Source organism: Oenanthe melanoleuca, chromosome Z, assembly GCF_029582105.1.
Source record: "Oenanthe melanoleuca isolate GR-GAL-2019-014 chromosome Z, OMel1.0, whole genome shotgun sequence".
NCBI classification, from domain to species: Eukaryota; Metazoa; Chordata; class Aves; order Passeriformes; family Muscicapidae; genus Oenanthe; species Oenanthe melanoleuca.
In genome coordinates, this window is record NC_079362.1 from 8,411,858 (window position 1) to 8,482,645 (window position 70,788).

At 43.3% G+C, this 70,788-nt stretch overlaps 3 protein-coding genes and 1 pseudogene across 14 annotated transcripts; 1 reads left to right on the forward strand and 3 right to left on the reverse strand.

Moving 5' to 3' along the window:
- Positions 1–38,222: 38,222 nt before the first annotated feature.
- Positions 38,223–40,133, reverse strand: LOC130264669 (uncharacterized). 2 transcript variants are annotated; one of them, XM_056513032.1, is made up of 2 exons: positions 39,909–40,133; positions 38,223–39,769 (listed from the first exon to the last, which is right to left on the reverse strand). In XM_056513032.1, exon 2 carries the CDS (start codon positions 39,716–39,718, stop codon positions 38,489–38,491), a length of 1,230 nt encoding a protein of 409 aa, XP_056369007.1. In that variant the 5' UTR covers positions 39,719–39,769; positions 39,909–40,133; the 3' UTR covers positions 38,223–38,488. The 2 variants fall into 2 exon arrangements, with proteins under 2 accessions (XP_056369007.1, XP_056369008.1); XM_056513033.1 differs by having other exon boundaries at positions 39,923–40,095.
- Positions 40,134–40,859: 726 nt separating this feature from the next.
- Positions 40,860–43,955, forward strand: LOC130264947 (ketosamine-3-kinase-like; annotated as a pseudogene).
- A 3,504-nt stretch (positions 43,956–47,459) lies between these two features.
- On the reverse strand, positions 47,460–58,233 carry RIOK2 (RIO kinase 2). 2 transcript variants are annotated; one of them, XM_056513026.1, is made up of 10 exons: positions 57,474–58,233; positions 56,791–56,929; positions 56,003–56,119; positions 55,025–55,200; positions 53,423–53,511; positions 52,359–52,550; positions 51,881–51,973; positions 50,421–50,954; positions 49,383–49,479; positions 47,460–47,771 (listed from the first exon to the last, which is right to left on the reverse strand). In XM_056513026.1, exons 1-10 carry the CDS (start codon positions 57,639–57,641, stop codon positions 47,610–47,612), a joined length of 1,767 nt encoding a protein of 588 aa, XP_056369001.1. In that variant the 5' UTR covers positions 57,642–58,233; the 3' UTR covers positions 47,460–47,609. The 2 variants fall into 2 exon arrangements, with proteins under 2 accessions (XP_056369001.1, XP_056369002.1); XM_056513027.1 differs by lacking the exon at positions 56,003–56,119.
- Positions 58,234–61,421: 3,188 nt separating this feature from the next.
- Positions 61,422–62,828, reverse strand: LOC130265374 (39S ribosomal protein L50, mitochondrial-like). Of its 10 annotated transcripts, none has more exons than XM_056514425.1 (3): positions 62,696–62,819; positions 62,045–62,122; positions 61,422–61,936 (listed from the first exon to the last, which is right to left on the reverse strand). In XM_056514425.1, the coding sequence occupies exons 1-3, from the start codon at positions 62,782–62,784 to the stop codon at positions 61,540–61,542; spliced, it is 564 nt and encodes a 187-aa protein (XP_056370400.1). In that variant the 5' UTR covers positions 62,785–62,819; the 3' UTR covers positions 61,422–61,539. The 10 variants fall into 10 exon arrangements, with proteins under 10 accessions (XP_056370400.1, XP_056370399.1, XP_056370404.1 ...); XM_056514424.1 differs by having other exon boundaries at positions 61,422–61,939; positions 62,696–62,801; XM_056514429.1 differs by having other exon boundaries at positions 61,422–61,939; positions 62,045–62,158; positions 62,493–62,767.
- Between the last annotated feature and the right edge of the window lie 7,960 nt (positions 62,829–70,788).

Consider the following 70,788-nt stretch of genomic DNA (forward strand, 5'->3'; position numbering starts at 1 on the left):
ACGACTGTGACACTTGTGCTGCCATCAAGCAGGCCAAGCAGGTGAAGCCCCTCTGGTATGGGGGGCGGTGGTCCAAGTACAAGTATGGAGAGGCCTGGCAGATTGACTATATCACACTGCCTCAGACCCGCCAAGGCAAGGGCTACGTGCTGACCATGGTGGAAGCCACCACCGGGTGGTTGGAGACCCACCCTGTGCCCCACGCCACTGCTCAGAACACCATCTTAAGCCTGGAAAAGCAAGTCCTCTGGAGGCATGGTACTCCTGAGAAAATTGAGTCAGACAATGGGACTCATTTCAAAAATAGCTTTATAAGCACCTGGGCTAGAGAACACGGCATTGAGTGGGTGTACCATATTCCCTACCATGTACCAGCGGCTGGGAAAGTCGAACGGTGCAATGGCCTGCTTAAAACCACCTTAAAGGCACTTGGTGGGGGGACTTTCAAGAACTGGGAGATCAATCTACCAAAGGCCACATGGTTAGTGAATACCCAAGGTTCCACTAATCGAGCAGGCCCTGCCCAATCTGAGCCCTTGGGAACACCAGATGGAGATAAGTTCCCAGTGGTACACCTGAGATGCATGTTAGGAAAAACTGTTTAGGTGAACTCTCCCTTGAGCAAAGACAATCCTGTTTGTGGGGTAGTTTTTGCTCAAGGCCCAGGTTGCACTTGGTGTGTGATGCAAAAGGATGGAGAGACCAGATGCATACCCCAAGGAGACCTTGTTCTAGGGTAAACTATCTATGATACTGTGCCTGTAACTGCATTTATGTATATGATTTAAAAGTTTTAATCTGCTATAGCATGTTGGCATGGGAAAAATTCAGGGTGGATAATGTTGGGGGTTGAGTGTTTTTCTATTACTGTGTCAATTCAAAGAATTTTTCCATTATCATGCCAATGGATGCACCCAGGACCTTTGACGACTCTAGACAATAGAGGTAGGTGGGAACGGCTTCGAGAGGGGCACTCGTGCTTCCAGAGGGGACTCGTGTTCACGGGGACCTCGGAGGAGGATCGCCCGTCTGCAGCTAGGCGGCCGAACGCAGGAGAGTCAGACCCTCTGAAATCACCTGCCCTGCATCTGCTCCGCTGCAGTCTCCTGCCTCTGCGGACAAAGCTGATCACCAGAACCCAAACGGTGAGCTAGGAGCTGCCCGCTCCAGCCCATTCCCACCCGAGACTGGCGTGGCTGCTCCCACCTCCGCTCCCACCTCCGCTCCCGCCTCTGCTCCCGCCTCCGCTCCTGCCTGCTCTTTGCAGCTGCCGGGCTTTGCTGTCTGCAGCACTGGGACCGAGGGCAGAGAGAGCGTGCCTGCAGCTAAAGAAAGGACTGGAACTGAGTTATCTGTTCTGTTTTGTTAGTAATTTTAATAACTGCTGTTGTTTCTGCTTGTACGGTTAGATATATTAGAAAAGAGCTGTTATTCCTACCCCCTTATCTCTGCCTCAGAGTCCTTGATTCAAACAATTATAATACATGGGGGGAGTGGAATTAAAGTCTCTTTTTCAAAGGAAAACGTCTGCCTTCATCGGCAGACACCTGTCCTTCAAACTAGGACAACCAGAAAGGCAAGTTCCAGACTTCTAGCATCCCAAACTCTGACAGGGCGCAGAAAGTTATCCCAAATTCAAACGGGAAGAAAAATGAATTGGGAAGGCTGAAGCAGTCACATCCTTTGGATTTCGATGAAAGTATTAATATGCTGCTTTTCCTAACTCCTCTCTGTAGAACTGTGGTGCAAAGATTTGAATATTAACAGAAGCTTCTGCCTGAATTAGGCCACAAGTGAAATCTTTTTCAATTGTATAGATGGTATAAAAAGTAAATGCAAACTAGGGAGATTCAAAGGAATGAGAAAAGAGTTGGGGTGTGGGGAAGAGGTAAAAATAAAGTATGAAGATATCAGCACGACATGGATTCTGTGTTGTCCAGCCAGTCCTTCTTCAGCCTTGGTCTTATCGGTGGTGGGGGTCCCCAAGTCACTCTGGAGGTACCACCTTTATGCTGCCCAAGATTTGAGTACCGACAGGTACAGATGGTCATATAGATGTTCTTAGATCTTGGGCTGCAAGGGATGAAAGCTGTCATTTCCTAACCCACAGACTCTACAGCAGAATTTTTGTCTGATGTCCTAATTCCAAACCTTCACCTCTGTTAGGCCAAGGCTTAATGCTTTTCTTCATTCCATCTGTGTTTCTCTTAAAGTTCCATTGTAGTGGCTTATCTTATGGGAACATCCTTCTTTGACAGTGTTCTGAAATAGTTAAGTGTGCTCTTGCACTGTGTGAAAAGGGAGCTTTGAAACAGGGGACTGGATATGTGAAGGCACTGATCTATTTTATTGCTCTGCCGTTATCCTTGCTGAGTGTCATGAAAAACCAAGACTTTGTTATCTGCCATTGCATTACATTGTATGTCTTGTTGTTTAAAAGGCAACAACAGCAAAGTCCAGGATCTATGCTGCTGGAACCTTATCTAAGACTCCATTCAATTTTAGAAGTTCTCCCTCAGAAGTGCAAAATCAATTAAGAAGAAAGAAATATTAAATAGATTGCTGTTGGTGGAATCTGGTAAAAATGAAGAGCCAGCCACTAGAAAGTCACAGAGAATGGATGTTTTCTTTCCATTTGATTTCCAGTAAAGTGACAGTTGACAGAGGCACCACTTTTCCACTAGGAGGTTTTCAAGTATACATGTTGAAGATAGAAACCCATTACACATTTATTGCAGACTAGTTTGCTGAAATATGTAGATCAAATCTTAATAATTTCATCATTGTTCATTGAATACAGCCTTTTCATGGAAACTCCAAAAGCTATAAAACCTGGTCAGGGGTTTCCTGGAGTTCCACTTTGAAACTGTGCCATGAGTTCCTCTGCATCTTAGCTGCAGAATTTCTTTCTTCAAAAGCTTTACAAATACCACTAACTGAAAATGACATTGAAAAGCTAAACAGAAATGCACAAAGATGTGTCATCACAGGGACATACCCAGTAGGGTTCAGTTGCTTTCTTTGTGTGTTGTCTCTTTTGGAGGCTGAATTTGCAAATTACCAGTTGAGTTTAACCTGGAGGTTTAGACTGTGCAGATACCTCTTGCAAGTGGTGGTGTGCTTGGAGAGACGGGTGCTTTGAGGTGGTCTTTCTGCACTTTTCTGGGTATACACATGCTACCAGCAAAACTTGGGATGACTTTGGAAGGATTCTTGCCTGAATTAATAAATACATGAGCATTGTTCTTCAGGAGCCAGTTACAAAATTCTGAGCAGGTGGTGAAAGAAAATTCAAGATGGGGCTTAGGCTGAATCTTTTGTGTGGATTGAGGCATGAGAGCAAATGCACTTTTTGAAATTAAATGCTCACAGCAAAGCTGTTCTTACAAGTTGTATTGAACACACTGTGACTTTACTGCTGACAAGAGTACAAAAACTTTGCATCCAAACTTTGGGCCTCTGGATTGGGCAAGGAAGTGGTGATAAAAACATTGCATGAGAAGAACTACAGCTTTTTCTCTAGTTCTTGTTAGAACCTCCATGTTGTGGTCTCTCTCCTCCCTTTGTCTATCTCAAGCTGTTAACTTTTGTGAAACTGTCTGTGGCTGCGTGACTTGAATGGCTGTGAAGATGCCACCTCATGCCTACAAAAATAAAAGCTGAGCTAGGCTTTATACTGTTGTAGTGCAAAAACTGTAGAATGAAGTGGCATTCCTTTTTTCTAAAGCCCAGAACTGGCTACTCTAGAGAAAGTTGAGTGTGACCCATTATTAATTTTTGTAGCTTTTTCTGAGTAATTTACTGCAAGAAGAAAGCTCTGATGGACTTTTACAAGCCTATTCAGTGGGTTTATTTTGGCTTTTAAAAGATTTCCTGATGAAGTGTCAAAATCCTGCTTTTCTGCAGGAGAAAGAAAAGATACTTCCATTGTCTCCACATGCTCTGATACAAACAACAAAGCAGACTACTTGAGGCGAGTAAAATAGCAATTAAACCCTGCCACTCAAAATGGGGTGTCATGTGAAGCTCTTTCCAGTTTTGAAAGGATGATTTTGAGTAGGTTTTGCTAGCCTTCCAAGGCTAAGAGCTGAAATGAACACTGAAGTAGGCTGCAGCAGTGGTTTTGCATCCCCCCCTCGTATCTGCAGGGCAGGAGGGGACAGAGAAATGTGTATATGTGTGTGTGTGTGTGTTTGTGGTATAAATCACTGGGAATTGCTGCCAGCTTGTGTCAGAGCAGTGATGTTGGCAAGGGCAGTCAGGCGTCCTGCAGCCTTTGGGCTCTGGGGCAGCTGTGGCCTTTGGAGCAGGCACAGCAGGATCATAGGTCACATTGAATACAGCCAAGGATGCTCTGTGGGAAGACTGAGGGCAAGGCTGGCCCTACAGGGAAGCAGCTGAGTGAGGCCTGGGCTAGGGCTCTTGCTAGGAAATGTCACTGAGCAGAAACCAGTAGTACAGGTTATTTCTTCTTGAGTACCTCTCAAAATGTTGAAAGCCATCTGTAGTTTTCTTTTCAGAAGACAGCAGCACACCAGTCAGGTGCATCTGGCCTGGGATGCATCCCTGGCACAAGCTGTTGTCTGTCTTGCTACTGACTTTCAACGTCTTGAAGATTTACTGCTTGCAGCAATTAATCTCAGGAGATTTTTAAGGATTTATTCTTGTGTGGAGGGAGTTTTTGTCATCCAAAAGAACCAGGTGTTCAGGCCCAGAGAAGCAGAAGCATTGGAGTGTCATTTTTGGGAAGTGGTGTCTGTTATTCTCATTGCTGCTTCATCTTGGATTTCTATCATGAGGTAAACTGCACTTGTGTCGATTTGAGGGAGAAGGGAATGAAAAAAATTTTTCTCCCATCAGTGACTTTAAGCATTAAAGAGTTTTGCTCTCCTTAGAAGCTGATGTGGTTTGGTTTTTTGTAGTTGTAGTTTAAGACTTGTATAGAGTGGTTTTTTAAATGGCTGTATTACAAGGACATCAGTTCAAGGCTCAGTTTTGTAACTGCTGTCCACTAGAAGAATCAAATATTATTGTGAACTCTGCTTTGCTGTTAGACAGGCAGACGTAAGTGCATGTCAAAAGTTCAACTCTGTGTAACCAAATCCATAAATGCAGTCCTTGCCAAAAATGTATTGCAGATGGATTTTCAAAAGGAAATGTAAATTTAAAAGCTTTTCTTATATAGAAAGAGATTATAATTTAGAAATCTTTCTTCTCTTCCTGAAGTTGTTGTCTTTGTTGGTCCTTTGATATTTGAAATGAGTGCCAATGTTTTCTTAATGTGTTCCACTTGTTAATGAAAGAAACCTCTACAATGCAAACTATTAGTAACTGTCATAGAAATGTGGCAGATTTCTGGGGTTACCTGACTGCATCCTCTTAAAGCACATGAAATTGCATGTGGAAACAGTCAGTCCCAGAGCAACTGACTCGAAACTCTGTTTGACATTTGCCAGATGGTTGGTGTAAAACTACACATGTGCTTTATGGAATAGGAACATATTAGAATGTTCCCTTAGAGTTCACTCGCAGAAAAATGATCTAATTTTTTCCATTAGAAATACATGGCCATAGTCTCTTTGGAGCAACGCCAGCACTACAAGGATGACTTCAATACAGAGTATGAGGAATACAGGAATTTACATTTTCAGATTAACACGATCAACAAGGATTTAATACAGTTTCATGAAAAATTGAAGTCTCTGATTACAGGCTCCAAAGCCTATAAGGTAATGAAGGATAAAACCATGATGGCTGTTCATCACAGCAGTGTTTTGGATTCCCCGGAGCTGCTCAGTGAGACAAAGGGAAACTGCTAATTGGCATATATACTCATACACTGCTTGGGCTGAGTCTGATTTTTGCAAGATCCTGCCCAAAAAAACCCTGTTTCAGCTCTCTGTGACCAAACAGTAAGGTGAGATGTGTCCCAAGCAGAGTCTTGGAGCATGTGCTCCTTCTATTCCCTATTGAGAGGCTTAATTGCAGATCTTGGCTGATGCTGGGAGTTGAGGATTTGTTTTTGCAAACCTCCCAGAAGAGTGGTGGACCACAGAGAAGAAAATCTCTAGAGTCAAACTGAGGGTATTTTTAGTGTTTTACTTAGGTTTGCATTTTACAGTGGTAGTGAAACATTATTCATGGTTTTTGTCTTGAAGATGGTGCTCCATTGAATCCTAGCAGATTATCAGCAGTTGCAACAGGTATGTGTGACACCAGACCTGCAGGACTGTGGTCACTGCTGGCTCAAGCCTTTTCAAAGCAAAGGACATCAGATTCTAAACTCTAAATGTTTGCATATCGTAATTTCTTTTGCTTTCTCCTTGTCAGGGTAGCCCCAGCTACTCTGAAATGAAGAGCAGGTGCTAGTACCTCCAAAAAACCTGTCCCATATTCAGAGCTGAATATCTGAATTTGACAAGTAATAAGTGGAGTCCTGGCACCACACATCTGCTTCAACCTTATCAGTCAGCGACCTCTGGATTTTTATTTCAAATTTTAAATTAGATTTTTAGGATTATGTAAATTAGTATTGAGCAGCAGCTTATCTTGGAACCAAGCAGTAGATTATTTGTTTGAAATGTAGGATTAGATCAAAGATTAGTAAGCTTTAGAAACTTAAAGAAGTTAGTATTGAACTTTAACAATAAAGAAATTTCACTGTTAATAAATCTATGTCTTGTTTATTCATCATTTTGAGTGACTTTCTTCTGGTCAATTTTTAAGCCTAAGATTTATCCATTGAAGTAAACTTTTCCAGTAGAAGATCGAAGCCCAGTACCTCTACTATGAAGTTGTGCACATTTCACCAAAATATTGTGACAAATTGAAATTCTTTATGGTAAGTATGGGGGTGTTTTTCAAACTTGTAATTTAAACTCTTTGCCTTATGCTGTCAAATGCGTAAAAGTTTTGATAACTCCCTCCCCAAACCACCTTGTTTTGGAGGGTTACAGGGGAATGCATATAGGCTGCTGCAAGATGTCAGCTGAAGCACTGCCCAGGACTGCTTATAGACCTTGGATGCACCTTGACAGTGAGGCAAGGAATATCGAGATCATGTCAGATGTTTTGTAAAATACATTTACAAGCGTTGGAGAGAAGATACTTTAGCGGGTATGAAAGAGAAATTGTTTGACTGTGTCCATATGGAAACACTTTTTGTAGTTTCCTCAGAAATAGTCTGTCACAACCAGTCTTTCTAGAGAGACAGAGATTCCAAACTTTGGGGACTTTGAAGTCCAGTTTTTTTCCTAATGTGTGATGTTACATAGTGATTTGTGTCTGTTATAGATAAAAACGAGATCAACCCGAATTAAATATGATTAAAATAAGCGATATTTATTTTGCGACCGAAACACGGTCCTTGATAGCCACAATCAAAAAGGACAATGCCGAGCCCGGGGTCGGCATCGGGTGAACACACAATGATTCGAACTCTATCGCTCCGAATCCCCAAATGTTCACAAAACAGCTTTGGTTAGTCCAGTTTTTATACAGTTTTTCCTTGCTCGGAGCGGAGGTCTTTGTCTTCTCTTGTCGTTCAGCATGTTCATGTTGTTTTCTTTCACCACCTTGAGCTGGACAAAACCATATCCTGGGAGATGATGAATTCTGATGAAGGCAAGTTCAGGTTTACAGGAAGGTGGAATTGAGATGTAACTTGCAGATTTTGGTTTACTGGAAACCGGCATTCAGATGTATTTTTCTTGATGGCTCTGATTACCTTAATAGTGGGTGCTTATCGGGCTCTTATCTTTTGGGTGCTTTCTGGAGAGATCCATCTTCACCACACTAGGTCTATTGTCTTGCTAACCCAGCTCTTCAGCTTTTCTTGGAAGTTACAGTGTTGTGATTAAGCAACTCCTGTTCCTCCCTTTGCAGCTTTTGGTTTTTAAGTTTTTTATTACTTTACTCATGCACACATTGCTTATTTTACATTAATTTACAACTTTACACGAATTACATTATATTATATATTACAGTGTCGTTATGAAAATATACGATGGGATCAATATAAACAAGAATATTGAATCCAAAGAAAACACGGACATGAGACACAGGAAAATCTAATGATTTCATTTTATTTGTTTAAATCACTTTGTTCTAAATTGTTAGTTTTTTGTTTCTATTATGTTTTTTTACTATAATCATGAACTGTATCCAGTTTTATGTATAAGGAAAATGTGAGCTTGTTTGGACATGAGCAGGCTTGTCCCTGCTGTTACCTACTTTCTAGGAGTGTAACCTGACAACGTTCGAGCCTTGTCCAGACCTGGCGGGGGCTTGTAGCCACTGCTGCTTGGGCCCTAGCCACCATGTTCGGGCTTGCTTGGACTTGTACCCCAGCACAGTGGGCATATCACAGTTCACAAAGAAAAGGGGCAGTGCTGCCTATAAAAAGGGCAGTGACCAGGGGTAGGACGGACCTGTTGGCAGAGCGCAGACGCCCTGCATCCCTAGTGCTACTTGCCTGTTCCTTATCAATGAATCAATAATTTGCCTTATTCTTGACCTACCTGATTGTGGTGATGTGCTGGTTTTGCATGAAATCCCCAAGGTGGAGGAGCACACAAACACACAGAGGCTTTTTCTGTAAGAACTTCCTCTGTGAGTTGCTGGGACCAATCAGAAGGCTGATTTCATAATTAACAGTCTGAGTAATCAATTAAAAGTTACTTCACCTCCATGAATCACATCGGTAAAATCTTTTGGTTTCCGGCTTCTGCAGGTAAGGGTGGCCCAACCCGCCCGGCCCGGCCCAGCCCCCCTCCCCATGCCGCGTGGCTGGGCAGGGATGGGGAAGCCACCAAGGGCCCCTGTTTTCAACTAGGAGCCCTGATGACCAGAAGAAAAAGAAACATTTGCTAAGATCCTTGTTCCCCTAGTTCCCCCACCTGCCCCCCAATCCCAGCGTGGCTACAGCTCTGCTGGGTCCCTGCTGCTAACTTGGGGCAGCCGCGGGGAGACAAAGCCCCCCAGTTGCCCACTCTTGGGGGAAATGCAGCTGGGCTCTGTTCCAGCTGAGCACCCCACAGATTTGCTTTCTGGGCTCTGCAGCTTTTTCATTCTGGCCTCCCTCAAGCAGCCTGCATGGCCTGGCACGTCTCCAGCAGGGCCTTGCCTGGCTCCCTTCACCTCCTGTGTGTAATTTTAACCCTTCCAATGCTCGAATAAGATTGCAGATTTCCTGATCTCCCTTGAATGAGAGGAATAAAGCAGAAAGTTGTAGCGTTTTTTGGGGGGCTGGATGCCTTCCAACCCCCGGGGCTGCTACTCAAAGTCCAGATAGCTCAGAACCTGGGCAGCAGAACCATTCACCTATTCTCTAGCTAAGGATAAAGGCTTGAGGCTGCGTTGCAACAGTTCCGAAGATAACTTTATTTCTCCGAAGGGAATTTGCCAACAACAGTCTAATTACATCAGACAACTAAGGGTATTTATAGGTTTCTAGAGGTTTGAACTTCTAAACAATAAAAACTAGAAATTAAAAAGTAACCAATTATCTTAAAATTCTAAGTAAGAAAAGGACCAATTATTGTAACACTTTAAGAACCAATAGAAATCTTAAGAAATAACAGGAGTTTCGATAAGGGAGAGGGGCCCCTGTCTTCAGAAATTTCTTTGTTTTAAGGGATAGAATCCCAGGGGCCCATTTTAGGGGAAGTAGAATCTTCTACAGAAAGTATACTAAAATTAGTGAAGAAAAAGCCAAGTTTCCAGATGGGAAGAGATTGAGGAGATGCTGTGAAAAATTGACTGAAAAAAAGCTTTTTGTAAGCTATGGGGTGGACTGGACTACACCGAAAATTCCTTTACATTGTGGAGAGATACATGGGGGGTTGAAGTGTTTGAGAAAAGGATCCTTTGCCCCGAGGGAATGGGGGTCTCTGTTTTGGAGAATGGAAAGATGAACAGAGACATTTGATGGAAAAAGAAATGAAGAGAACTTTTGTCTTTGAACAGCTTGCCCTTAAAAGTAATATCCCATGAGGTTTTTTTTACATGACCCATAACACAGCTCTGGAAAGACTGTGAAGATGGGAGGAGTTTCGTGATTTGCAGATTTTCCCAGGCGGATGCAAATTGTGAAAGGGTGGACACAAGAGAGCTTTATTCTTCTTTTAGAACAGAACCCTATGGCCAAAACAAGATCGAACGTCTCTCTCTAGAGTGAACTGAAATGATTAAGAGAAAAACTGACTGAAGTGTGTCTGTAAGTTGTTATTAAGAAAATGTGGGAGGTGGAAGGAGGAGGCAGAGGGAGGAGGCAGTGATCTGAAAATCTTTTTTCGGACTTCTTATTTTCTCTGTGTTATTAATAAATTTCTTCTTTATACCCTTTTAAGTTTCAGGCCTGCCTTGTTTTTGCTCCTAAATCCTATCTGAAAGAGAAATTGGCATTCTTTCCCTTCTGACCTGGGCACAGGCACTAAGCCGGCAGGGCTGGCTCTGCCGCAGGGCCAGGCCCCATCTCGGGAAGCTCGCTGAGTGTTGTCCCAGCAAAACTGGGCCCCACTTCCCTCAGCACGGCCAGACCGGGACTGTGGCTCGGCTGCAATGCTGCTGCTGCTGTTTCACCAGAAACCGCCCGGCAGGGCAGGGCAGGGCAGCCATCACCCCGCGGATGCTGCCACAGTATACTGGCCTAGCTTCTGAGATCCTGGCCTCCCCCCAGCACAGCTGCCGAAGAATCCTCCATTGTAAACAGCTCCGGCCGGGACCCAGCTGGGATCTCATGGCCCTCTGGATGACTTGGACAAAATATTAACTCTTTCACTGCACAAATGAGACTTGGAGACCTTCAAATCTCTCGAGTGAGAGAAAAGTGACAGAGTGAATACACGTAGAAACAACATGATGACACCAAGGTCAGTGAAGTAGAAATTCCAAGATGCCTTTTCTGGTTTTTGCCTCAGAAGAAGGTTCAGAAGTATGCACTTTGTTTCTTTTGCTACATGAGGCAAGAATGGCCCCCAACAGCTTCATGGACAACACAACGATCTCTTTGCAGCTTATCAAAAGCCAACAGACAAGTGGACCAAAACACTCTGCAGATGTGTAGAATTACTCAAGAAAACTGCAGAACAATACCATATGCACCAAACACAGGTTTCCAGAAAGGGAATGAAACCTCGTGATCTCCAGCACTACCACGTGTGCCTTTGGCCATAGCACTGCAGAAGCCAAAAGATAGAGCTTCACTGAGGCAAAGAGCCAGATGCTCACCAGCTCTTTGGTGCCTCAACATGACAGATCAAAGCTCATTTTCCAGCTCCCACTGGTTGGGGGAATTTCTAGGTCCTGGCAGGACTCCAGCACTCAGCATCCTCAGCCACCCACAATGAGTGCTGGCTAGTCGGGAACTTGCAGCTCTGTCTTGCACTAAAGACCCCACCAGCCTGAACTGGCACTTACCAGCTCAGAATGTTCAGGCTGTGTTGTGATCACTGCTGGAGGCTTGTGATCATTTTGCTCATCTTTGGTCTCATCTCCAGGAGCAGAGGGAGCCAGAGGACAGTCAGCTGTTGTTTCAGAGCTCTGTGGATAGAGAGAAGCATGAGGGGACAAGCCATTCATTACCTGTCATTTATAACCTTACTTCTATGCATCTCTACAGCCTGCTTTATTAAGGTGAAATCATAAATTGTGATATGAATGTCACTCCAACTAAATTAAAATGGGCTGATTCAACAGAACTGCATATGGCTCTGAATTCAGTATTCCACCCTGGCTAGTATCAGCAAGAAACATTCTCTCTGAAAACTGAGCTTTGAGTTCTTGAAAGCTCTGAAATGGAAAATTAGGAAATAGCCAGCAATGCCTTTGCTATTGCTGCTGTAGACATGGAAATGAAATTTTTTTTTTAGCCTGCCCAGCTGGCCTTCCACACTCTAGTGCCAGAGGCCAAGCTCACTGCTTTCTCCTTATTTCTTAAACACCAAGAACATCAAAGGTTCCTTTCTCACTCACCTCAGATTTGCCACCTCTGAATACACATTTCAGGTGACCTGGAGTGGGCATGGAAAATGAACCAAATTCTTTGAGAAAACTGGAGAGAACTGTAACATTTGTAGAAGGCCATCTGAGACTGTGCCCCAACTGGCATTTTCAAATGTGTCCTGCTTGACAGAGCAAAGTGAGGAAAGGTCAGACTCTGCTACCACAGACTCTCCCATGGAGGGAATGCAACCTCTGCAGGTCCCCTTGCTAATGCTGCTCACAGCCCCCTGACTACAGACACCCCATTTTTAGCAGAAGGTGTTGACAGAACTTTACCAAACCAGTGGCATCCTAATGGTCTTTCTGTTTCCAAATCAACCCAGTCACTAAGAAAGAACAGGAAGACATACCAAAGTTAGGTTAGGTTACATACAAGGAAAATCTCTGCTTATGTCCCAGGTTAGTCAGATAATAGCTGGAATAACCAATGCCATAAATAGTGCAAACTGCAGCAGTGAGCTGCTCAATCATGGTAGCACTGCTATGCAAGTTTGCAGACTATGCTAAAACACAAGAAAAAACAAGGCTCTTGTCAGTGCACAGCTGCTCACTGACCATCAGGAAGATACTCCTGCGCTGAGCATGCCCAAGAGCTGCTCTGGCACTGAGGCCTTCTGTGCACCAAGGAAGCCTTCTGACCTTACCACAACAATGTGGCAACCGTGCCCTGGTATCACAAAGCAAATGTTCTGCATTGGTCTGTGAATTTATGCAAAGCAGCCCAACCTTCCCTACAACAAACACAAATAGCATGGGAAGTTGTCCTCTGTCACAAAGCAGCACCAACTCCCCTGGTGGGCCAAACCCCGTTGTTCAAGGGATCCAAGAACAACTTGGAGACACAACACAAAGAGAACTTCTAAGAGTGCAAAGAATGCTATTCAGTGAAGGCAGTATGGATGTAACGAAGTTTCTAAAATGTGACAAGTAGCAGAAGCATAGTAGGTTGCAGAAATTGTTATGCAAGTGCTTGTCTTAGGGGAAAAAATTCTGATGCTGCGAATAGGGAATCAATCATGTACATTATTGGTTAGCAGGCATCTGAAGATTTACATTGTTGACTATCAAGGCTCATGCTATTCTAACCCAATAGGAAAAATATTACAAAAGCTGTATACACTTATAATAAATGTTTCTCGATATGTCACATCTGCGGATTGCGTATCATTCATACACTGTAGTGGCTGCACTACAACCGAACACTGAGATGGGACTAAACCAAAGGAAATCAGACTTTTGGCCACTGATGCTTCTGCCTAAACCCAAGAATGCCTGTTCCTGGACCAAACCTGCTGGACACACATCAGCTGCTACAGAACTGCCAGTGCATCTCAAAGAAACATGTGGGGCCTGTGCCTCACCCCTGGAGCTCCCCAGGCACATCTGTGAGCCACAGAGATGGGGCTGGGATGGTCATAGCGAAAGAGAAGAAAGTTAAGAAAGAATGTGGGAAGATGTAGAAGGTGGTGAGAGGAGCACAAAGTAAGTAACTTCCATCAAAATTGGGAGCTACAAGGCAGGGACACCATAGATGTGGTATAGAGACCCCATTGTGAAGTTCTTGACCTCCGGTGCTCTAGGGTACCAACTCCGGAGCTCTTAGGCTTCTACTTCATTGGGTTATCTTAAATAAGCAAAGCAGATAGTAGTTAAAAATGTTATTTATTACAAAGCACATCTCATTACAAAGCACATCAGTCCCAAAAGCATGCAGACAAGCAATGGCAAAGCAGTAGCAAAGCAATGGCAAAGAACAGATGGCTAAAAGCCAGAATGGTTAAAAGCACGTGGCTAAAAGCACTAACTCTTCCCAACACAGACACTTACACAGAATTTTTCCAACAAGCTAAGACACAAACTCAGACCGCCACTCCTTAACCTATTAGAATTCTAGTTTCTTAGCACACCAGGTTACGTATAGAACTATACATACAGTCTATCTTGTTCTATCTAAAAAATGTAAGCAATGTTCTTACTATAGCTCTATTATGTCTAAGTCCTGTCTACCACTGTGGGCCTGGAGCCCTTGCTGAAAATATCAGTATGTTTCAACCTTCAGTAGAACTCATACTACTACTGTGGAATCTAAACCTGTTCACTTACTAAAAGCATTAGACCTCACCCTAAAATTTATGAACTTACTTCTACTTAAATGTATACTTTATGTGTGAGTGGCTTAATATACTATATATAACATAATATAAATTAATCCAAAGGCTTTAATTCAATCCCTGCACTCTGATTCCTCTCTGAAGAACTCAGAGAAACCCCTGACTCACTAACTCCAACACCCCATCACCTGTGACTTCCTTCCTTAGTTAAAAAGAAAAAGAATAGAGAAATATCTGGGCTTTAGCTGTATGTCTAAATACGAAGCCATGTTAGCCATATTAGATTTTTTAATGTCTCCACACAAGTTTGTCAAGTTTTCTCCAAGCCTCCAGGTTCCCCAGCACCAAGACCACCACTGGCTGGTTTTCTTGGTTGTGCAGAGGTTAATTTTTGGTGAGGGGTTGAAGAAGTTAGCCATGGAAGTGATATTTCTGTGAGGAACTTTAAAAGCTTTATCCTCATTTTTAATAAAACCAGTTACTGCCTCGTTCTGAGAACAGGCACACTGCTAAGCCAATTAGAAAAGCTGGTAAAAAAAGCTAATAAGAAAAGCTGGTTAAAACTTGTACCATGCCTGTGGAGAACACGTGACCAACAGCCAGAAGCATGACGAGTGATTCCCTGACGCGGAGCCTAGACAAGATCAACCTTATTGCACTGCAGAACTCCATAAAAACTGTTTCAATTGATAGAACTTGAGAACAACTGAACCTACCAACACCAATTCTCTCCTGAGGCATAGAAAAGAAAAAAGTGAAAACACTTATAAAGAACAACACAGTGACAACTGAGGTCAGTGCAAAAGAGGGAGGGGGACTGTGTAAATTCAAAGAATTTTTCCCATTATTATGCCAATGGAGCTAGCCGGGTTGCTCCCAGGACCTTTGACGACTCTAGACAAAAGGGGTAGGTGGGAGCTGGGCTTCAGGAGGGACTCTTGTGCTACCAGAGGGTCTCTTGGGCTTCCAGAGGGGACTCGTGTTTCCAGCAACTCTCGGAGGAGGACCCCCCATCTAGAGCCACGCGGCCGAATGCAGGAGAGCCAGACCCTCTGCAATCACCTGCCCTGCATCTGCCCCGCTGCAGCCTCCTGCCTCTGCAGACACAGCTGAGCACCGGACACCAACGGTGAGCGAGGAGCTGCCCACTCCAGCCGCTCCCACCCGAGACCAGTGTGGCCATGGCCGCCCCCTCCCACCTCCAATCCCGCAGAGAGAGCGTGTACCTACAGCTAAAGAAAGGGCTGGAACCGAATTATCTGTTCTGTTTTGTTAGTAATTTTAACAACTGCTTTTGTTTTTGCTTGTACGGTTAGATATATTAGTAAAAGAGCTGTTATTCCTACCCCCTTATCTCTGCCTCAGAGTCCTTGTTTCAAACAATTATAACACTTGAGGGGAGTGGAATTAAGGTGTCTGTTTCAAAGGAAAACTTCTGCCTTTATTGGCAGACACCTGTCCTTCAAATCAGGACAGATTTCGGCAACCACGGCGTTTGATAGAGGGCACTGAGAAGAGAGTTAAGACAGGAGTAACAGCTCTCTTAAGTGGCAACATGGTGTCTGGTTTGACCTGGTTTGGACTCCATGTGGCCACAGATATCTCTCTCCCATTTGCAAGCCCTTATTTGAATATGAGCCCCCTCACCAAAGTTCCTCTAGCTATTATCCGATTTGTTTGGTGGATTGATTATGTCACGAATTCATGGGTTTTTAATTTTTTCTGGGAAGTGGCTACATGGATCCAGAGCTATTGTACTCTAACTGCATGTTTCTGGGGTTATTTCAATAATGGTACTTACAGTGAGGTAATGAATGCAAGGGAAATTTTCTCCCAACCCATCACCCACTTATTTGAGGCTATCCCACCAGTTTTTAAGGATTTCCGATCTGTTTTAATTGCTACTGTTATTATACAGTGGCTGGTGTTGCTGATAGGCCTGTTCTACTTAGCATTCAGAAACAAGGGAATATTGGCTTGGATAACAACTCTGATACTTACACCAGGAAATAGAGGTGCTGCCCCAGAGCCTAACCCTGCCACAGGGATTAGGAATGCTACCCCACAGCCTGCCCCTGCCCCAGGGACTAGGGATGTTGCCCCAGAACATGACCCTGCCCAAGGGACTAGGGATGCTCCCCCAGAGCCTAACCCTGACCCAAAGGCTAGGGATGCTGCCCCACAGCCCATCGCAGAAACGAACCGCCCAGAGTGGGTGGGGGCTCTAGTGAAGGATATAGACCAGACGTTGAAGGAGCAAAGTCAGATGTTGAAGGAGCACAGCCAGATGTTTAAGGAGCACAGCCAGATGTTGAAGGATCACTTTTCTCCAGATGGTGAGAAACCCTCCCAATGCCCTAAAGAGGGAGAGTCAGATGGTGCTGCAGTGGAACCATAGATGTTGTATCTGTCCAAGTTCCAGCTGGATCACAGGGGCAGCCACAGCCAGCAGCAGTTGCCCCTGTGGAAACTAGGAAATCTAAGATTAAAACGAGGCACCTAGATAATGGGGATCAGCCAGGAGGGTCCTCACAACCAGCAAAGGAGCCAGAGGTTGAGATCGTCACCGAGTCCCTCTCATACGATAGTCTCCATAACCTGCGTAAAGACATTGCACGGCGGGGCTGTGAGCCTTTTACAACTTGGTTACTCCAGGTCTGGGACCTTATGGGAACAGGTGTGCAACTGGATGGAACTGAGGCCAGGAATTTGGGATCCTTGGCCCAGAATTCCAGGAAGGACCAGATATTTGTAAGGGAGCAAGGCCTCCTTTCCCTCTGGGACCGGCTTTTAATGAGTGTGAGAGAGAAGTTTGTCCACAAAGAGAGAATGCAGGAGCACCACTGTAGAATGCATTGGAAGACCCTTGAGGAAGGGATCCAGCAGCTGAGAGAAGTGGCAGTATTAGAGTACTCTTTGGGAGGGATGGATAGCATGACAATGACCCTGACAAGGTCAGTTGTACAGGGCAGATGCTGGAATCTGGCAAACCTGGGGCCATCTCAATATACCACTTTCATTGCAATGATCAATGCTGATAACCACCAAGTGGGTTATCTTGCCAACAAACTCAGAAATTTTGAGAGCATGATGAACGGCCCAATGCAGACCAATGTCTCTGCTGTGGCCAGGGACATCCAAGAGGTCCAAGACAGGATGGAGGAGATGAGGGAGGAGATGAGGGAAGATATAAGGGAGGAGATAAGAAAGATCAGTGCAGCACCAGTGCGAGTCACAGGCCCCAAATCTAGAACCCAATGCCCCCCAGCTAGGGAGAGAGGGTACACCACCCGAGCTGACCTGTGGTTTTTCCTGTGAGACCATGGGGAAGACATGGGAAAATGGGATGGAAAACCCACTTCTGTCCTGGCAGCACGGGTGCATCAGCTCAGGGAGGGAAATGCTAACTGAGGGAACCGCGCTGAAATGAAGGTAGCCTCAACCTCCCATGGTAAAGGTGCAGGGTATTACAGAAGGGAGGATGATCTGTCAGATCCCCTGGAAGGAACCTCTACTCTATATGCCCATGAAAGGAACAAATACCAGGGCTAGAGGGGCCCTGCCTCTAGCCAGGGAGAGGCATGGGATGACAGAGAGTATTCGATAGTGTGGGTGCGATGGCCTGGCACATCAAAGCCACAGAAACATAGAGTACTAGTTGATACTGGTTCACAATGCACCCTGATACCATCAGAACATGTGGGGAAGGTACCTGTTTCCATTGTTGGGGTGACAGGGGGATCACAGGACTACACTTTGCTGGAAGCTGAGATTAGCCAGACAGGGAAGGGGTGGCAGAAACATCCTCTTGTAACTGGCCCAGGGGCACCACATATTCTAGCATAGACTTCCTCAGGAACGGCTACTACAAAGACCCAAAGGGGTTCAGATGGGCTTTTGGAATAGCTGCTGTAGCAACAGAGAGCATTAAGCAATTGAACACCTTGCCTGGACTATCAGAAAACCCCTCTGCAGTTGGACTCCTGAAAGTGACAGAGCAACAGGTACCAATTGCCACCATGACAGTGCACTGCAGGCAGTACCGGACAAATCGAGATGCTGTGATCCCCATCCACAAGATGATCCGCGAGCTGGAGAGCCAAGGGGGGGTCAGCAAAACCCACTCACTCTTCAACAGCCCCATCTGGCCTGTGTGCAAGTCTGATGGAAATTGGAGATTGATTGTGGACTATCCTGCCTTGAATGAAGTGACTCCACTGCTTAGCGCTGCCGTGCCGGATATGCTGGACCTGCAGTATGAATTGGAGTCCAAGGCAGCAAGGTGGTATGCCGCCATTGACATTGCCAATGCATTTTTTTCCATTCCTCTGGCAGCAGAGTGCAGGCCTCAGTTTGCTTCCACCTGGAGGGGCGTGCAGGACACCTGGAACCGACTGCCCCAGGGGTGGAAACACAGCCCCACCATCTGCCACGGACTGATCCAGGCTGCACTGGAAAAGGGTGAGGCTCCAGAACATTTGCAGTACATCGATGACATCATTGTGTGGGGGAAAACGGCAATGGAGGTATTTGAGAAGGGAGAGAAGATCATCCAGATTTTGCTAGGAGCCGGTTTCGTCATTAAAAAGAGCAAAGTTTTTTCCTCCAGAAACAACTAGTCTTCTCCGGAAGACTAGCTCGTTTATTAAAAAACCACAACTGAGAGCGGGGACTCCAGATAAGCCAGAGTCCAACACAGCAAGCCAGAAAGTTGCAAAAGATTACAATGAGACAAATGGCGTTCACTTGGGTGACAGGCACCGTCGGAAGGCGGGGCTCGGAGTCCTGAACTGTCCTTTTATAGGGCAGGTGATGTCATTCTTCAATCTCTTTGAAGATTGGTCCCTTCTTCGCTGGAGGCCCCAATAGTTTGGAGGACCGTCAAATCTCTGATCAGGCTGGTGCACTCACTAGATGACATCACTTTTGCAGAAGGTTCTAGCCAGACCTGTCAATTAACCATCCATCGGCCCTCCCTCCCAACAGAGCCACCCCCATTACAACACCCACTCTACAACGATAGGCTACTCTCTGACCCTGACCCCTCCCTGCAACTCCCCAACAACATTAAACACATAACTTATCAACATCTTACAAACCATTACTTAAACTTCACTTTACGAATTAGTAGTCAACAAACCCCAAGCCTACCCCAGAACTTCAACTTATTCTTAACAAAGTGAAAGGACCTGCCCGAAAGATTCAGTTCCTGGGAGTGAAGTGGCAAGATGGACGTCACCAGGTCCCCACTGAGGTCATCAATAAGATCACTGCAATGTCTCCACCAACAAGCAAGAAGGAAACACAAGCTTTCCTAGGTGCCATAGGCTTTTGGAGAATGCACATCCCTGAGTACAGCCAGATTGTGAGCCCTCTCTACCTGGTCACCTGCAAGAAGAACGATTTCCACTGGGGCCCTGAACAACAGCAAACCTTCGCCCAGATCAAGCAGGAGATCGCTCATGCAGTAGCCCTTGGCCCAATCAGGACGGCACCAGAGGTGAAGAATGTGCTCTACTCTGCAGCGGGGAACCATGGTCTGTCCTGGAGCATTTGGCAGAAGGTGCCTGGTGAGACCCGAGGCCGACCCCTGGATTCTGGAGCAGAAGTTACAAAGGGTCTGAAGCCAATTATACTCCCACAGAGAAGGAAATCTTGGCTGCCTATGAAGGATTCAAGCTGCCTCAGAGGTGATTGGCATGGAAGCCCAACTCCTCCTGGCACCCCGACTGCCAGTGCTGGGGTGGATGTTCAAAGGAAAGGTTCCCTCTACTCACCACGCCACCGACGGTACATGGAGCAAGTGCATTGCCCTCATCACATAGCGCACCCGTATTGGCAACCTGATTCGCCCTGGGATTTTGGAGATAATTACAAACTGGCCAGAAGGTGAAGATTTTGGTCTCACTGACGAAGAGGACCAGAAGCAAGTGACCCGGGTTGAAGAAGATCCACCCTACAACCAACTGCCAGCAGATGAAACATGCTACGCCCTTTTCATCGACGGTTCCTGCCGCATCGTGGGGATGAACTGGAAGTGGAAAGTAGCCGTATGGAGCCCCACAAGACAGGTTGCACTAGCTACCGAAGGAGCAGGTGGATCAAATCAACTTGCTGAACTCAAAGCTCTTTACCTGGCCTTGGTCATTGCTGAGAGAGAGAAATGGCCAAAGCTCTACCTTTACACTGATTCATGGATGGTAGCCAATGCTCTGTGGGGGTGGCTAGAGAGGTGGAAAAAGCCTGACTGGCAACATAGAGGAAAACCAATCTAGACTGCTGATGAGTGGAAAGACATTGCCACTCGGGTAGAGAAGCTACCCGTGAAAGTCTGTCATGTGGATGCCCATGTTCCCAAGAGTCAGGCTAATGAAGAACACCGGCATAACAAGCAGGTAGATCATGTTGCTCAGATAGAGGTCTCAAAGATAGACTTAGATTGGGAACACAAGGGAGAATCGTTCCTAGCTCGATGGGCCCACGATGCCTCAGGTCATCAGGGCAGAGATGCCACCTACAAGTGGGCAGGAGACCGACGGGTGGATCTAACCATGGACAGCATTTCCCAGGTTATCCACGACTGTGACACTTGTGCTGCCATCAAGCAGGCCAAGCAGGTGAAGCCCCTCTGGTATGGGGGGCGGTGGTCCAAGTACAAGTATGGAGAGGCCTGGCAGATTGACTATATCACACTGCCTCAGACCCGCCAAGGCAAGGGCTACGTGCTGACCATGGTGGAAGCCACCACCGGGTGGTTGGAGACCCACCCTGTGCCCCACGCCACTGCTCAGAACACCATCTTAAGCCTGGAAAAGCAAGTCCTCTGGAGGCATGGTACCCCTGAGAAAATTGAGTCAGACAATGGGACTCATTTCAAAAATAGCTTTATAAGCACCTGGGCTAGAGAACATGGCATTGAGTGGGTGTACCATATTCCCTACCATGTACCAGCGGCTGGGAAAGTCGAACGGTGCAATGGCCTGCTTAAAACCACCTTAAAGGCACTTGGTGGGGGGACTTTCAAGAACTGGGAGATCAATCTACCAAAGGCCACATGGTTAGTGAATACCCGAGGTTCCACTAATCGAGCAGGCCCTGCCCAATCTGAGCCCTTGGGAACACCAGATGGAGATAAGTTCCCAGTGGTACACCTGAGATGCATGTTAGGAAAAACTGTTTAGGTGAACTCTCCCTTGAGCAAAGACAATCCTGTTTGTGGGGTAGTTTTTGCTCAAGGCCCAGGTTGCACTTGGTGTGTGATGCAAAAGGATGGAGAGACCAGATGCATACCCCAAGGAGACCTTGTTCTAGGGTAAACTATCTATGATACTGTGCCTGCAACTGCATGTATGTATATGATTTAAAGGTTTTAATTTGCTGTAGTATGTTGGCATGGAAAAAATTCAGGGTGGATAATGTTGGGGGTTGAGTGATTTTCTATTACTGTGTCAATTCAAAGAATTTTTTCCATTTTCATGCCAATGGAGCTAGCCGGGTTACTCCCAGGACCTTTGATGACTCTAGACAAAAGGGGTAGGTGGGAGCTGGGCTTCAGGAGGGACTCTTGTGCTTCCAGAGGGCCTCTTGGGCTTCGAGAGGGGACTCGTGTTTCCGGCAACTCTCAGAGGCAGACCCCCTGTCTAGAGTCACACGGCCGAAGGCAGGAGAGCCAGACCCTCTGCGATCACCTGCCCTGCATCTGCCCTGCTGCAGCCTCCTTCCTCTGCAGACACAGCTGGCCACCGGACACCAACGGTGAGCGAGGAGCTGCCCACTCCAGCCGCTCCCACCCGAGACTGGCACGGCTGCAGCCACCCCCTCCCACCTCCTCTCCCGCAGAGAAAGCGTGTGCCCACAGGTAAAGAAAGGGCTGGAACCGAGTTATCTGTTCTGTTTTGTTAGTAATTTTAACAACTGCTGTCGTTTCTGCTGGTACGGTTAGATATATTAGTAAAAGAGCTGTTATTCCTACCCCCTTATCTCTGCTTCAGAGTCCTTGTTTCAAACAATTATAATACTGGGGGGTAGTGGAATTAAGGTCTCTGTTTCAAAGGAAAACTTCTGCCTTTATTGGCAGACACCTGTCCTTCAAACCAGAACAGCGTCAGAGCTGAAATTCTCCTGCAAGCCATGATGAGGACTATAATACAAAAACTATTTCTCTGTAGTCCATTAGGTGAGGAGGGGATGCGGAATTCTCCTCCTTCTTTTCTCCTGGAGAAAAAGGTACTTGTGCTGGAGCATGTGGATGCTGAGGAGCTGTGATCTGGTGAGAGGCTTGAACAGAGAGAGAGAGCACCCGTGCTTCCAGTGATAGGAGAAAAAGACCCTTGCTTTTATACTAGAACAACTGATCCTTAAAATAAAACCCCATGAACTAAATGGCTCACAAAAAACCAGCAGTTGTGGGAAGACTGCTGTGCCCGTGGGAGGTACTTTATGTTGCAGGAGATTTGGGCGGGACTGCTACTCGTTAAAATTAAAACCACATTGAAAAAGTTCACAGAGAACTGTCTCCCATGGGAAAGACTTAATAACAAAAGAGACTCCTCTCCCTCAGCGATTTTTAAAAGTAACAAACTTACTAAAAAATCGCATGTTTTTTTTCTTTTGCTGTGAGTGGGAAGTAAGAAAAGGCTGGGTGGGTGGGGAGGGCAAAGGTATTCTAAGGGCTTCTTTTAATTCTCATTACCCTTTTTTAATACTGCTATGTAGCTGGCCGGGGCTAAGGTGCTCCCAGATGCTACGGGAGACCAGATAGCTCCGAGAGCCCCTGAGGCAGAGTGCCAGCTACGAGCTAGCAAGGGACAGAGACTCCGGGACTCGCTGCAGAAAGTTCCGAAGGCAGTTTCCACTAGCAAATCCTGTTACATAGCATAGCAAGGGGTCTTTATAGGTTTCAAAGGGATTGAAATTCTAACCAGTAAAATTATGAGTTGGGAAAGTATCCAATTACTTTAAGATTCTAGGTAAGAAAAAGACCAATCATCTAGTGAAGTTAAAAACCAGTAGAAATCCTAAATGATAGTAGGGGTTTTGGCAGGGAGGGGGGGCATCTCTCATGAAAGGTTCCATTGTCTCAGGGCACAAAATCCCAAGGGCCTTTTTCAGGCACCGTTCTATCATCCACACTGCTAATAATTTTTTCTTTCTGCTTTTTAAAGTTTTAGCCTGTTTTGCCTTTAAAGTGTTTTCTCCTAATCCTTATCTCACCTCATTAGCTTTTTAAAATTATTCTTTCCCCCTCCTCTGCTCAATTATAGCAGAGGAGAATGAGTGAATGATTTTTTTTTTTGTGTGTGTGTTTGCAGTGAAGTTTGGCCAGCATCAACCCCAACACGAGCGCATGAGCCCACAAACTGCAGTGAAGAGAGCAGCTGGCTGAACTTGGGCTGTGAAATCTGGGAGGCTGTGTATTGTCCTAATGCAAATCCTATGTTTGTGTCTGACTGAAAGGCAGGACAGTTCACAGGAAATGCTTGACCAGATACTTGGACCAATATACTTCTTTGGATTTACAGGCATCACTTTTCCTACTTCTTAATTTCATAATCTCCAAGATTTAACTTTTCAGAGAGTGACCATGTTTTCTTATAAGTCGGGGATCAGGAATTGGTTTCAAACACAAAAAACACTCCACAAAACCCTGCTAAACACACTTCATTCTCCATTCAGAAAACACAATTATTTCTTCAAAAGAAGGAAACTGAAAGCTCTAGCAGTCAGCTCCCACCAAAGTGTTTCCAAGTCCTTTTTATTCTCTGCTCTCTGTGTCCTACTTCTTAGCAAATGTGGTTGCTCCAAGCACGGTGTGGCATGGAGAGAGAACACATGCACATGAGGAACAACATGGCTTGGTGCTCCAGCCTGAAAGTTGGAACTTGGAGCCCAGAGAGCCCTGCTTTGAGGTGAAACTGACAGCAATCAGGGAATGCAGCCAGTGGTGACTGCTGGGGTGAGAGAATGTCCCAGAGGCTTCTGTCTCCCAGGTGAAGCCATGGCAGGTGCGAATTGAAAGGTGTTGGTGCTGCTGCTGCTCTGTGCCAGAGAGCCCCAGCTGGGCAGGGCACAGTGCCCACTGTGCTGTGGGCTCTTTCTCCTGCCAGAGCTGGGCACATCTGGGAACAGATTATGATAAGCTGTGGGAAAACCGAGGGGTTTGTGGGGCCAGCATTGCTCTGCACACACTCGAGCTACCTGCAGCACACAGCTTGGGCTGCCAAAGGGGTAAACCAGAGGGAAACAGCTGGAAAAAGTTTCATTGTGACCTTTCCTAACATTCAACAGAAGTGACCAAAATGAAAATTACCAGGCAGGACCCAATCACTTCTGTAGGAAGGGCCCCATGCTGGTTCCTGCCCAGGGCTGGTGCCCTTGTGCTGGCATTCAGCTGTCCGGGGGCAGCAATGCTCCTGCTCTGGCCAGGCAGTGCCTGGCAGCCCCTGGGGCCCTGCAGGAACACACCCAGCCCAGCCTGGTTACTTGGTACCTATGCCAAACTTCATGAAGGGATTAGAGTGGAAAAACATAACTGTCATGATCATGATATTTTACTATGTTTACATGCTGATTAGGACTGCAGTTTTATATATTTGTAGTATTTAACATCTTTTAGCCTCTGAAATACTGTCAGATATGCTTTGATTCCCAATGGGAAATGTTAAAGTTTTAGTTTAGCTTATGAAATGAAGTTACTGACATTAAATAATATCTACTTTGTAGTGTAATAAGACACAGTGATAGTATGAGTGATTATGATTGCCTAGGCACAATTGGCTTGAGTGTGTACAGGAATGTGAATTTTGCAAGAAGACATAATTTTTCCTAAGTTTTGTACAAGATTTGAGAAACACTTCTTGTTTGAAGTAATTTGTTACAAATATCTTTTTACTTAGCAGCCTGAGGAAGGCTCTTACTTTTGAGAGTAGTACAATTTTACATTTTAAGAATGATGCTGATGAACTTCAGCATTGTTGCAGCAGCAAATTTAGTCTTTCAGAAAGTATTACTGATACATATCTGATGTAATGCATCTTTTAACCAGGTTTATTTCATAAATACCTTTTCTTCTTATTGTCTGTTGAATATATTCAGTACGCATTGGATAAATTTGGCACATGCTCAATCCAGAGTTGCAGCTTTGAGCATATTTTTAACAGTACTAAGACACACAGTTTCCTGTGTAATGTGAAAAGTAGCTGAAGCCTTCGACTATGATTAACTTTGATATCATAACTTAATTGAATGTCATTTTGTTCTGAGAGCTGTTAAGTTGGTAAATGGTCAACTGGTTATTGAGCTACTTAGATATGGAAATAACTGACTTGATAGCATGAAAGAAGTAGTTTTTTAAAAACACTGGAGACTAGAGGAGTGTAATCAAAGCCTCTTTAGTAGAAACCAACTTGTACTTTGCTTTCCTTTTATTTGTTTTTCCATCTTGCCTGTGGTCAACAGGTTAGACAATCTAGATAATCTTGAAACTGGAGAAAATCCTCTCCTCCTGGGACTGGTCATGCCCTGCAGGGACAGACACAGAAGGGGGTTTGCTTGGAGCCCTGGTGGGGGTGGCCACCAGTGTGCTGGCTTCTTCCTGTATTTCTGCCACCGGGCTGTGCAGGAGGCTTCTCCCCATGGCCCCTGCCAGCCACTACCAGTCCCAGTATATTCCCTCCTGCCTCTGTCTCATCCAGGGCCAGACAGAGTCTTAAAGATGCTATTTTCAATGGATAAGTCCTGCCAAGCCCTTGGGCCTGAGGCCACACAGGAGCACAGGGCAATGGGGACTTTCCATGGCACTGACCCAGCCTGGCTGCTGGCCTCTGGTGGCCTTCCCATATCTGTCTCCACAGCAATTGCCAGCAGTCCCAGACCTGTGTGCCAAGGTGTGAGAAAGGAAGGAATGGGCATACCATTGTGACATCACTGGGTGGTGGAGATGATACTGCTGGGCAATGATGTCACCAGGAAGTGGCTTGTGACCTTGTATTCCTCTCTGTTTATATTCATGTGCTAGATGTCCCATTGTGGCATCCTTGAGTGGCGAATTGTGACATCACCAGGGAATGGATATGAGGTCTCATTCTTCTCTGCTTGAATTTTGGTGCCAGCCGAGCCTGGGTTCAAATTGGATTGGTCCTTGACTCCTGCCAAGCATGCTTGGGTGACAGGCAGACATAGCCATGGGGACAGAGTGCAGCTGCCCCATCTGACAGGACACTCAGAATGACGCAGCTGCTGCTCTGCCCTGTCACCACCAGTTCTGCCTGGGCTGCATCCTGCAGTGGGCAAAGAAAAACCACTTGTGCCCACTCTGCAGCAGTCCACTAGAGAGTGTCAGGTTTTCTGAGCAGGGTGGACAGGACTACATAAAATTTGCCATCAGCTACCTGGAAGAGTCACCAGAGACCAACAGCCAGGCAGGGAGAGCTCCCCTCCATCTTGCTGCAAATAACCTCCATGGCCCTTTCATGTCTCCTCCATCTTCTCCTCAGGGAGCATGTCCCCAGCTGAGCAGGGGGTTGCAGGGCCAGAGCCTGTGAGTGGCCTCCTGCCCAAGGTGTGGGCAGGACTGTTTGGACAACAGCACCTCCTGGATCCTGTGCAGCCCTGGCTGTGCCAGAGGCTGGCAGAAATCTATGGGGACCAGTGGTGGAGGGCAGAGGCTGCAGAGGCCTCTATCTTGCACAGCCTTTGTGCCCGTGGTCCAGATGCAGAGGTTTTGCTGGAGGTGCTGCAGCCTCCTCAGCAGGCACACAGCCTCTGCTGGTCCACGGCATCATCAGCGTCGTTGTGGGAGGTGCAGAGGCTGCTGTGCTTCCATCATGCCAGAGAGGACAACAGACCCGTGGCCAGCACCAGCTCCAGTGTCTCCAGCTGCACTAGCTCCCAGGAGAGGACTTCTGCCACTGGCCCTGCTTCAACTTGAAGCAGGAAGCTGGAATGTCACAGGCCAGCCTCCAAGGGAGTCACAGCTGTGCCAAACCCGTGCCTGACCCTGCAGAGTGGGATGAGCCCCAGGAGGAGCCAGAGCAGGCAGCAGCGGCAGATCCATCTGCCCAGGGCAGCATCTGCAGCCCCTCTGTTCCTGGCCAGGGCAGAGAACACTCTCTCAGGGATTCCCAGCATGCCCAAAAGAGGAGAGTGCTCAGATCCCAAGATTCTCTTCTGCCCAGCAAGAGGCCACCCTGCTGGTGGCATTAGTGAGACTCCAGGAACCCTTTAGCCAAGAAAAAGTAAATAAATCCTTTTTCTCTGACAAACTCCCTACATTCTGCTTTCTTACCCTTCTAATGTCTTTGCCTGATGCCCACATCCCACCACTGAAGGACCCTGGAGCCCTAGGACCATTTTGGCAGCATTTTCTCACACAGGAATTCCTGCCACAGCTGTGATGGTGGAAGAGCTTCTGAGAAAGTAGGTGCTGTACACCGCATTTTTATCCTGGAAGATGTGTCAAAGCTGCCTGCTGACTCACCTGGAATTCTGAAAGGTTTTTGACACAGCTTCCCTCCCCCAGCCCCCACCAAAAATCCCTCCTCTCAATGTGAGAGAGATGGATTAGGACAAAGCAGAAATCATACTGAGTGAGGATCAGCAAATCTATAGGCAGAAATCTTGCTTAAAATAAAGAATCAAAAATCATTCCGAGAAGCAGGATCAGCCCCAGGAGCAGTCATAACCATGGAGACAGACCTGGAAGGGTCACCAGAGGGCACCACCTAGGCAGGGACAGCTGGCAATGCCCTGAAAACAGCGTCAGATATCTCAATGACTTCAGTTTGTCAATGGGTTCTTGGCTGGGCGGTTGGTTGGTTATTTGATTATGTCTTGACTGGCTTATTCCAGATTATTTTCATTTTCATTTGGATTTCTTACCTGCTGACATTCTGCTTCAGGTGTCTAAAATAAACATTTTCATGAATATTTTCCTCAAAACAGTAATTTTTATCTTCTTTCTAATTGAATGTCTAAATGTTCATTTTAAAATTTATAATCTCTCAGCCACTGTTAAAGAAAACAGTAAAAAAAACCTGAAAACAGTAGTTGACACAGTCCCTGGTAACCAATTCCAAAATGTTATATACACTCACAGCAAAGAAATCTATTATGATATTGTAACCAGTTCTAGCATCTGTGATTTTGCCATTTTTAAATCCTAAGAGTTTAATTCCTGTGTATTTTTAATTGGCAAGTAAGAGTGATTGAAGAGTATCTTTTGGCCTCTGTTCTGTTACTGTAAGATTAGTATCCTTTCTCTTTTTAAGTTGGTTTTTTTTTTTGTTTTTTACTGTGTGGTTTTCTCTGTCTTTGCTTGAAGGTCTTTCCAAATGAGATTCAATATCTCCTTTCCACTGGAATCTCATTTCAGCTCTACACTCAGGATTTCAGAAGGGTCAGCAGCACTGTATCATAGTTTTTCTAGTCCACGAACTTCATTAATAGTGATTACTCTCACAACTTTTCACACATTTTTATTTTGATTCATAAAGACTGTCTTTCCTGTTGTATTTTTCCGCTCCTCTAACCTAAATCAATTAACATCAAATTCATTTTGTAAAGTGATCACATATTTGAAATCTGCATTCACATTCACTACACTGAAGGTCCACCATTCTTTCTTTCTGTTTAATAGCTTGTTTGTTATGTTGATTTCAGAGATAGAAAAGTTGCATTAAAAAAAAGGCAAGCTAAATTCTAGGTACTTGCAGAACATCTTAATCATTATTACAAGTATCCAGAAACTGAAAGGAAAACCCTAAATTTAGTTCTCAGTGCAGTACTTGTGACCAGCTGGTAACTATAACCCCCAAGATTCAGTGAAGTGAATAAATATGAGCTGAATGTTGATAAACCAGAAGATAACTCTGTTACTGTAAAAGGCTAAGAAGCTGATATAATTTCCTTAAAAAACAACCAACCACCCAACCAACCAACCAACCAACCAACCTACCAACCAACCAACCACATAAATGCCCTCTCGTTTTCAAAAATCTTGCCTGTGATAATTTTGAATTTTTCTCCGTGCCTTCTACCATATCCCCACTGCGCCACATCTAATTATCTGCAGCAATCAAAGATAAGAGGGGACAAGTTTGTCGTAAAACTCAGCCTTTTAAAATAAGGATTTCTACTAAAGACTCCATCAGCTCTTTCTGATTAAATCTGTCTCCTCCATTAAATCTCAGTTCTCATAAAGACTACACTAATTCATCATTAATGCAGGGCTTTGTGCTAATTGCCAGTTCTTGTCATGGTGAATGCATTTCTTTACCTTGCACTTGACTGAGTAGTTTCCGAATTCTGCCTATTCATTTGTTCTGCTTTTCATAATTTTTGGATTTCTCAGTCATAACTACAGCATCACAACATAATGCTCCTGACAAGTGACTCCTTTTTGCCAAATTTCACACATTTTCAAAGATCAATTCTGCAGCTTTCAATTCACCTTTACTGCCTCACACTCAAATGACAGATGAACGTTTATCAGCCTTGCAAAATGTAAATTCTTCAAGAAGCAATCAATTACAAACCAGTCTGTATTTTGAACCTTCTTTTTGTAGCCTCTCCATCACATATTCCACATTTCAGATTTGGAGAACAGTCAGTGTATTTTGAGAGTGGGCTTCCGAGTTAGGCTTCTTCCTTTTCTAATGTGTAATAAATACAGATAATAAATACAGCAAACACTTCAACTGGCTTTCTATGATGATCTGGAAAGACACAGATAGAACTGGTATTTGAAATTTCTTCCAATGACCTCTCTACTTCTGTTGTTTCATCCCAGACATATTGCTCTACCTGATGCTGTTTAGTCTGTTCAGGGCATTAGTACTTTTATATTTTACCTTTCTACCATAAAATGCTCAGGAATCATCACAGGGCACCCACTGATGCACATCCATTTTATGAGTCTCCAACCAAGCTGCCCTTTTCCATCCCTGTCTTTTTCCTTCTGTACTTCCTGAGACGCTCTTAAATAGAATCCTCAAAAAAGTGATTACAGCCCTTTGTTCAGTCAAAAGCTTAGCAGCTAAAACTCAAGAGGCTTGGGCTGGAGATAAGGAAAACCTTTTTCCCCACATGGATAAGGTGGGGGAGTGAAGGCTTTCAGAGTAATTGTGCCACTGTGGAAGATTTCAAGTCTTGACTACATGAAGTCCCAGACAACCTGGTCTGACCCCCTGAAGGACGGCTTTGAGCAGGAAGAAGTCTCCTGAGGTGCCTTCCAGCCTTAATTATTGCTCAATTCTACAGCACATCCAAGTCGGTTTCTACTTCTTCTATGTTGGAAGGCAAAAGCAAAGCAAAGGTTTGGCTGCAGCTGCTGCTGCTGTGTGAGCCCTGCCATGCGTGTAGGCACTCCCAGAGCTGTGTTTGGGGATGGTCTGGAGCTGCAGCTTTCTTGTCCTCTCAGTAACCTGGTGCTTGCAGTTCAGTTTCTATCTGGGAAATCCTCCACTGGGCAAACTGCCCAGTCTTGATCTCCATATTCCAGAGCTCAGTCATCTTGCTGTTGGGCATTTGTGTAGGAAGAGATGTGTGTTCATATGCAAAGCTGTAGCCTGGATGAGACTGTTCTGCACAGGGATGTGGAGGGAGGAGCACATCCCTGTGCCAGGAGCTGGCAGGACTCCTTCCTTAGCAGCCATTCCATGTGTTCAGTGTCACCTCAGATTCAACATTGTCACCTTTGACAGTTTTTGGACTGTGCTGGAGAAGTCAAATCTTCTCCATTGCTGAAAGCCTTTGGGGCCCACATGATGTTGTTGAGAATGACAGATTGAGGGATTAAGATGAAGAGCTGTTTGCACAGCTGGTGTACTGATACAATGCTTATTGTCAGCCTATACAATAGCTATTCTAGGATCATGTTGAATATTAACCAGGAAGAACAGGAAGAACAGGAGAGTAACCAGCCCAGTTATTGCCCACTTTTCTGCTCATTTAGAAAGAAGCACCAGTTCTTTGGATGGTCTGTGTGAGACACAGAATTGCTGAAGTACATTGCGGATGCCTAACTTTGGGATTTTACTTCCTCAATGGAATAGAAACACTACTTGGTTGTTTTACTTTTTGGATTTTTTTTTTTTTTTTAACCCTACAGATTTCACTACACAATCCTGGGAATATCCTAGGTCCAGAAATATTTGCTTGGGTCATACATAAGGGGCAGCAGCAGAGGGCTCCAGAAAGCATGACCTAGTGATGGATTGTCTGGGTGGATGGGGGTGGTGAAATGGGTACTTTCCATGTGTGTTTGCAGCACATAGCCTTAGGCAGTGCTGGGAGTGAGCTCTGCCCTTGCTGACAGTCGTGTTGTCAACAAGGAGGGCCCCTGGCTTTCTTCTGGTTGATTTCTTGTAGCTCATGGAAGGAGCCAGGGTGAGAACATGAGGGCATGACCCCTTGAGATGTTGCATAGTGATTCGTGTCATTATTGTCAGGAAAATTAATCCACAAACACCAGAGGTTTATGTCCAAAAAGGAAACAGAGGAGTCCTCTTTGCTTTATTTGAATACAGGGAGAAGCCATGGGGCATTCCCCTGGGATCTCTCAAATTTTTGGAGCACGCAGCCTCCCTTTTTATCCTAATTTCCCGGCCGCTTTTCCCCCTGTCTTTCCCCACTGGCTGAGGTACTTGAGAGGTACAGACTTCCCAGAACACCTGATACCTGAGATTCCCCTCAAATATATAACCTTCCCATTTAATTTTTTATACTTATAGAATTCATGTTTTTTTCCCATTGCTTCTTTCTTCCAATATCCAGTTTCATTTATCAGCAAACCTACAGTTTGTTTGTAAAGGCAAATCCAACATTCCTCTCATTAGGAAAATATATGATGGGATCAAAATAAACAAGAATACTGAAAGTACATATATTTACTGAAAGTAAAGCATGGTCATGAGACATAAGATTATTTAATGATTTCATTGTATTTTTCCAAATCACTTGTAAATTGTTAATTTTTTTTTTGTTTTATTATTTTTCGCTATAATCATGAATTGTATCCACTTTTATATAAAAGGAAAATGTGAGCTTGTTTGGACACGAGCAGGCTTATCCCTGCTGTTACCTGCTTTCTAGGAATGTAACCTGAGAACATGTTCAAGCCTTCTCCAGACCTGGTGGGAGCTCCTAGCCATTGCTGCTAGGGCCCTAGCCAACATGTTCAGGCTTGCCCGGACTTGTATCCCAGCACAGTTGTCCAGGTTTGAAGGACAGGTGTCTGCCAATAAAGGCAGAAGTTTTCCTTTGAAACAGAGACCTGAATTCCACTCCTCTCAAGTACTATAAACGTTTGAATCAAGGACTCTGAGGCAGAGATAAGGGGGTAGGAATAACAGCTCTTTTACTAGTATATCTAACTGTACCAGCAGAAACAACAGCAGTTGTTAAAATTACTAACAAAACAGAACAGATAACTCGGTTCCAGTCCTTTCTTTAGTTGTGGGCACATTTTCTCTCGGTGGGAGTGGAGGTGGGAGGGGGCGGCTGCGGCCGCGCCAGTCTCAGGGTGGGGAGCGGGCTGGAGCTGGCAGCTCCTCGCTCACCACTGTCCGGGTGGTTGGCGGTGTCCACAGAGGCAGGAGACTGAAGTAGGGCAGATGCAGGGCAGGTGATCGCAAAGGGTCTGGCTCTCCTGCCTTCGGCCGCGTGGCTCCAAGACTGGGGAGGGATCCTCCTCCGAGCTCACCGGAAACACGAGTCCCCTCCAGAAGCACGAGAGCCCCTCTCGAAGCCAATCCCACCTACCCCTTTTGTATTGAGTCAGGCATGATAATGGGAAAAATTCTTTAAATTGACACAGTAATAGAAAAACACTCAACCCCCAACAACAGTGGTTATGTCACAGCCCACCAAGAAACGGCCTGTAAAAGGAGCAGTGACCAGGGGTAGGGTGAACGTGTGGACAGAGCACAGACTCCACACATCCCAGTGCTGCATTGCCTGTTCCTTATCAATGAACTAATAAATTGCCTTACTGATTGACCTACCCAATTTTGGTCAGTAATTTATAACACCCTCCCTTGGTGTCTTCTGTTTTTCTGCGTTCATGTTTTGTCTCAGAAGTCATAACAGCTTGAATTTCACTTTTGCCACCTGAGTTCTGAGTTTAAAGCCTGCTGGGCTGGAACTTTGTCTTCTGTCAGAGACAGCTGCACTTTTCAAAGTCTGCTTCTTATTTCACCTTCATTTACAAGAATGGAGAGTCCTCAAGCCTCAAATATTTCCTCTTCTTTATACAGGGATATTTAAATAGAGATAAAATCAATTTCCATTCCCTTTTTTTTTTTTTCTGAAATAGTCTTTGTGAGGTTTTTAGGAGATTTTCCTTCCCATATCTCATACAAGGAAAAAAAGCTCCTCCCTCTTCCCCTGCTGGGGGTTGAGTGTTTTTCTATTACTGTGTCAATTCAAAGAATTTTTCCCATTATCATGCTAATGGATCTTGCCAGGTTACACACACAGAGGATCTTTGACGACTCTAGACAAAGGGGTAGGTGGGAGCAGGCTTCCAGAGGGGTTACTTGTGTTTCCGGCGAGATTGGAGGAGGACCCCCTGTCTCCAGCCATGCGGCCGAACGCAGCAGAACCAGACTCTCTGCAATCACCTGCCCTGCATCTGCCCTGCTACAGCCTCCTACTTCTGAGGACACAGCTGACCACCAGAACCCAAACGGTGAGCGAGGAGCTGCCCTCTCCACCCCGCTCCCACCCGAGACCAGTGTGGCTGCTGCCGCCCCCTCCCACCTCCGCTCCCGCCTGCTTCTCTGCAGCTGTCGGGCTTTGCCCATCTAGAGCACTGGGACTGAGTGCAGAGAAAATGTGTCCACAACTAAAGAAAGGACTGGAACAGAGTTATCTGTTCTGTTTTGTTGGTAATTTTAACAACTGCTGTTGTTTCTGCTTGTATGGTTAGATATATTAGTAAAAGAGCTGTTATCCCTACCCCCTTATCTCTGCCTCAGAGTCCTTGATTCAAACATTTATAATACTTGGAGGGAGTGGAATTAAAGTCTCTATTTCAAAGAAAAACTTCTGCCTTTATCAGCAGACACCTGTCCTTTGAACCAGGACATCCCCCCAGTTTCTTTGTGCCATTTCTTGTTCTTTATCATTGTTGAATATCTGTTTAAATCTTATTGTGATAATGAATGCAACTGCAAATATTGATAAATGTATATTTTAACATGAAGCTGATTTTAATATTTGCTCTAGTGATAGGGCAAAAAAACATGTTTTAGTTGTATAAAATGCTTTTAGTTTCTTGGTGTTTTATTTCAAAAGTGGAATTTTTTCCCCTGCTCTTTACTTTTCTCTGTAGAGAATTGAGGCATATATAGGTCCCATATATATATATATAGGTCCTCCATTGAGAATTAATGGCTTTTCACATAGATTTACACGTGCATGAAGGGGAACTCTTCGTTTGAAAGCAGTCATTTACTCTCCTAGATCTGCTCAGGCAAAAAAGACACAATTCTGTTCTAGCTGGAATTGATGGTATGCTTTTCAGTCGAAGCATAAAAGAGCTAAGTTAAACAGCACATCTGAAACACCACTGATGGCAGGGAAGAGTCCATGGGTGCATTTCCTTGGGGAATATCTTAGACTGTACTTCTTGCTGACTTGAATTAATCCCAGTGTCAGGACATACTAAATTGAGCTGTACATCTTGTCCTGATCCTCCTCTTACTCATAATTTCTACTTTATTATCTGAATCTTCTGTATCTCCATGGGAACTTGGATGTTGTTGCTCCCTTACGACTTTCCCCAGGACAGGTGGGAAGTCTAATTTTACATAACTGCTTTGATGGCTAATAAAATATAGACTACCTGCTAAAATGCACCTGCCAGCCAAACAAAGCCTACAATGAAAATTAAATAGAGGTATTTAAATGCAAATGGAAATTTGACACATCTGCCATTGACCCAAGTAACTGGTCTGGTGATTCCGATTATCCTAGGAGTTTTTATTTTTAGTTGTACACTGAGGAAGAAATATAGTCAAACATCCAAGAATATACATCATTCCAGAGTTTCAGGATAGTCATTTCATCTCCTTTGCCTAATTAAGTAGCTCATGAAAGCACTCCCTCTGTTTCCTCAGTAGCAAAACAAGTGAGAAGTACAAGCTGCTTTCATTAGCAAGTCGTTGAGCCTTGAAATGAAAAGCAGACCGATTAAAGTGACCTGTGCAGGCACACTTCCCCATTCAAAGAACAAAGGGACTTCAGAGACTGACACCTGTGGCTGACAAATGTCCTATCAGGACTGACACTTAAGTCCTGAAAGGAAGGTACTCCTGAGTTGGATGAGTGCAAATGGGAAATATGGATAGGGAGACACTGTAGTTCAGAGAATACAAACCCTGTTTTTTACTCCTCTTCACTGTTTCTTTTGCGGTCTCCATTCACGAGCAACTTCACAAATGGGGAACATATACCTGCTAATATTAATTTAGGAATACTATTGATCCCAAGCCCTGAACCTTGCCGAGGAGTGTCCTCTTGCAAGCCTGACTGCCTGCATCGAGCTCCTTTAGTCTGGTGGGTAATTAGGGACTCCGAAGGGCAGTCAAGGGGAATGGAACTGGCTGCTGTTAGACCAGACTTAGCAGAGTCTACCACTGTGGAAGGAACACTCAAACTGGAATCACATAATGCGGTGGGAAAGGGCCTCAGGAAGTCTTCAACCCAACCTCCTCCTCACTGCATCAGCCATGGCAGATTGCTTGGGGCTTTGTCCAGTTTCTCTTGAAAACTCAAAGTAAGGAAAGTGCACAGCCTCTCTGGGTCTGCACAGGTACTTCCAGAATCTGGTTAGTTGCACAAAATGTCTGGCCTGCTGAACACTAGTCTCCCATCTTAAAATAAAAAAACACAAAACAAAACCAACAAAACCCCAGCCAACCTCCAAACCAAACCAATGCTCTGATTGAATTTTGGCATTACAAAAAAAAAAAAAAAATAGATCAATATTTTCTACCAAGAGTTATCACCACATGACCGACCTTTCTACCAGATAAAGAATTGTTTGCAAAGCTGGTGGGCTGATGCAATGCTTATTCTCCAAAAATCACTGGCCTATGGAGCTGCACAATAGCTATTCTTGGATCATGTTGAATATTAACCAGGAAGAACAGAAGAGTAACCAGCCCAGCTATTGCCCACTTTTCTACTCATTTGGAAAGAAGCACCAGGTCAGTTATGGGGGTCACTGTCCACCAGAGACCAACAAAGAGACCACTGGGACAGATCACATGTGCAGAGTAAAGGAATCACAAATTATTTGCAGAAAATGATTATGAGATGAATGTTTATTCCAGGAAAAACAATGGATATGTATGTAAAACGTAATATGTAAACAGAAGTTTTTCAATAATCAGTATGCATAATATGTCAGAGGATAAATCCCCTTGTGCATCTGGCCAAATAAAGAATGCTTGCTTCTTAATGCTACATTGGTGTTAAGGATTTTTATTTTACCAGTTTGTGGTAGTAACTTGATACAGAACAGATGAACTAAACCACCTAATCATTTTGTGGCAATTTTGCCAGTACTGTATTTGTATAAGTTTGCACCTTTATAAAAGTTTATTAGTATGGAAAATGTACAGAAGTTTTCCTTGTACAGCTCCCAGCCCTACCTCAGCACACATCTGTGCACAGACACACACATAATTTGCACCCTTGAAGATATTTTTATAGGAAGCATTCGTTCATGATAAACCTCTTGTTGGAAGCAGTAGTTGTTCCTCGCTACCTGAAGAATGACAGCAGAAGAAATTTCCTCGCATACTCAGTAGATAATTAACTTGTTGGGATCAGACATTCTGCTTCCCCACATTCAGGCTTAGAGAGATCTGAGCTTTGTTCACTGAGAATGGGGTAGATGAAGGCAGTGCAAGGAGTCAAAAAGAACATTAAAAGAGTTCTATTTTGCCCATAACACTGTTATATCTTCAGCTCCAAGAAAGATGCGAAGGTCAGGCCCATGTGTTAAAATAACTCACAGCTCAGAGAGGGACAGGAGTGCCTTGCCTAGGTGGCAGATATGTATAATCTTAGTGCAGTAAGTCAAGGTGATGGCTGGAGATTAAATACAGAGCAGTAGTGCCAGCACTGATTGCTTCATCATGATAAGATGATTGGTACTGAAAGTTTTTTGGGGTTTTTTTGGGTTTTTTTCTTTTTCTTTTTTTCTTTTTTTTCTTTTTTTTTTTTCTGCAAACCAAGGCTGTCAGTGTTTCTGTATTTATATTAATGAGGTTTGTGGTTTAGTGGAGAGCAAAGCAGCGTGTAAATTCAACTAATTTAATTTTCATTTTGATGACTTTTTTTTCTGTGATAAGTCTGAAAATCAAGTTCAACTTTTTGGAACTGCTCAGAATACAAGATGTCTGACTTTGCTTTGGTAGCAGCCAAGTGACTCCTCAGAACCTGTTTGCTTGAACTGAGTAAGCAAAGATGTGAGCTCTTTCAGCCCTTTTTTTTTAGGAAAAAAAAATCCCCTGACTCAAATCTAATTCAGCCTGTGCTGAATTCTCTGAAAAATCTGACTTATTGAAGGAAGTAACAATTTGTGATACTTACGGTTATCAGAATGTGCAAATTTTACAATTCATTCAGACACTTGTTAATCCAGACCAATAATGTTATTATTAATGTTTTAACACAGTTGATAGAAATAAAACTACTTGAAATTTTGTCTTCAATCTTCAGTGATATTTTGAATATAAGAATATTCATTTCGGGAAGGAACAGAATGCATTTACACAGTCCTAAGATGGGTTTTTTTCCAACATGCAGATCCTCTAATTTCTTTTCTCCAACTGAAGCATTAACATAAACCATCTGCTTTTAATATGCAGCTCAAATGTAACTGTTTCTGCTATTTTGTTTAAATTTGTTTGTGTGATCTGAAAACATTCAGTTGTAATTTGCTTTATAGTGGGACTGAAAAAATGATCAGAGAAATTTTTCCCAGCCATAGAATGTGTATAGAACAGTATTAGACTCTTTGTCAATATTAATATTTTTCTTTATATGTAATTAATTAAATCTATGCTTTGTAATAAATTTTATCAAGCAGGCTTTCAGTTCAATTACAGCAATTTATTTTCAGCAAGCTAGATGAAGAAAGCATTCACTTAGGAAGGCAAGTTTTCCACATACTCCTTGCCCATTATTCCACCTGGACTCCTTGCAGTTCAATACTTACAGTGTAATATAACAAAACTGTCAGCTGGTGTACAAGAGTATAAATGGCTAATTTATTACGGTTAACTCCTTCATTCCAGCATCACTGCAGTATCTCAGAATACATTTTCAAATGTGCTCACATTTCAGCGTGTCAGGTTCTCTCAGTTACTGAAGGACCTCGGACCCTTGGAATCAGAGGACTGCCCCAACTGGGACTTCACCAGGCACTGTATGGAAGCAAGATCTGGGAAGATGCAGTTGTTTCCCAAAGTTGCCATGGGCTTGCTTGGTCCAGGTTTCATCACTTCCTCTGAAAAGAGCCCCTCAGTGTGGCAGGGTTGCATAGGTGCCGGCCTTGGCCTCTTGCTGGGTGGGGGAGAATCCTGGGGGCTGGATGCTCTTCTCTTTTGGGCATGCCGAGGCTTCCTGTGAGACTGGTCCCAGCCCTGTACCTGGCTGAAGATGCTGCCCTGGGCAGATGGACCTGGCATCACTTCCTGCTCTGGCTCCTCCTGGGGCTGGTCCCACTCTGCAGGAATGGGCACAGGTGGGAGGTGCCTGGGACCTCCTTGGAGGGCAGCCTCTGATGTTCTTGCTTCCTCCTCCACGTTTAATCCTGTAGGGACACTGGCAGAAATCCTCTTCTGGGAACTGCTGGACCTGGAGCTGGCACTGGCCACAAGGTTGTCAGTGTCCTCCCTGCCAATGCAGAAAAGCAGCAGCCTCTGGGCCTCCTCGCTGCCCTGGGCCACAATGACAGGGATGAGGCCATGGAGCAGGGGTGCTGTGTGCTCCCCAAGGCAGTTCTGTAGTGTCTGGACCAAGTTCTCCATGTTCAGACCATGGAGGCAGAGATCATGCAAGATGCTGCTTTGTGCAACTTGCACCAGCCACCACTGGTCCTGGAATATTGCTTCCAGCTTCTGGCACAGCCAGGGCCGCACAGGATCAAGGAGGTGCTGTTGTTGTTGGAACAGTCTCGCCCACACCTCGGGCAGGAGGCCACCCACAGGCTCTGGTCCTGCAGCATCCTGCTCAGCTGTGGACAGTGCTCCCTGTGGAGAAGGTGCAGAGGACACCAGAGGGCCACGGGGGCTGTTTTCATCCAGGAGGATGGGAGCTGCACCTGTGTGGCTGCTGGTCTCTAGTGACTCTTCAAGGGAGATGACAGCAAACAGCAGATAGTCCTGTTCACCCCGCTCAGAAAACCTGACAGTCTCTACTGGTGTCCTGCAGAGTGGGCATGATGGATTTGTCTGTGTCCATCGTAGGATGCAGCCCAGGCAGAACTGGTGTTGACAGGGCAGAGCAGAAGCCACGTCCTTTGGAGTGTCCTGGCAGATGAGGCAGTTGCTGTAATTTTCTCTGGCCATTTTTGTGCTTGGCAGCATTCTGGGGAGAGCTGAGGATCAGGAGTTGCTCCCCTTCATTTGCATCACACTCTGCAGGAGAAGCTGTAGTCACTGACGGTTCCAAAGAGGGGAGGTAGGAATGGCAGGCCCCTGAAGAACACTCTCCCACTTCCGTAAGTCCCATCACCCACCCTGCCACCCTGCAGGGACATTTTACTGCACAGCTCACCCTCAGTTCTGTACCCGCAGCGCCTACCCAACCAGGCAGGGCAGGGAAGCAGGGGTGATGACTCTAGGATGGGCACTGAGAGCTGTTGATGGCAGCCCTCAACACACCACCAGTGCTGGGAAAAACCTGGTTTGACCCTGCAGACCCCAGAGTCTTCCTCAGCAGGAGTCAAGGCTTGGGTCAGATTGGCCCAGTTGTTGCTGGTGCCCAAATAAAATCAGTAATGGATGTGTTGTCACAATCCACCGCTTGGGATGTTACGCTCCAAAGCCTGGTGATGTCACAATGGGATGTTCCCCACTACATGTGCACAGCATCAGGAAAGAAAAGAAAACTTCTACATTTTTGTGTTGCTCTCCCTTGGTCACCCGTATCATGCATCCATGGCTGCATGTCTTGTCCCTGCTCATGACACATTGCCAAGGTGTCCCATTAGCAGGAATGTGCTGGGAGCAGTCACCATGGACTGCCCTGTGGCTGGATGGTGCCTCATTCCAGCCCTGCCTTTTCCTTGTGCAATGCCAGGATTTGGAGTATTTGGGTGGGGGTGACCAACCCTGGGTGAGAGGAAGGATCCCCTCCAGCTGTAGGCATGTAAGCCACTGTGCCCAGCTGTGCGAGAAAGACCCTGCCAGGCCCCTCAGGCATATGTGGTATGGGGGGACACCTCCTCGTGATCCACATGCTGACACCCTGCAGTGGTGCCCACAGTTGCAGGGACACTCCTTTTGGGTGGACAGATGGCCTTTGGGCACTGGGACCAAGTGGGGCAACAGGAAGCTGCCAGCAGAAGCCAGGGGTGATTCCCAGTTGGATCCTCAATGTACCTGTGACAAGACAATTTGCCCCTCCTGCCCACTCCACTTTTGTCATCTGCTGCCCTGTGGCTGTGTGGCTGCAGCAGGGTTTTTTGTGGGAGGAGGGACCACTGACCCTGAGGCTCCAGAACCCATGGCTGTATCCCTCAGCATGTAGGTGCCCACCAACAATGGGGCATGAGGGGAAGGGTAAAGGCGTTAGTAGGAAGAGAATCTCAGAAACTGTGTGACTGACACAACAATTTATTTCCTTTTATTATTTCCTGACTTAATGGTTGCAGGAATCTTGTTAATGCTGCTGTCAGGGTGGCTGGGAGGAAGAGAATCCTGGGAGCTGGGAACCCTCTTCTTTGGGGGATGCTAGGACTCCTTGGGCAAGAGGTTCCTGCCCTGGATGGGAGCAGAGGGCCTGTGGCTGCAGTCCTGGGCAGAGGCACCTGACTCCACTCACCGCTGCGGCCTCTCTGGGCCCACTCTGAGGGGTTGAGTGCAGGTGAGGAGCAGCTGGGTCTCCCAGTCCAGGTGGGTGCTGATGTATCAGCTTTTTTCTCCACCTTGGAGGCTGCAGGGCTGCTGGTGGGGGTTCCCTCCCAGGAGCTACTGGGCTGAGAGGTTCTGGACCTAGGTCTGGATCTTCTCCAGCTGCTGCAGCTCCTGGAGCTGGAGCTGGAGTTGGAGCTGGAGCTGGCCATAGGGCTGTTCTCATCCCTGACAGGGCCAGAGCACAGCAGCCCGTGGGCCTCCTCGCTGCACTGGTGTACAATGACACTGCTGATGCTATGGATCAGGGGCACTGTGTGCTCATTGAGGAGAGGTTGCACCACCTGGACGAGCATCTCCACATCTGGACCAGAGATGCAAAGGCTGTACAGGATGCAGCTCTATGTGTGCTCAGCTAGCCACCAATGGTCCCAGTATATTCCCTCCAGCCTCTGAGGCTGGAGAATTCTACATCATTTTAAGCTGAGCAGCCACAGTCAAGGTTGCTAACATTTTTTTTGTTTCTTAGACAATCAGCACTGCTTGGAACTCAGCTGGCTTATCTTCACCTTCATAACCAGCAGCTTAGAGAGAAGATGAAGAAAGAAGGGAGCACAACTGGTATAATACACAGCTGTTTGCAAATTTAACCTAATGAATAATAATTTACAAAATAATTAAAATAGCTTTTGCCACTTCAGAACAGGCTCATCTTCTTCCACTAAAGATAGTATGAGATTAGGTTTGGATTAAACACACAAAAGGGGGGTTCTTTTTGCTTTTGTTTGCCCTGTTTGGATCTCTGTGAGCAGAACACACATTCAATCTCGGAGCCTGAACCACAGTTTCTACAAGGACATGGTATCAGAAGAGATACAGTACCTCAAAATACAAAAATAAAGAGTATAATATGTCTGCTTTACACTAAGCTTTAAATTTTAAAGCCAGCAGCAGCAGCCATTGTAACAAAAAGAACATTGAAGTGCAATTTGTTTTATTCTCAGTGGAAGCAGCATTGTACCTGTATATAATTTTTAAGGTTCATTTGCATTGTGGATGCTCAGTATTTTGTCATTGGTGCTGAATTTTTGTCTTTGTTTTGAAAGGTAAAGGACAAGGGCATATGGAACTCCAGTTTGTGGATAGGTTTGGCTTTCATACTGTTACCTGCTGTGGTTATCTTCTGCAGGTAGGTTTGTACTTCATTAGACTGATAGAATTTTAAGTTTAACTAATTTCTCCTTGGGTGACACAAAAGGTCAAAATTATCATAATGTAAATAAATTAATTTCTTTGGAGCCATGAATAAGAAAAAGCATGATTTGCCCTGCTAAGAAAAGTACTGCTTTGGACAGCACTTAAACCTGCATTGAACACTGATGGCTCTTCAATTTTTTGGGTTTTAATCACAGAGAGAAAAATTATTTATTCCCCCAATTTAATCTTCTAAGATAACATTCAATTAAATGGCACCAGCACAAAGGCTGTGTGATCCTCAAAAGGTTTATTTGAAAAAGAAGAAAATCTTCCTTTTGTGTGGTGTAGAACTGACATCTGTAGTGCTGTTCCCTCAGGTGAACAACTGGCAGAGTGACTGGGTGAGTTTCTTTACCAGACAAAGGATCCAGTCCCAGATGGACCTGATCAAAAGAAACTCAGGAGACAGGGAAGCAAGGGAACTTTGGGCACAGCTGCAGGTACAGACAATTCTCTCAGTTCTCATTATACGGATAGCTGGCTATCAGTTATCTAGATTTTATTTTCTTAAGAACAAAGTTCCTGTTCGTTGGTTTGCACCGGTTCTGTTGGTAAGAGACTAGATTTTCGGGATTAAAATGCCCTTTATTCTAAGGTGTAATGGCTTTTGCCACAACACCCGATGCAAACATTCCAGAGTGAATTTCAAAGTGCCAGATAGCACTTTGCCTTGCTGTTTGGGAAATCCTGTAAATGGAGATCATATTTCCCACTCCCTGGAACATTTCTATGATGACAAATGTAAATAAGCAGTACTGTTCTGCACATGGTTGATTTACTGTTTGCATCTGGTTAAGTGACTGCAGTTTTGGCTCTTTGGGTACTTCCTCAAGGTTGCTGAGAGGTGCCTGAGTCTTCTAATGATGAACTCGTGGTGGTTGTTGTTATTAAAACTGGTCAATATTACAGCACCAAATGCAGTTTCAAATTCTTTATTGTCTTCCTAAAAGCAATTTGGGTGACTATTCTGCTGCTGGCTTTTATGATCAACAGGAATCCTCTGGATTTGCTCAGCATCTCTGTTAATTTGATCCTGTGTTATTTGAAGTTACAGGTTTATTTAACTGGCTTTTAAAAAGTTTAAAGTATGAAGATAAGCCTCTACATTTTGAGATGAATGACTGTAGTAATTTCCATGTCTTGCTTTTCTCTCCTGCAGCTGAAGATACCCAGTTTTTTTCTGTGGTATAGAAATGGTTCCTTCTCTCCTGCATGGGGATCTGTGGGGAGGAAATGTAGCTGAGGATGATTCTGGTCCAATTATCTTTGATCCATCTTCTTTCTACGGCCATTCAGAGTATGAACTTGCAATAGCTGGGATGTTTGGTGGCTTCTTTTTATTATACTTATCACAGTTAAATCCCCAGAGCCGTAGGGTTTGAGAAACGCCTGGAGCTTTATCAGATGTTCCACTACATGTACTACTCTGTACCATTTTGGTTCAGGGTACAGAGGGTCTTCTATAAACATGATGAGAAACCTTGTAAAGTAGGTTGCAGCTTAAGCCAAATACTTTCTGTGCTGTTTGGGAAACCTCAGACTTGCTGGTGCAGCTGAAGGTGTAATGTTAAAAAACCCCTGTGAGATCCTTTACCTTCTTGCTCAGGTGAAGACCTTAGAATCCGTGAATCCTCCTGAGTACCAAATGTAGCTTAGCCATCCCTTTTTAGGATAGCTGTGAATAGCTTTATCATGGAAATATCTGCAGAAGAAGTTTATTCATTTGCACAGTGAATAAATATCTCAGCATCCGAAAGCGCTTGAAATTTAGGCATCACTGAAGAGATGCCTAAAAAATTTGCTCTTTGTGTTCTGCTGTTTCTTCCCCCATCTTTCTCATCTGGTTGTGAGCAAGACAGCAATGCTAACAACATGGTTTGAAAGCCAACAGGAAAATAATGTAATGGAACTGTGAGAAGGGATTTGGATGGAGACCGTTCTCTTATAGTATTCTGAAATTTTAGTGCCTTCTGGCATGTTCATAGGCTGTTCTGTGCTTTCGTATCAGTAGAGAGCTAGTTCTCGTCTTATGGATTATGTTTTTGTCCAGTGGTGTGCACTCTTAAGAGAACTCTCCAGGTAAGACACTTTGCATGTACGTATCTTGTGGAGCTGTATTCTCTCACCACTACAAACAGAAGATGCTTTTTGACTGTTGCCACTGCCACACAGCAATGCTATCTGGTCGTGGTGCAGTCTTCACATGTATTTTCTGTAGCTTTAGAGTACATATGCTGTAAGATAGCATTTTATTTCAGTCATTGTGGAGAAATACTAAAAAGCAAGTCTGAGCAACGGGAAGTGTCTGTGGTGGCAGTAGTTCACCAGAAGCAAACTGCAGGTCCAGGAGCAGGGACACTGAGGGAGCTTGGTATGCTGCCCCGAGAGAGGAAGGAAACAAAGGATGGAGTGGCATGAAGGTGTCGTGGCCATGCTCTGTTTAAAGCAAAGCAGCCAGTGGGAGCTAAGCCAAGGAAGGACCCATCCAGTCACCAAGAGCTGAATTTTGATTCATTGGCTTGAAGATACATAAAACTCTTCACACCTGCTAATGAGGTAAAACCTGTACGTGCTTCACATATGTGTGAGCCAAAGTCACTCCATCTCCATGTAAACATGAAATTGCATCAGCTGGAACTTTGTCTATTCCTCATCCCCAAAGAAAACTATAAATACAACATAGGAGGAGAGGTGGCTCATAGGAGACTTGCCTTGTATATCCTGGCATGGCTGATGGGCTGTACCCTGCTGCTTCTCCACAGAGTTGCCTGTCAGGTAACCTTTATTCCAAGGGGATTTTGATTGCACCTTCTCGTATCAGTGTATTTACCAACAATTGTTTATGACCTGTCACAATGATCAGAACCATACTGTTTATGCCTCTGAAATTGGGAATGTACCCACTCTTAATGCTCCACCTTTTGTGCACCTGTGCTCATGAGATTTCTAATGCAAACTTAAGAGTTCTGCACTGTTCACTCTAAAATATTATCTGTGAAGGTCTCTCAGGGACTCAGACAGGAAGATGTACACACCTCTGGACCCAGTTCATCTGTGGATAACCTGAAAAGCAAGGAGGTCTTCCTTTCCTAAATTTTTACATCACAATCTCCACTAAGTGCATGTGCTGTAGCTCCTGTGGTAAGAGACACGAAAGCAAAGGAGATAAATACGTAATTCAGAGGACAGCACCTCACCAGCATCAGAAGTCCTTGATGATAGTTCCACAGACTATGGCTTTTGCCTCCAAGGTGTCAATACTGAAATTGTTCTCTTTTTGATATAAGCTGGTACTAGTGCTTCTGTGCAATCTTATCACGTAGGTGAGAGATGCACGACATCTAACATGCACTTTAAGGAATTATTTTATTAACTAAAATGGCTTTGCACTGGACATTGGCATATTACTGAGGGGGTTTTTGGGTGCTAGTTTTGCAGTTACTTACACAAAGTGGAAGCAAGTTTGGAAAGGGCTGTCACTTCCTACAATTTTTGCCCCTTAATTTTGCTATTTTTCTCACTGGCTGTTTGACTCCCTGCACCAAGTCTGCTGGGTAAAATATATTTTACTTTTTCCTTGTTGCTTAAATAAAAATTTTCCAGTTGATTATGGTTTCCTAAATTAAAGCCTTACATTTTGTGTTTATTCTTGGGGAGCTGCTTGCTCTGACCTGCTGGAAGTCACTACTTTATGAGAGAATTATGATCATCAGAGGTGTTTATGGGAATATGCACGGTCATGGATTGGTCTGGAGCAGTGTGCCACTGAAGAAAATGTACATGTGTGCAATCTGTGCACCTACTCTGCCTTCAAATTTTTATATACTTTACCAGTGTCTGGATGCTGATGATAAAATGTTCTGTCTGTGCCTTTTTCCTCATTCCATTCACCCAAACTTAGTCCATTGATTGAGAAAATGCTGTGCAACTTTAACCACCAGTCAGTCTGGTGACTGCTGACTAAGTCAGCTGTCTGTATCTTCTAAGGGATTTCACATTTAACACCCCAAACTCCAGGTTACATCACTTTCTGTTATTTCTTGTAAAATAGCAGCAGTGTCTGTTTACAGTGACGAGGAAGAAATGTTCTGGTGTTCATGAATGACTCCTGGTGTAAGAATGAACACTGTGTCTGCATGGGTTATATTCTAGGGGTTTCCTGCCTACTGAGTACTGCCTAGGTCATGAGAAGACTCTGAATATTAAAAAAAAAAAATCAAACAACAAACCATCAACCAAACAACTCCAAAACTAATCAGAATGGATACACAAATGAGACTAAACTCCTGTTGGTCAGCTCTGCTGGTACTGATGATTAAAAGAGAAATATTAATAGAATCAAGTTGAGGTAGCACTTTGTACAAATGACAGTGACATACAAGGGGTGAACACTATCACAAGCAAAATACTTAAAGATTTCTAAATGACTGCTGAATACTGCTTTTACAGATCTTTGTAAGTTGTATTTTGTAATTATTTATGAATAACTTTCTACATCTAATGAAAGCTATTTTTACCTTCAGAATAAAGTACTTGAATGGCAGTAGGGTTTTTTTTGTGCTCCAGTATTGTTTCGTAGAACAGCACTTCAAAAATGTGCTTGTGCCAATAAATATTTTAATGATTTCTCCTATTTATGTTTCTAAGCTCCAGCCCATGTCGTATCCTGCACTAAAATATTATTTCAGCCAATGAAACCAAGTTTTGTTACATTTGACTAAATTCCCAGGTTTTTGAAGAAAAGTTAAAAGAAAGTAATGTCACATCAAACTAACTGAGCAAAAACTATTTCCATTTTACATTTATGCGAATAATTGTGCATCCACAACTGAGGAAAAGAAAAATGCTTTTTGTGCCTGTGCGCAACAAACACACCACAATTCAGTTATAAGAAAACACTGCGGGAAATTCCTGTCATAATCTTAATCAATACTACTGATATAATGTAAATTACAGTCAACAGTTTTGACTATAAACACAAAGCACAACCTCCCAGTCAAAGTCACAGGAATGAGATTTATTACCCCCCAGAAAAACATCTGGTTTGCATAGCAGAGATGCTCCTTTACATAAAAGGATTACTGGTAAATTAGCATGATCCTTTGAGCTGTATACATTCCTCATGTTCCATGGGAGCTTTAATAAATTATCCCCAGAAACTGGCTGCATCCAAGCTTAACTTAATATTGTGCATATTTTCTCGACGTTGTTTGGTGTAAATATTTGCCTCCCCTTTTTGCAGCCGTTGCTTCAAAGCAGACTTTTGCTGCTTGGTCAGCTGACGCTTGATCTTCTGTTTCACCAGCTCCTACAGACAAGCACACAATTTGACATCAAAGCTTCTTTAAATCATTTAGCAGTGAGACATGACATGACAACTGAATTTTTTCAGGACCAACATGAACACTCATGATTCATCTTCACCTTGACTGCAGAAATGAATAGAGTTGTTTCCTTGTAAGAAAATCATAAAGCAGTTCAGCTGACTGAAAAAGGAAATTCACTGCTGTGGACAAGGTCTGCATGAAGTGCTATGTGTGTGCTACATCCTCAGGACTCATAACACCTAAAGGGGTATGGGATTATCTGTGCTTCTGTCTTCTGATAGTCTTAGCTATAATAAATAGAATTTTAAATATATTTTTTTAATTTTAAAATTAAACTTCAGGTGTGTTCCTTATTGAGATGCTAAAGGACCCACACTTCTCAGTGCAGAACATAGGATTTACACAAAAATGCAAATGCTAGTAATATTGCAGAACATTTAATGTCCAGCAGTAATTATTTGGTATGTGCTTTTTTTTAGCACCCTGGTTATTCTGAAGTTTAGATTACAAAAATATGACTGTTCTAATGCAAGTGTGGCTAAGAGAGATGGGGAATTACTGATTCACAATTCCTTCTCCAGTTTTCCCATTCCATCAAATTGGAGTAGTTCTATGAAACTTCATCTGTTATTTGCACCTGTGGCTCATTCTGAGCTCTGCTCTCCAAATTGTGATGGCAGTATCTGCCCACAACATAAATGAAGCCATGACTTGGTAGATTGTGGCATGGTCCCAGCTCAAGTTGCCACACTGCTGCCAAGTGCATACTTGCATATTTTTTCTTGGAAGAAAAAGAGAAATCAAATTATTTTCATCTATTTCATCACAGTGGAATCATATCTTGCTGGAAACTTGCTAGAATAAATTCTGCAAGGCAGAACATTATGACATGTAATCTAATGTAAATTCACCAAGTTCTACTGCTGAACTGCAGCACTTAATGGAAAGACTCATCAATCTTTCCATCATCACAACTGACATGTTCCAAAATTTCTGATGTCAAGTAGACATATCACCTACTGCCTAATCTGGGGTTAAAGAAAAGCACATTAAATTCTGCTGAAAAAGTCCTGATTTATGTAATTCAGAAGGTCAAATTCAAATTGCCAAAGAAATTGCTGTTGAAGCTGAGTTCACAGAAATCTTCCAGAAAAGAATGGAAAAAAATTTCTAAGAGAGGTGAGAAAGGTAAAATTGAATCTTGACTCAAGTATCCACATTCAAAATAAAAAATATTAATTTTGGCTAACAATAGAAATGGATTAATTGATGCTGTTAGTGCATTAACATATATTAACATAAACTAATTACTGGGTAAATGAGAGTTGTTAGTGTTGATATGGAGCTTCGGTGAGAGACTAAAAAGCAAAATATGAAGGAGAGTGCTGGAAATCACTCTCTGTAAACAATTACAGCAGTATCAGTCCTATTTTTCTGTGGGAATGGAAATGCACACTGGAGAGGTAGATAGTAACTGTTTTTAAAGATGATTAATGCCAGAGAACAATTTCAGAAACAGGTACTAACAGCTATATGCAATTTGATGTGGTCTGAAGGCAAACTAGATGATGACATAACAAAATAATATTTACCGGAGGAATGGTTGAACAGCTCCCAATACTTCTGACTGACGTGATGCTCTTAGTCCTTGTTCTGTGCCCAGCAATGGGAGCAATACACTCTTTATTACTGAAACACAGAAATCAATGTGTTATTCCACTAGAAAGACAAACACATCTTTGCCTTTATGAGTCTTTTCTTCTTGCCCTGTTTGAGTCTTCACCTTCTGGGCTACAACTTGAAAACTCGCAATAAAACATGCAAAGTTATAAATATTAATACTGGTCGTTCAAGAGAGGCATTTTGTGAAAGAAGAATTTGTTGCGTAACAGCCATGTAAATAGTGAGAACAAGAGAAACCTCAGGGCACCAAGACACTTCGGATCCTGCTAAATATTTTGAATATATTTAACTGAAAAGCAAAAGCAAATGAGGAGGAGTATGGCCTACAAAGTAGGGAGTAGGTGTATGGGCTGGCAAACTCAAGAAATAGAATTTCACACTCAAGGGCTAAGTCTAAAGGCAAGAAGGAATTTCTAAGTATGTTAGGAAAGAAATTAAAAGCCAGAATAAAATACAATATATCTGAATAAGTACAGTACAATACATTTGTATATTTGTACAGTACAATACATTTGAATAAAACACTCCAAGTAGTTTGTTCTTGATAACTTTAGATTGAGCAGCAGAACATTTGGCTTTGACAAAAATTATCTGGATTATAAATTTACTCATGAAAATTATTTAGAGGTAGTACTTTAACATCAAGAACTACTTCATTATCAGTATTAGCTGAAATGAAGTAAAAGGGGAATAAATCCACCACAGAAAACAGGTTGGTCTTTGAAGTGCAAGACCTGTTTTCTCATTAGATACTACAACAGAGCTGGACAACCATAGCACCAATAGGAAGAGTATTTACTGCTGTATTTTCAAAATAAATTGAATTTTAAGTCTTCAGTTTAAACAAGGACAGCTGAAGAACAGTCCTTTTTAAGCTACTTGACACATTTACATTTTTGAGGGCAAGGGAAGGACCACATTCCGAGACAGTAAATGTGAATCTTTACCTGTAATGACTGAATTCCTCATTTAAAGATGATGAGTTGACCAGCTCAGGGCATTCGTCTTCACTCTCCTTACCCTCCCAACACTCTCCTTGACCTGCCTGACCTTCCAGTTCAGCAGCATTTTCAGTTAATCTTTTGTCCTTAAAATAAGTAATTGCAGAACTCTCTGCATCCTCGCTGGACTTCCAAGGCACAGGTGGCCCTTCAGCGTTTTCCAAGGCTGCACTCAACCCTGCCATATTCAGTCTTTGTGTATTTTCACTGCTTTCAGCTTCCTCAGCCGCCTCCTCACAGCTGCTCGTGGCATCAGAGGCTCTGCTTTCAGAGAAATCACCCACTTCACATGTGAAATCTTCACTGTTTTCTTCATTTTTGCTGAAGTAGTTGGGCTCTTTCTCAGCATCCTCTGCAAGTTCTAACCCCTCCATATTGTCATCCTCGTCAGAACTCGCAGAGTAAAGCCGTTCACCATCTTCCTGCATATCCTTTGCATAGCCACTGGCAGCAATCTCTTTATCGAGAGAACACTCTCTCCTGCAAAAGAGGAATGTTTTCTTTTAATATGTTAAATTTAATAAGCCAAGTTACCAATATACTACACTTTGGGTTTAAAATGCTAAGCAAGCTAGAGTAAAATTACCCACACTACTAACAAAGAAGATACCTCTGTTGAAACACACAGAACACATGATGGTGCTGAGCTTTACATGAAATACTAATTTAGAATGTAATCCAAGAGAAGAAAACTCCTCCAGAAGATGACTCTATCTCCACCACCTGCATTTATGCTCGTTTTTTTTTACAGAAAATTGTTTTACTTTAGCAGGAATAACACTCAGGCTTAAGTTCAAATCATGCTTAAGCAAATATAATAATAAAGGATTTGACATACAAAGACTTATTAAAGTGTGGAACTCTTTAGGGAAAGTGTTCAGGATGAAATAAAACCATTTTCACTGCAACAGTTTCAGTCTTAAAAAGAGTGGAAAAATTAGTTTTACTTTCCAGAAGGAGCTAAACACCTTAGGAAACAAAGTTTAAATGTAATAATGCTGAGGAGGCAGTCATCGTATTTATAAGCATTTTAAAAGTAGTTTTAAAACGGAAACCCGAATTAATCCTCAATACATCAGAATTGTCAAACAGGCTGATTCTGCATCACATGTTAAAATTTCCTAGACATTCACCATTTGGATCAAGCTTTCAGGTTGACCTCTCTTCTTTGGCTGCAAGAAGACAAAGAAGGCAGGAAAGGATTATAAAGCATGCTTGAAAACCACTTACAGGAACTTTGAAGAAAACACAAGAGAAATGAGAAAGATGTAACTTAAAATTGCATAGTCTGGCCTACGTTATTTTTTTTTATCTCTCCCACAGGCATCTCTCACAGGAATCCACTTTTCTCAGAAAACAAACACTAGTGTCATAAGTAGAACTGAAATTCATCTGTGCATTTCTACCTGATGTCTTTGAAGGTTGGGAAGAGCTCACTCTCATAGTTGAAGCGCTTCTTGAAGAACACCTTAATACAGTTAATATCTCTGTTAAAATACCTGTAAAAATACAGAATTGTACAAACAAAAAATCAGTGAAGTCTATTGCAATGAGAAGCATTTACCCTACATGGTTTTATTTGAAAATTATTTCTATTTGGCTTGAGTGATCTCAAGCCAAAAGCCTAGGAAGAAAAACTGGATACATTCATTTGTGAGTATTTCTTAACCAAACAATATTATTATCTCTGAGAAGCAATTAATCACATATTTATTCTGCAGAGACGTTTCTACTCATTCTTCATTTGGAACATTACTTGTGCCTAATCACAACAACGGCAGAAAAATATTCAGGAAAAGACTTACGGAAAAAACAAGTCATGGTTGACTGCTGTCATCAGCATTTGTCAGATTCACCTGGAAAACACTTTAAATCTAAACCTACCATTCAGCATTTGCATGTGATGTTGACATCATCTGAGGGAAATCAATCAAAGTGACATGGTCGTTATTATCCAAGATGAGATTAAATTCATTGAAATCCCCATGGATCAGACCATGATTGGCAAGTTTTACAATCAGGTCCATTAATTCACTGTAGACAGCAGCAGGATCTTCTATTTGGTGAACCTGGCACCTGAAAAGTTAAGTAAAATAAAATATTTTGAACCTTTAAAGACTTAATTTAAAAATACAGATAAAGTATACAAAATACATCCGACAGAACGGCAGAGTAATTAAAAGGGCCCTCAGGTCGCTGTCTAGTTAGGATAGAAAACTTCAAGGAATGGAGAGAGCCCTTCCAAGCAATCTGTGCCACTGCCTCTCTGTCCTTAAGAGGAGAAAATACCTCCTTATAGCCAGGCTAAAACTCATCTCAACTGACACTCATTGTCTCCCATTGAGCACTGCTGTCATAATGCATTATTATCAGCAAACTTCTATGTTTCTCCTGTTTTAGATAATCTTATCGTGTCAGTAGGGGCTAAATCTTCTTACACTGAAATCCAAATGGCCATGGAATTTTCTTTTACAAAACCTTGATTATGTTAGGAGAAGAAGAAAAAATAAACTTCCACTGCCAACTGCCATAAGGAACTTGGTGTTCTGTTTACACAATGAATTTGTGGGAAAATAAATAATTTATATTTTTTAAATAGTGGAACTATTAAACAAATGAGGGTGGGAAGAGAGAACACAATGAAGTCTTTCCCACATTATTCTTCAACTGTTTTATTTTGAAATTAATTCCCCTTTGATTAAACTTAAGATCTTGAATCCTATACAAGAGAATGGACTGGTTTCTTCTATAACTAGACACCTGAATTAATAGGGCAAGGATCACCAACTGGAGCTCAGAATATGAGGGATATTAATATTATATACATGAAGTAGCATATAGAATGTGCAATTTCTGTGTAGAAAACAAGGAAAAACCCTAACCCTGTTACTTTTCCTAAAGGTCGTCAGGGTCTCTGTAACACAGAGAATTCAAGCTTCACTACTTACAAAGGATATCCATCGACAAGTTCCATAACAACTGCATGCCTGTTGTAGTCTATGGGCTTCGGAACAGGAAATTCTCTGTCATGCAAAGCCTGGAAAGAGATAACACATTGAAAATTTAAAATTACATAGTTATGGAAACATTACATATACTGACACCCAAGACGTGAAGTATGTATCACTGTGATAGCAGCATATATTGCCCAAATCACACATGTAAGAAGGAAAACAGGCACACAGCCACTGGAATTTTCACTGGAAAGACAATAAAATTCTGAAGTTTAGAAACTGAGTGCACTGCCTACAGTTTAATTATCATGCATCTGGAAAATAAACACAACAAACTGGAGAAATGACAGAACCTTATCTGGTACATTAGCCTGTGGAATCAGTAGCAGATAACTGGAAATGGGGTCTAGCATCAGAAAAAAATTCCAGACTACGCCGCTGCCAATGTACTCCTGCCTGATTAGTCAATCTATGCTCAGTGAACACACGAAGTTCATTCTTAAATGGTAATAATTAGCATTATACCACACTTAAGATCAACCAAAAGTAGGTATTTTGAAGCTCTCCTGTTCGCCTTTTCTAGCACAAATTCAGTCATTCACTGGACCCACTCAACTTTTTTATGGGTTCATTCTTTTTTACTCATTCTGTTCTTACCAGTGAACTTTTCTAAGACTCTTAAGTTAAATCAACATAAGTACAGGCTTTGTTACTTTAGTATTGCTGCTTTTCAGCACTCAATTCAGCTAATACTGTTTTTCAGCATTCAATTAAACCTCCCCCAACCCTCTGCTCAAGGAAACTGACCCCCACAATTACATTCCTACAAGTTCTGATCACCTCAGGTTTTACCAGCTAGATCACCTGGACCAAGAGGTTCAAAATGATAATTTCTCTGTGGAGGCCACTGAGACAATCCATCATGGTTCTTTTTTACAAGAACAAGAAAATAATATTTCATGTATATATTACTCTTCAAAAGAAAGGAAAACTAATTTTTTATTAATAATTAATTTTCAGCTATCATCTTTCACCTCTCTACAGTATCTGTGTTTTTTTAAAGCAGGTAAAAAACCACAGAATTCAAAAGCAGCAGCATATTCCTGGGAATAAAATCTTTTCTCACAGCACAGACCTAAGTGTGCCTTTTTAGATCAAAATACCAGTTTTGATCTGAAAGATTTCTCTCACAGCACAGCAACAAGTGAAAGCTTGGTAAAATAAAAAAAAAAATCATTTTAAGAAATGACAGCTGCTTCCGAGTTTATGCTATAAATTTTGAAGGGAAAACTGCAGAACTGGTAATACACAGATTATCTATCCATGAATAACATCATTAATTTCAAATTCTCTCATGACATCTGGATCTGTTCCATGTGATTTCAATGGCAAAGCCTAATTTTGGCACTAGGAAGAGTACAAATCATGTTGTATGAAAACTTTCTGAAATGTATCATTTAAGTCCATTAGAGGAGAGAAAAAATTAATAAATCCAACTAGTACTGCAAATACAACATGATCAAGACAGTCTGAGAGGCATCTTTTAGCCTATTCCACCACTGCTGGCCACTCACACTGGTGTGAGTGGCTACTTACCTTCATGTAGGCAAACTCCTTCATTGCTGCTATCCGGGACAAGTACAGCCAGGACATTTTGTGCCTGTGCTTATGGTAGTCACGTTTGTTTTTCAGGTTGCGGAAGGAGGTTCTCCCCAGCCGGTGCAATTTCAATGCAAACTGTTGCTCCTCTTCGTTGGCAACAATATAAATATCTAGAAAATACACAACAGCACAGATCTAAGAAATTAATGATATCTAACAAACCACTGAAAGAGTGCAGTGAAAGCTTGTTACCTCACTCATCACCCTTTCTGACCCACAAACAGAGCTGATTACATAGTGTGTATCAGAGGACTGAATGTGTAGAAATTACTGTTAAAGTGTTAATGGTACTCCAATAGAAGAAATTCTGATGGGATGTAAAGTATCTTTCAGTGTTCTGGTGTTCTTAACCACACCCTGGAAGAGCTTCTTCTTCTTGATGAATGGACAGACAACTCAAGGGATCAGACTCTTAATTTAAAGTGTTAACAAATACCCTAAACTTAATTTCTAGCACTTATCCCAAATAATCCCCTCCTCCAATTATACAAGTCACATTCTGTGTCAAACTACATGAACATAAAAGGAACCAAGATATTGTTCCGATAGTTTTGAGCCTATTTTACTTTACTGCCTTATTTTTAAGTGGGATGAAAAAGCTGAAAATATCTTTTTAAATTGTTTGAAACAAAGCACAACACAAACAACACCTGCCTGCAAAGTACCTTTTCAAATAATGAACTAAGAAACAGATAATATGGGCAAAATGCAATTACAGTGTTGTGAAAAAATACCCAAATGTAGCCAGAAGCCTCACAGAGCACTTGAACACTATGTCCAAATACATCTTGGTGTTTGACATTAATTGATCTCCCTATCCAGAGGAAAACTACCCCAGTTTCTTGCAAAGTATTTGCAATATTATAGACGTGTTTGCTTTAAAAACTTATTTAAAGTGTTATTTTTGTTCACCTGATTCTTTGCCAACACCCATCTGGTTTCCCAGAGAATTGATGACTTGTCGGGAAGAGAGAGTTTTCAGAGCCAGGTAATCATATCCTGCATTAGTTAACCGATAACCCTGGACAGCTGGATAAAAAAAATACATTTCACTCTTTATTATGCACCCATCACATTTAAAATAAATCTCAATTTAATCTTGTTTATTGTTTCACCCAACTAGTATTTCATCCCTTGGCTCTTACCACCCCAATTTGACTGAATGGTGAAGATGCTTAAATTGGATTTGGAGCAACCCTCAATCCACCAAAGAACTGGGACAAAAGGGAGAAGAATTTCCCACAGAAGTCTTCACTGTGTTCACAGGGCCAGATGCAAATAGCTGATAGGAACAGGGAAAGGCCTGCACAACTTTGTCATATGGCAGATAAAAAATACTGCAGCTAAGAAAAAATTAAAGCTAAGATTAAAACTTTTAGCAGCTGTTCCTGAGGCAGTGAAATGTCCAAGGATTGTGCAATCTGTTCCAGAAATATGAGGATATCACTCATTGCTTCAAGTGATGTTTCTTTTTACCTCATTCTGAACAAAAAAGAAAGCTAACTGTTCCTCTTTTCGCTGCCTATCACTTCTAAAGGTATAAGAATCTGGTGCTGCATAAACCCACATTTCCAGGCTGAATCCAAGAGAAGGCAAAGCAAACAAAGCAAACTTCTACATCCCAACCTGTTGGGCAGCTATCACTGTGAGACACTGGGGACAGGACAAGACAGGGAGTCCAACACAAAATTCAAACTCACTTTTTGTTCGTTCATAAGCCAGAAGTTTGTGCTTCGTCAACTCTCTCAAAATTTTATTACAGCCACCATGTTTAAGGCTGGCAATAGAAGCAATCAAGCTAGCAGGAACTATTTCATGGTTCTTCATGCCCATTTCTACCTAAAAGAGCAATTAAAAACAGATTTGTCAGTGTTCAACAATGAAATATCAAATCCTGTTCAAGAGTAAATTCCTGTTCAAACAGGCAATTTTTAAAGACTACAGATTTTAAGACTTAACTTTCTACGTTTTAAAACTTAACAAACCTTTCCATTTGCTTCACTGCTCCTTGGCAGCTTATATACAACCCACCTTGGGAAGTTCTTCAGTGCCAGCCACGACAGCAGTGGCTAATTAGATTCCACACAATCCCATTCACGGTGAGCAGAGAGCAGAGACGCTGCGGATGCTGCCTCACTGTGATGGGTTTGCGACCCCTCGGGCGTCCTCAAAGACTCTCCTTGGCAAGCCCAGAGAACCACCGGGCATCCCCAAAAATTCCCTGTCCCTGCTGAATCACCCCCAGCCGGGCGACCGAGGGAAACACCGCCACGAACCAGGCCCTCCCCAGAGCAGGCCAGCACGGAGCCCCAGGGGAGGCAGCGGCACCACGCGGGTCCCTCCCAACGGCCCGGCCCGGCCCGGACTGCCCGTGCCCTCTCACCGCGGTCAGCACCCTGAAGTGTTCCTGGGACAGGTACCGCAGCATCACCACGTTCAGCTTCCCCATGGCGGCGGTGGCAGAGAAGCAGGAACGAGAAAAAGAGGAAAAAGATGAAGAAAACGATGAGGAGGAAGATATGCAGGCTGAGGAGGAGCGCAGGCCGTACATGCGCAGCAGCACCCTGGGTAGGTCCTGGCAGCTGCGTGTGCTGCCGCGCTCCGCCAGGTCCCACTGCGCTCCGCCCGTCACGGAGCCTGGAACCGGAACCGAACCGGAACTGAAGCGGAGGCAGACTCGGCACCGGGGGGAGCTCGGTGGGACCCCCTTCCGTGCCGCGGAGAATTGTTTGGGATGCCCGTGCAGCTGCCAGGACCTGTTCCGCTCGGGAGTCTTTCCGCTCACGCGTGACGCAGCGGGACGGTGCGGAGTGTGAGGGAGCGCAGGGTCTGGCTCCGGGAGAGCTCTCTTCTCCGAAGGATAACCCGTTGTTTCCAACCGATGTAAACACAAACACAGACGTTTTGGCAAGCTGAAGTAAACTCATAGCGAGCATTTCACTCGGACAAAGTGAAGAATGTTAACATTCCACCCCTTAGACCCCTGTATAAGCAAGTTTTGAACGCCAGAATGTCAACACTTATAGTTTCATTCACGTTAAGTTGGTAGAACCTCATCTGGCATATTTCCTTCTCTCCCATTTTTTTTTTCTTCCTTTTCCCTGTCTCAGCCAGCCATCTGTGTTCAGCTATCTGTTCAACTATCTTGAAAAAAAAAAAAAATACCCAAACGAAAACAATCCAAAGAGCGGAAGACAACCACATCAGGTGCACATATTGTGAACAAAGACATATATTTATTATCTGTGATCTCTGAGTCTTACATCCCTTGTAGACTATATATTTGTTCATTAAATTTCCATCCTTTATTGTGGTTTGTAAATCTTAGAGGCTCTATAATATTTACATATGTTATAAATGAGAAACAAAAGTCTCGATGTTCAGCAAAATTTATATTGCTGTATTTTATATTGACAGAACAACGCAGGGCTGGGGAGTGTGAGAGGTCACTGCCCACTCCACGCTCCACCGAACTTGGTTTGCAGCTCCTTTTTATAGTATGGTTTCCTTGTAGTAATCAATAATTGGTTTTGTTTTTTTCTTGTCATAATTCTGCCATGTAAGCAGTGGTGGTCAAAAAAACATCTGTGGGACCTCTGTGTGACACAAAATCTCTGGACAATTTGTCAAATCTCATAGATAACCATCTGGTCTTGGTAGAAAAAGAACAGCAGAAGTCGGGAAGTCTGGTCTTAGCAGATAGGTCGCAATTGACTACACAAAGGCAGGAAATCTAATTTTGCAAAATCTTTCAGGCCGTGGGAAAACCTTATTTTTCAAACTGGTATCAAATACAATTTACTTAGAAAACACAATATTCATAACAGGGGAATTTTAATCATATATTTCCCTTTAGTTAGGTCCATGTCTTATCCAAGTATTCTGGTTTATACAAACTCCAAAATTTCTATGATTAACACAAATCTTTTATCAATTATCACAGATATTAGGGGCAAAGTTAATTTTATCTGTCTGTCTTTGTTTTTATCTGTCTGCTAATGCCATGGTCAGTACTCTCAGATGAGTCCAGTTCATGGACACACAACAGGAAACAGGCTGCACTGCATCCTCCAAAGTACTTTGATTTTGGCCCAATTCCTCATCGAGCTGACACAAAACAAGCATTCACCTTATCCAGGCACAGATAAATATACAAATATACACAGCAAATAAAGACCATTTTTTCTACTCTTTTACTGTTTCTTGGGGTTTTTTTAAGAACCTTTGGCTTTCCTGCCTTGCTCTGATTCTAGACCTGTGAGCTGAAAAGAGCCTGTTACTGATTCTGGAACAGATTTTGCCACCTGGTCAGCAGGGGAAGAAGAGAAACTTCCAGCTTCAGGAGACAGGGAAATGAAGATGTGAGGTTTGCTATCCTTGTCCAGCTTTCCATTATGAATTTATTACCTTTGTCTATATTTTCCTTTACAATCTGACTGCCTGTAAAAACAGTTAGTGAATTCTGTGTTCCTGGTATTTCACTATCCCATTTGCCAACAGAAATAGAAAGAGTCCCAAAGAATACACAGTTGTGTAGATTTAAATTATTCTGCAGGGATCTGTCTTTTTATAAGGGTGTGAAATCTCCAGGAAGAGGAGATCCAATCATTACAGTCAGACTTATTGATAGCATTCTAGTAGTGGAAAATGTTATGTGAAATATAGCTTGTGAAATATACCTTTTTTCTCCCTCAAAATTTTATGAGCACTTGTTTTGCTTTGTGTGACTGTACTTTTGGAAAGATTACATTATAAACTGCTCTTTCATGTACAGGAATTTTTGTGTGAACTCATGAAAAAAAAAACCAAAATGCCAAGCAGAGAAGAAAAAAAAAAAAAGAAAAACAAAAAGAGGAAAATAATTTAAACAAAACCCTACCACTTCATACCAAAGACATCACTTTGATTTAAGATTTCTGACTTGGCCTGGAACAGACCAACATTGTGTAAATGCTGAATAGTAAAAGCAGACAGCTGATCTCCAGAGAAAAAAATAAAATGGTTACCTTTTCCTTTAAATAGAAACTGCCTGGATACTTAAGGAGACTGTATCCCATCTGATCTGCAGCTCAGGGATGTAAAGTTGTAAAGTCTGGTGGTTTATGGAACATAAAATCATGGATTACCTAGGCCACAGTATAATACAATTATATAGTGTTCGGATGTTTTCAAGTGAAAGTAAATGTAAGCAAAAGCGGAAGTAAGACTCAACTGACTTGTATGTTATAAAACCCACCAAGCTTCATACCCTGGAAAGAAAACATAAATTTTTACTGTTGAGTGTTTCATTTCATGAGAGCTCTTGTTGACGTATGGTAAGATGTGAAACAGATCAATTGAACAAATTTTCATATTGTGGTTTTTTTCCTTTTAAGAAAAAGAAATGGAAAGATCACAGCATCCTGGAGGCTAGCACAGGTAACCCAGACTAATCCTCACACCAGTCCTGTTGGCAACTTCTTCAGTAGTTTTGACAGCCAGATCTGGGCCAACTACAACCTACAGTGCCATTCATCAGTCCTGGAAAAAGCATTCCAGAGCTTGGCATTGCTCCAATGCTTGCCAAGCACATCCCAGGAGTGGCCACAGAGGGTTGGCTTTCACAGCAGCAAAACAGAAGAAAAGCAGATCTGTGTGAGCCAGTGAGAGCAGTGGGGAGCACACTGCCATGGTCCTGAGAACCAGAAGGGTAAAAGCTGGAAAACTCATGCATTGGGATGAGGGCAATTTAACAGGGGAAGCAAAGGCTGCACACAGAACAAAGCAAAATAAGGTATGAATACCCTGCTTCCCATGGCTGGGCTGGTATTCAGCACCTCTAGCAGAGCAGGGTCCCATCACACATCACAGTGACTTGGTAGGACAAATGCCATCACACCAAATGACCCCTGCTTCCCTCTTCTTCCCCCATTTTATACACTGAGCCTGATGCCATATGGTCTGGAGTATCTCCTGGGTCAGTTTGGGTCACCTGTCCTGTTGTGTCCCCTCCCATGTACCTCGAGTCCCCTCACCAGTGTGGCAGTAAGAAAAGCAGGAAAGGTCTTGGCTCTGTGCAAGCCCTGCTTAGCAATAACAAAAAAGCAGCATCATCAGCCCTGAGTTGAGCACAGGCCAAAACCACAGCCCCGTAACAGTCCCTGGGAACAAAATTAACTCTACTGCAGCCAAAACCAGCACAGAGGTGCAGAGCAGAAACTGTGGAGATGGCACCCTTGTCAATCCCCACTGGAGCCCATCAGTGCCCAGCAGCAGGGAAAGGGCTGGGGGCAAGTGGCAGTGCCTTGCAAGAACTGGTTTGCAGGGAAAAAAGAGAACAGGAACAGCCAAATCTAAGCACAGCTCAGTGAACTTTTATTAGTGAAATTCACAGATTTCATCCTAAAGAGAGGGCTCTGCTGCTGCCCTGTAGCACAAGCCAGGCACCACAGGGATGCTCCATGGCAGGATCAGTGTTGCCAGATGATTTGCAAGTTCAGGGGCAGCTCTGTGGCCACGAGTTCATCGATCTTGCTCCCGTCCTTCATGGGGGTGTGATAGAAGCCCAGGACGTCCCCAGCACGGCGCATCTGGTGCAGCTGGGAGTTGGGGACAGCGTGTCCCAGCTCTGCTGCCAGCCGGGCCAGCAGGTGATGTTTCAGCCTGTTCTCCTGCAGGGGAGTCTGCTGCCAGTCCTCAGGAAGAGAGGGCCCAAAGACCTCCCTGACCTGGGACTCGAGGCAGCTCTGCAGGCCCTTGGGAGGGAGGTAACTCCGGCTGCATGGCAGAGGACAGATCAGACTGGGCTTGCTCCTCTTCTCCTTCACAGGAACTGCTCCATCTGCTTCCATTTCTCTTTCGTCCTTCCTGCTGGCAACAGAACAGAAACATTTTCAGCCTCTGGGCTAATCAAAACAGAGTCAGAGCATTTTTGTATTTGTGTTGCTTTAAACCAGACTCAATCCAGACACTCACACATCCATGGACTCATCAGGTCTGTTATCCAGAAGTGCACAGGCTTTTCCCAAGTGATGCTCCCCACACAGGTTGCCTCTGCAGAACAATCACCCACCCACCTATTTTATTGATCTGAGTAAAAACAGCATTTTAACAAGATTAGTTACTTGTTTTCTGTTACAGCTCCATTTTCTAATTTGCTGTGAATAAAAAGCATAACAGAAAATAAACACTACTACAGAAATCACTGGCCACATGTAAAAAAACAATCATCACTAGTCTTAAGTAAAAAATTTTACCTTCTCATATGCCACAATCTAGTCAATAACGCATGTGTGGTTTCAACCAAAATGTTACAGAGGAACTTCTTTCCCGTGAAATCCTTCCCTTCCCACTCCTAACAAAAGCCGTAACAGCTCTAAAGGCTCCAACTACGCACCACTGCACCCGCCCCCCAGCAGTGCACCTTGGTGGGCGCTGGTTGCCCAGACCTTCTTAGTCTCCTTTCCTAAGGATGTTCCAAAGCCACCTGGACTAATCCTGAGGGACTTGTTCAGGGGGTGTCGGGCTAAGTGACCTCCAGAGATTTACGGCCCCGTGAAGGCCCAGCCCCTGGATGCGGAGAAGGCCAGAAGCCACCCCCACACCCACCCTGTGCCCTACGGATACCTGCGGCCGCCCCAGAATGCTCTGAGCCCCGCAGGGCCGAGCCTCTGCCTCCGCCTTGCCGCCGCCCGCAGCGCCTGCACCGCCCCCATCCTACGGAGCCGCTGAGCGCCTTCCCGCGGCCACCGAAGATGACGCATTTCTTGCCGCGCCCCGCAAAGCCTCATGGGAAATGTAGTCCGTACCCCTCAACCCAGCCCCCTCGCTGGGAAACGGAGTGTGTGAAAATTTCCTCAGGAAAAGGCGTTCTTTGATGTTTGGTGTTTGTGTGCTTTCAAGTCTTCTCCACAAGAAGGGAGATTTAAACAAGCAGGTAACAAGCTGCAAGTGATGTTCATGCATTGGAAAGCTCACAGAACTACAGAATATGCTGAATTGTAAGGGGTACGTCAGGACCATCGAGTCCTATTCCTGGACCTGCACAGCACCATTCCCAAAAGTCACACCATGTGCCCGAGAGTATCGTCGAAGTGCTCCTTGAGCTATGTCAGGCTGGTGCCATTTCAGTGACTTCCTAAGTGTTACACTGCTTTTCCTCACTGGAAAACCTAGCATGGAAACATATTTTTCAGTTGGTATATGGAAAGGCAAAATGTGATGCTACAGTATCAGATTTAATGAAAGAGCAAGTTCTGATGTCCTGTAACACGGGTACATGTGAAAATAATGGTTGTCAGACCAAGCAAGCCCACATTGGGGTGCATAGCTGCAAGTCAAATTTTCCCCCCAAAATCCCACTGGGATACCCACCCATATTGCAATGACATGCAAACTTCTCTGATGCCCAAAAGATAGGCTGGAAATAAATCCCCATAGACCAATGTCTATAGAGCAAGTATTTGTTTATTGGTAGTGAGGGAGATATCTCCACCTACTTTGTCAAGTCCTTTGTCAAGTGCTGTGATATATTTATACAGTAAGTATTGCTTAATGTTACTATATCACTACAACATCATCTCATAGGCGCTGGAACTAATTTACATAGTATGAGCTCATGGTTATTAGATAGTCCTTTTGTACTGTGCTTGCACCTCCCCAGTCTGGGAGTCATTGGGGGTCTTTGATGAAGGCTTCCAAGGTCTTCTTTGCATCTGAACTTTTCAACTTTGTTTTCAGAGCATGCACAGTTACAGTGTTCCCTGGTCTGTCTTGTCTTAACCAGCCTAAATTTTTTGTTTTCTGGCTAATAGGCTTTGCACTTGCCAATTTCTCATTAGTACTATACTTATCTATCTCTAAACCTATCCACCTGGCAAGTTTTTTCTTTTTTTTTAAATTTTTTTTTAATTTTTTAAATTTTTTCTCTTCAGCATTAAGCAACTAGTTAACTATATACTAGCCATTTGTCCTGGTTTGAAGGACAGGGTCTGCCAATAAAGGCAGAAGTTTTCCTTTGAAACAGAGACCTGAATTCCACTCCCCTCAAGTACTATAAACGTTTGAATCAAGGACTCTGAGGCAGAGATAAGGGGGTAGGAATAAAAGCTCTTTTACTAGTATATCTAACTGTACCAGCAGAAACAACAGCAGTTGTTAAAATTACTAACAAAACAGAACAGATAACTCGGTTCCAGTCCTGTCTTTAGTTGTGGGCATGTTCCCTCCCGGTGGGAGTGGAGGCGGGAGGGGGCGGCTGCGGCCGCGCCGGTCTCAGGTGGGAGTGGCTGGAGCGGGCAGCTCCTCGCTCACCGTTGGTGTCCGGGTGATTGGCTGTGTCTGCAGAGGCAGGAGGCTGGAACGGGGCAGATGCAGGGCAGGTGATCGCAGAGGCTCTGGCTCTCCTGCCTTCGGCCACGTGGCTCCAAGACCGAGGGGGATCCTCCTCCGAGCTCGCCAGAAACACGAGTCCCCTCCGGAAGCACGAGTGCCCCTCTCGAAGCCAATCCCACCTACCCCTTTTGTCTTGAGTCGTCAAAGGTCCGGGGTGTAACCAGCCAGCTCCATTGGCGTGATAATGGGAAAAATTCTTTAAATTGACACAGTGATAGAAAAACACTCAACCCCCAACACCATTACATAAAAAAGTTATTTGTATCAGGTTATATAGGTACAAAAGTTATGACTCAGGTTATATAGGTAGCAGGTTATACAAATATATAAAAAGTCTTTATTTAGGTTATAGTGATATCAAGTTATATAGATATATCAGGTCATATTGACATAACTCAAGCTATACAAGCACTTTGATGTAAGTTATATAGGCATCAGTTGCTTAGCTAAATTTTTCCATTAAAAATACTAATTCTGTATAAATGGTGTATCAGCATTGCAGTTTATATGGATCTACACTACAACCATACACCAAGTCTAGTTCTGTGGATTTGATTATTTGCTTCATTTTCTTTCACCACATTTTAAAGGCCAGTACTCCTGGAGGGAAGTATAGCTCAAGGACCGTTGGACAAATGTCATACCCTCAGGATCAACACCCTCTGCAACCTTGGACATTGGGACATTTTTACCACAGAGACCCAGTGTTGGCCTGAAGAATGATGTAGTTTCTCCATTTGTTTGGCTCCTGCAGTGACCACTTCGGCCTTTATATGGATAGGTGAGACACCCGATTTTTCTCTCCTCAACAGTGTCTTCCTTAGGGCACTTCTTCCTTGAGCCTCTCTTGTGTAGCTGCATGCCAAGGTTAATGCTTGTAGGAAACATTAGAGAGTGAACAGAGAGTGAGCAGAGAAACCTCTGAAGGAGCTGAGAGTGCAATCCAGTTGAAGGCATTATGTTCCTCTGTTTTCTTCCACGTTGCCCTTCCTGATCCATTCATTTTTTGCTGAAAGAAGCTGTGGCACATAACATGGGCATAAAACTTTCCCTCATTTACAGTGTTTGCTTTACATTCCATTTCTCCCATCTTAGCAGAGAGACAAACCCCATGGTGTATTAAAGTTTCTCTACCACAACAGAGGCATCTAATAGTGATTACAAATACTTTTAATTAAATACCTTATCTAAGACCCTCTTGAAACCAAGAAGGTGTTATGGTGCTGGTCTTCTTCTTCAAAGTCAGAGTTTGCTGTTCCTGGTTTGGCTTGAAGCTGACACTGGAAGTGTTTTATTCCCGGTCTCATCTGTAATCCAGTCTCACAGGCTATTAGAGAAATATGTGGGAGTCATCTTGAAAAAAGCATGTCAGATATTTAGATACACTTTAAATAATCCCCTGCATCCCACCTTACATTTTTAACTTTTTTCAGAAGTATATAAAAGTATTTCTAGGTGGATAATTGCTGGTGTGTGTCTTGCCAGGCTTGTAACCCTTCGATCCAACACTTCAAGCATAGGATTATGGGTCCTCAAAGAGATAAAAAAGGTGATTGGATATGATGCTTATCTTTTTCACTTCATTTAGGAATCAGAGCCTTTTCAGATCAGAAATGTAATGAAGAATTGTAGTAGACGATGTCATGCTGAGGTGTTAGTATGCAGACCCATTGCACTGACCATGCTGTACAGATATAACAGTGATATTAAAATGACACTGGGAAAGAGTACGCACTTCAATCACATGTAATCATACTTTGGCTGTACTTGTACCTCTAAAAATAGTTTATAGTGGTTTTGTGTATCCTTAAATAATCAAAGGAATAAAATTGCATCATGAGGGGAATGCAGTGCACTTAATACATTTAACCAAACAACTAACATAACATTTTGTTTTCGAAAAAGCAAGAAGGCAAACACTTGGCTTCTATAAAGGGAGTAATTTAACAGTTTATCTGAGCAGTACATGGTCCCCGCAAAACACAGTTAGGTGCTGCATGTTAGTATTTGCATTAAGTTTGCAAAATACAAACCACAACAGATGTCTGAACTGGAACAACTTGCTGAAAGAACCATTTGTAAATGTGATTTCTATGCAGGAATGCTGGACACCAAATTCTAAGTAATTCTAAAAGAAAGTAGGCACAGCTGCCCAGGGGCTTACAAATAGAACAATAAAATGTAATTCTTCATAAGCATTTAAAAATCACTGTCCTTCCTAGCTTCCTAGCTGCCAACATGACATTCCTAGCTTGCCATGGGAAGGGACACTGATGTTGCTGACCCTTAGCCTATAGGTACATAGATGGGATAGCTGATGGAGGGGATTCTCCCAAATATGTCAGGACAAGTAATCACAGAGGAAATGAAGTTACTCCAGAAGGACAGACCAGAGAGTACCTAATTCTCTATGCATTTTTGGCAGGTGTATCCTGTTTTTACTATGTGTTTTATTTGCACATGTTGGATTCTGCCATCTGCTGAATTTGGATATAATGCCTGTAAAGCTGGTGTGAAAATATACAAAATGAAACTCTGACTTCTGGAGAGAAACTGCCAGTGCCTCTGTAACTATAACTCTCTCTCACAGAAAATTACCTTTCTTTTATTTTGTGATATATGTACCCTCTCTATACAAAAGTCAGCCAAAGTTAAATTCCACCACTCAGCTTGATTTTACCTCAGGTCTCTGTTAAAATGCCTCAATTTTGATTGGAAAAGGGCCTGAGAAACCTGGTCTAATAAGACATGCTTTGAGTAAGGATTGGATCAAAATGATAACATCTGTGCCGATGCATGAACATGAGAGTATCTTTCTTTGTCAAATATGATAATGTTATAGATAATAAAGAGATTCAGCCGAATTAAGTATAATCAAAATAAGCGATATTTATTTCACGACCGAAATACGGTCCTAAATAGCCACAAACAAAAAGGACAGTGCTGAGCCTGGGATTGGTGCTGAGTGAACACATTCTGATCCGACCTCTATCGCTTCGGATCCCCCTGTGTTCACAAAGCTACCTTGGTCAGTCCATTTTTTATACAGTTTTTCCTAGCCTGTAGTAGAGATCTTTATTTCTTTTCATTGTTTCACATATTCATGTAGTTTTCTTTCTCTGCCTTGGGCTGGACAAAACCATGTCTGGGAAACGATGAATTTTGATGAGTGCAGATCTTGGTTTAGGGAAGCTGGCGTTGAGATGTAGCTTTCTTGATGGCTCTGGTTATCTTACTCATCAGTACTTGTCAAGCGCTCATCCCTTGGGTGTTTCCTGAAAGGGCTATCTCTACCCGGGCTACTTCTATTAACTTGCTAATCCGAGCTCTTCAGTTTTTGTTAGCAGTTAAAATGTTGCGATGAAGCAATTCCTCCCTCCCCGGTTTCTGGTTACCAAGTTTCTTTTTTATTTTATTTATACAAACATTATTTATTTCACATTGTAAGGAAAATTAATCCACAAACACCAGAGGTTTATGTCCAAAAAGGAGACAGAGGAGTCCTTTTTGCTTCATTCGAATAAAGGGAGAGGCCATGGGGCATTCCCCTGGGATCTCTCGAATTTTTGGAGCACGCAGCCTCCCTTTTTATCCTAATTTCCCGGCCGCTTTTCCCTCTCTCTTTCCCCATTGGCTGAGGTACTTGAGAGGCACAGACTTCCCGGAACGCCTGACACCTGACATTCCCCTCTAATGTATAACCCTCCCTTTTAATTTTTAATTCTTGTAGAATTCATAGTTTCCCCCCCTGTTGCTTCATTCATCTTCTGTTACCCAATTTCATTTACCAGCAAACCTACAGTTTGTTTGTAAAGGCAAATCTCTTTTTCCATTCACCAATCAGTGTAATCCCTCCCATTGTTTCTTTTATCTCTAGGTGCTAACTTTATCTACCAACAGATTTACAATTTATTTGTAAAGACAAATGTAACATTCCTCTCAACATTAATTTACAAACTAACACGAATTATATCATAACATATATCACAGTAATGTGGATCTGCCAATCAGGAAAACAAACAGTGATGTTATAAATACGAATGTAATCAAGCCGAATTAAATACGATTAAAATAAGTGATATTTATTTTGTGACCGAAACACGGTCCTTGAGAGCCACAATCAAAAAGGGACAACGCCGAGCGTTGGGTGAACACACAATGATTCGAACTCTATCACTCCAAATCCCCAAATGTTCACAAAACAGCTTTGGTTAGTCCAGTTTTTATACAGTTTTTCCTTGCCCGAAGCAGAGGTCTTTGTCTTCTCTTGTCATTCAGCATATTCATGTAGTTTTCTTTTACCATGTTGGGCTGGACAAAATCATATCCTGGGAGATGATGAATTCTGATGAGGACATATCCTGGCTTTCAGGAAGGCGACATGGAGATGTATCCTGTCGATCTCAGTTTACGGGAAACCAGGCATTCAGATGTATTTTTTCCATGGCGTTGATTAAGGGTGCTTATCGGGTCCTCATAGCTTGGCTGCCTCCCTAGACAGGGCCATCTCTGCTGTGCTAGGTCCATTAAGTTGTTAATTTGAGCTATCTTACTTTTGTTGGATGTTACAATGATATAATCAAGCCATGTGTGTCTTTACTGTCTGGTTTTAGCCTTTTTTTTTTCTTTGCTCTTACAAATATTGCTTTCTTTACGCTAGTACATAATTCTTACACGAATTACATTATATTCATCCATTACAGTGAGACACAGAAAGAAGAGACTATTAGCAGAGTTTTTGTAGAAAGGTTGTTTATTTTGTAGAAAGATTGCTATTGTAAATAAGTTTATTAAAAAAAAAAAAAAAAAAAGCCTATATCCAGAAAAATTGCTGCTGAAATACCCAATCTGGTGATTCACAGCTCCTCACCACAGGAGGGAAGGCTTTTCTCTTCTCTCTTCAAATGGAATGCCTTCTCACTTTGATGCCTACAGGAGTTGGAAAATCCTCTTTGGCTTCTAATCTAGTAGAGACCTGTCAGTTTATCCTCTGTGTTCTGCTGGCATCATGTTTATGTTGGACATGCTTTGGAAATAAATGTAGTTTTTGTTTAAGTTAATAACTTCCCCTGAACTGTCTTGGGCAATAAAACCTTAGGTCTTGCTGATAGCCCATCAAGAAAGAATCCTCTTGTGCAAGCAGCAGCTGCTACATGGAAGAGTAGTCTCCAAACTACTGGGAACACACCAACACCCAAGCAAATCCATGCTGTTTGTTTCAAAAATAGTCACTAAGTTTGTTTTAAAGTCAAAGAAACCAAGCTTTTAAGGCCACATTTCAGGGAGCTAATACGGTGCTTTGAACTTCTGCAGTCTGAGATGGGGCAACTCAGCTCCACTTTCCTCAGAGAAAAGAGAGAGATAAAACTTTTGGGTGTTTGAGACTGCATTTTTAGCCTAAACTGCAGAACAAAATCCAACAGGAATTAAGAATTCAGGGTAGCCTCCCATTCTCTGTTCTTAGGGTGATGTGCACTTCTCTGACTTCTAATTTCTAGTAAAACATGCAGTACAGAAAAGAGAAACAAGATTCAATCTGCTTCTGGAAGATTGAAAGGCAGAAGCAGGAGCCCTTTCCTGGGATGCCCCATTGGCAGGATGGGCACTGTACAAGTACCTGAGTAACTCAGAACAGCTCCCTGCAGGCTCAGCAAAGCAGAACCTCTGTTGTGAAGGTGAGATGTGCACTTTAGAAAATTGTCGCAGAAGGACATAAAGAATTTATTAGCCTGCTTCTTGCACGAAGGAGTTTGTTCTCAGCGAGTTTGTCTGAAACTCTCACATTGTCAAGATCAAGCACTGGACCCTCTGCACATTGTTTGGTCTCACAGTCAAATTCTGTCACCCCTTATGCCATGAAAATTGTCTTCTAGTTGATAAGGGATTCCTCAAATTCATGTTCTTATTTTTCAGCACCAAGGCTCAGTGAAATTACTGACGTCTCCTGAACTTCTACAATGTCAAATTAAGTATTACAGAACAAATAGAAAAATAACCTCAAGACAAATGGATAAATATTTTCCCCACATTCTAACATTTATTAACTGGATACAGCTATTCTCTTTCTTTCTTTCTTTCTTTCTTTCTTTCTTTCTTTCTTTCTTTCTTTCTTTCTTTCTTTCTTTCTTTCTTTCTTTCTTTCTTTCTTTCTTCTTTCTTCCTTTCTTCCTTTCTTCCTTTCTTCCTTTCTTCCTTTCTTCCTTTCTTCCTTTCTTCCTTCCTTTCTTTTCTTCCTTTCTTCCTTTCTTCCTTCCTTTCTTCCTTTCTTCCTTTCTTCCTTTCTTCCTTTCTTCCTTTCTTCCTTTCCTTTCTTCCTTTCTTTCTTC

Excerpts from the sequence above, each read along its gene's own strand:
- LOC130264669 (XM_056513032.1), bottom strand. The coding sequence starts at position 39,718 with ATGCTGCCAAGCACAAAAATGGCCAGAGAAAATTACAGCAACTGCCTC.
- RIOK2 (XM_056513026.1), bottom strand. The coding sequence starts at position 57,641 with ATGTACGGCCTGCGCTCCTCCTCAGCCTGCATATCTTCCTCCTCATCG. Across the intron at positions 53,512-55,024 it reads AGGAGTTTGCCTACATGAAG|GCTTTGCATGACAGAGAATT; the intron begins GTAAGTAGCCAC and ends ATCTCTTTCCAG. Across the intron at positions 52,551-53,422 it reads CTTGTCGATGGATATCCTTT|GTGCCAGGTTCACCAAATAG; the intron begins GTAAGTAGTGAA and ends TTAACTTTTCAG.
- LOC130265374 (XM_056514424.1), bottom strand. The coding sequence starts at position 62,784 with ATGGGGGCGGTGCAGGCGCTGCGGGCGGCGGCAAGGCGGAGGCAGAGG. Across the intron at positions 62,123-62,695 it reads GCATTCTGGGGCGGCCGCAG|AGGCAACCTGTGTGGGGAGC; the intron begins GTATCCGTAGGG and ends ATTGTTCTGCAG. Across the intron at positions 61,940-62,044 it reads CCTGATGAGTCCATGGATGT|CAGGAAGGACGAAAGAGAAA; the intron begins GTGAGTGTCTGG and ends TTCTGTTGCCAG.